Source organism: Nicotiana tabacum, chromosome 6 (genome assembly GCF_000715075.1).
Source record: "Nicotiana tabacum cultivar K326 chromosome 6, ASM71507v2, whole genome shotgun sequence".
Taxonomy (NCBI): domain Eukaryota; kingdom Viridiplantae; phylum Streptophyta; class Magnoliopsida; order Solanales; family Solanaceae; genus Nicotiana; species Nicotiana tabacum.
In genome coordinates, this window is record NC_134085.1 from 207,358,519 (window position 1) to 207,430,097 (window position 71,579).

Sequence of the window (71,579 nt, forward strand, 5' to 3'; positions counted from 1 at the left end):
ATTGTATGCAGTCTTATCCTGCATTTCTTCAAGAAGCGGTTTCTAATGTTTGAACCCGTAGTCTTTTGATTACGTGATACCAACTTTAACAATTACACTAAGACTTCCCTTCGAACCAGCTGAAAAAATTACCTTAAGCATCTTGCAGGCGGTTTTGTCTGACTTCATCGAATCAAAAGAAAGCAATCTGTTTTCCCTTTGGCTCGGATAATGGGATGACAGGATGGAAAGAGAGATGAAGTTTGAGAAAAAGGATTTGACACTAAAATCTTTTTTTTTAATACTTTCTGCTTCTCTGTTATTTCTTGAAAGAGTTAATACGGAAAATAGAAACTCTTTTAAAGAATGCGTATAATGTAAAATGTCTAATTTGCATGTTATTTATCCAAAAAAAAAATTATGACTTATTTATAAGAAAAAGATTATGACTTATTTATTAAAAAAAAAATATTATGACTTAAGTTCTGAGAAAGAGAAAAAAGAATGAAAAAGAGAGTATAGAGTTTTGCCAAATCACTTGGTGGTTGTTGCAAGAGGATGTAAAGGTGAAAAAACAAGTAATATTGGAAAACTAAATTTGCAAGAAGCACGTAAAAATAGAAGAATATATTACTCACCCGTTTTAATTTATGTGAATTTGTTTGCTTGAATAGAAAATTTAAGAAAAAAAGATAATTTTTGAAACTTATTATTCTAAACAAATCAAAAAGAGACTTATGTAGAATGAAAGTTTAAGCTAAATTATTTTTAAATTTAAAAATTAGTTTTTTTTTTTGATGGAAGAGTAATATCTTAAAAGATCATTGCAAAAGAAGCGGCGTGTGGCGAATGACGTGTCTTGTCGACAAGCCAAAGCCACTCTGGAAAATGGGAATTCGTTCATTCATAGGCAAGGGACCTCTCAGTTATGAATCCATCCTTTCCGTAAGCTTCTTTTCTCTCGTCTTCCGTCAAAGGAATTGCGTGCTCCCTCTGCATTCTATTATTTCCATCACTGTTCCCATCAACCCCCCCCCCCCCCCCCCTTTCCCCTCCTTCCGCATAATTACATTTAACTATTACTTCGTCATGTTTGATTAGGCATCAAATCCAAAATATAATATTAACATAGTCATTATAATATTTGTAGTAGAAAAAATATAATAAAGTAGTAGTTGAAAAGTACCACCCGAATAATGAATGAAATTTATTGGAGATTAGGGTGTAATTCTTAGGAAGGCAAAGCTATATCATATTTGTGTTAGGCGGAAAATAATTACAACAATAACAACAACCAGGAACTCACAACCTCGTCGTTAAAAGGGGAGGTTGCTTACCATCATACCAACCCCTCTAAAATAATTAGAGTTATCCAAAAATAATTTAAAAGTAAACTTAATGGATAAAAATATTATATGGTCTAAAATTACTTGATAAATAAGTTTCAATTTTGTAAATTGTGAAAGTTGAATAGTGTGCGGCTGATGGGTTGTTCTTCTCGTGCGTATGAAATTTTTTTTGGTAGAAAGTGCTTACTTCAAATGGGATCCTACGTGGCGTGAATCCTAATATAATTAAGCTCCAATATGTGTACCGGAGGGGAAACAAAAAAACATTTTTTTTGAATAATAAGACGCTAAAGATAATCTCTAAACAAGAAAGCACAACTTGTACTCTTTTTTTCTTTGATTTTGATATAAAATGACAGGTTTGGGCATGTTAATGGAAAAGTCACATTTTTCCTGGGTATGGGTACAGACTCTTTTGAACAGAAATTTAACATATCTAACACATTTTCTCCCCCAAATTTTTACGAAAACGTGCCTTTAACGTGTAGTCTTCTCCAATTCCAGAAAGAATCTTTCAATCTCACAACTTTATATAAATATACTCTTTCTAAATTCTTAAAAAGTACTTCACCCTCTCCTTTTGACTTTTCCTTTCTTCTTCATCTCCTGTTGTTCTTCTTTTTCTTTCTTCTGTGTGTTGATTTTAGTTTGTATATATATTTTTCTGAAGAATTTTTTGAATGGAATTAACGTGTTCTTCTCCACTTTCTGTGAACTCAACAATCAGCTTCAATCCTCAGCTTCGTCGCTATGGCTCTGTGTACCCTCACAAGAGATGTCAAACCGTGTTTTCGCTTTTCCCATATTGCCCTTCTTCCTCCTCTCATATTACTATTACTACCGCCACTACCGCTGCTTGTAGTACTAGCAGTTCTACTTCGTCCCTTTTTGGAATTTCCCTTTCTCATAGGCCCTGCAGCTCAATTCCTCGTAAAATCAAGCGCTCTTTGTATATTGTCTCTGGAGTGTTCGAGAGATTTACTGAGAGATCAATCAAAGCTGTGATGTTTTCTCAAAAAGAAGCAAAGGCTTTGGGCAAAGATATGGTGTATACACAGCATCTTTTGCTGGGTCTGATCGCAGAGGATCGTAGCCCTGGTGGATTCCTTGGTTCTCGAATAACAATTGATAAAGCCCGCGAAGCTGTTCGGAGCATATGGCATGATGACGTGGAGGATGATAAAGAAAAATTGGCTTCTCAGGACTCCGGTTCTGCTACGTCGGCTACTGATGTGGCGTTTTCTTCAAGTACGAAGCGCGTTTTTGAGGCTGCGGTTGAGTATTCAAGGACCATGGGGCATAATTTTATTGCTCCCGAGCATATGGCCTTTGGTTTGTTTACTGTTGATGATGGTAACGCCACTCGTGTGCTCAAGAGGTATTACAGATAGTCAGTCAAGAATGCTTTTTTTTTTTTCTTAACTTTTTTTGGCAAGTAGTTTTGTTTTCAGTATAGGAACTGCTAGTTTTTTTGGTAGAGCAAGTAGGTAGTTAGAGGCAGATCAACGATTTGAATATGCGTTCCGCAGCCCATTCTTGGTTTGAAATATATTATTTGTACTTATTTGGTGCATATTTTAACATACATACAAGTTTGAACCAAAGTTAATGGGTTTAGATGAACCTTTAACTCAAGCACTACATCTGCCTCTAGTAGTGGATGATGAGGTTATTAAGAACAAAAGTAATAGGCTTTTGGTAAGCTGAAACAATCTTGGGATCATGAATAGATTAGCTATTGTTGCTTATTTTGAGTCCAAAACAGCTTCTACAATTGAGGAGGAATGAGATGTTGTCTCCCACTGTTGCTAGGAAGCAATGAACTTATTGGTAGAATTTATCCTTCACTCATTTATCCTTGCTTGCCATATTTTACATTCCATTTGGTGTTGTTTTCCCTCCCAAGCGTGTACAAAATACCAAGAGATATTTTGGTTTGCCAAGGGTCTACCGGAAACAGTCTCTCAGCCTTTCCGGGGTAGGGGTAAGGCTACGTACATCTTATCCTCTGTGGGAATACACTGGATTGTTGTTGTTACCTTAGTATTCTGTTCTTAACTTATGAATGGTATCTGCCTCTCTTTTTTTTTTGGTGTCTTCTTGTGTTGTGTACATGTATGTGTACATATTCTTTTTCAAGTTGTACGCCTGACAACCCTAGCTTAATATTTTGACCTCCTGTTGATAAGCAATTTCTGTTTCTGTCTTACGCTATGCATGAGCACATGTTGTGCTCTAAACCAAGCATACTGATGTACTTGTTAATAAATAAACAAATGCTTACGGATTTCCTTTTTGCTGCATAATTTATCTTACAATGCTACTGGCTTGGGAATAGGATCCTTCTTCACCTTCCTGATTGAGTTTAATATGCCTTCTCTCTTGCAATATGATTATCTTTCTGTCATCTATTACACGCTATTTATATAAGAAATTAAGATTTGCATGGTCGACTGACCTAATTTCAGGTTAGGAGTAAATGTAAATCGTTTGGCAGCTGAGGCAGTTTCCAGGCTTCAAGGAGAGCTTGCTAAAGATGGTAGAGAGCCAATTTCATTCAAAAGGTCGCGTGAGAAATCCTTTCCTGGAAAAATAACTATCGACAGATCCGCTGAGAAAGCAAAAGGTATGGCCAGTTCCTCTCTCTTGTTAGTGTTTGGTTTGGCACGCTGTCTCAAATGCATTTCATTTCCAGCAGAGAAAAATGCGCTGGAGCAATTCTGTGTAGATCTTACTGCCCGTGTGAGTGAGGGCCTTATAGACCCAGTAATTGGCAGAGAGATTGAAGTTCAGCGAATTATCGAGATTCTCTGCCGTCGAACCAAAAACAATCCTATTCTGCTTGGTCAAGCTGGGGTTGGGAAAACAGCGATAGCCGAAGGGCTGGCGATAAACATTGCTGAGGGAAATATTCCTGCATTTTTAATGGTGGGCTTTTCAATGAATTCATTTTTTTTCCAGGGATTCTTTGAACTATTTTGTAATTTAATATGCATCTCCTATACTCTTGTTCCACTAGCTGCTGCACCTACTTAACTAGTGGTTATTTGCTATATACACAGAAAAAGCGGGTAATGTCTTTAGACATTGGCCTACTCATTTCAGGTGCAAAGGAGAGGGGCGAACTAGAGGGGCGTGTGACTACATTAATTAAGGAGGTCAAAAAGTCAGGTGAGCATAGAATGGAAGTAAAATTTGGTCAAATTCTTAGATCATTGGCTTAGCTTGTGACATAATTTGCAGGCAATATCATTCTATTCATAGATGAGGTCCACATCCTTGTTGGTGCTGGTACAGTTGGAAGGGGAAATAAGGGTTCTGGTCTTGACATTGCTAATTTGCTAAAGCCAGCACTTGGGCGGGGCGAACTGCAGGTAATTTCCTATTCTGGTTCCATGCATTACTCCATGTAGTTGCATTCATAATGTTGGCTTTTATGGACTCTGCGCTTAAATTTTGTTCTTGTAACAGTGTATTGCATCTACCACCATGGATGAGTTCAGATTGCATATTGAGAAGGACAAGGCCTTTGCCCGAAGATTCCAGCCTGTCTTGATTAATGAACCAAGTCAGGTGAATAATACTCTATGCATGTGTATGCTCAAGTGGGTGTCTAAGGCCCTAACAGATATTCTTGTTTCCTAAATTATATAGGCGGATGCTGTCCAGATACTGTTGGGATTGCGTGAGAAATATGAGTCACATCATAAGTGTATATACAGTTTGGAAGCCATAAATGCTGCTGTGCAACTGTCAGCAAGATATATACCGGATAGGTATCTTCCTGACAAAGCTATTGATCTTATTGATGAGGCTGGTAGTAAATCTCGTATGCAAGCTCACAAAAGAAGAAAGGAACAGCAGGTATCTGTACTCTCACAATCACCTAGTGATTATTGGCAGGAGATTAGAGCTGTTCAAGCCATGCATGAAGTGGTAATAGTACTCAATGTTATACAAACTCTCTAGATTTTGCACGTCTTGAAAAATTTGAACTTCCTTATGTGGTCTAAATACAATTACCTGTGCCCCCTCCATAAACAGATCTTGGCAAGCAAGCTGACAGAAAATGATGATGCATCTCGTTTGAATGATGGCAGTGAACTTCATTTACAGCCAGCATCACCTTCTACATCTGATGAAGATGAGTACGTATCTGCCTCCATGTTCCTACAAGGGCATTATAGTAGAATAAAGATTGTCTGAAGTCATAAATTTAAATCAGAAGTAAATTAACTTAAATCCTTTGATTTTTACTCTAGACCTCCGGTAGTTGGACCTGAGGAAATAGCAGCAGTTGCTTCACTCTGGACAGGCATTCCCCTTAAGCAGCTTACTGTTGATGAAAGAATGCTTCTGGTTGGTCTTGATGAGCAGCTTAAAAAAAGGGTTGTTGGTCAGGATGAGGCTGTTGCAGCCATTTGTCGGGCTGTTAAGAGATCTAGAACTGGTCTTAAGGACCCAAATAGACCAATTTCGGCAATGCTCTTCTGTGGTCCTACTGGAGTTGGAAAATCTGAACTAGCTAAAGCTTTGGCAGCGTCTTATTTTGGTTCTGTAAGTATTAATAAAATGAGCTGTTTTGCATTATTCCTCCAAAGATGCGTCTCCAGATTAAGCAATTGAGTAGAAATTGTGGAACTCTGAAATTGAATCGTGTTGACCAAGAGTTCTGGCAGCATAATTTGCACAAACACAATCTTGCTCTTTTTAGTTTGTCTAAATTTGAGAAGAATTATTATGTAAGATAAGAAATGTGCTTCATCTTTTCATTCTAGATGCCTTAATTGTTTCACCAGACAGTCACCATGTTTTGCCACTGAAGTTATGCAATCCAGCCACTTCAGTGACAATGGATAGGTTTTGGTGATAGTACTGGTGTTCTCAGGACTTTTTTTGGTTCTGGTGTTCTTGGGAATTTTCTATGTTGTTGGTAGTGGTGATTCGGGTAAAGAAAGTATTATACTATGATAGTAAGATGTGGTGACTGTGTTTTAGGTGGTCGGACACACATAATAAAAACAAAAGGAGAGAAGGAAAGGGTACCGGAGGCTGTGCTGTGTGTCCATTCTAGGTTTCTATGGCTATTGCGGCATGGTCAAATGTAGCGTTGGAAATACCACCAATTAATCTTGTTGGAGCACGACTTCTGATTATTGGTGGGCACTAATAAGTACTTCAAGTTTAGACATACTAGGTACTAGGTAGTGCTCTATTACTGGCTTATTTCAAATCTCTTTCCCTGTTGCCAGGATCAGATTATTCCTTCATCCATTTCAATGGGAAATGAAGTCAACCATTGTATATATATCTGATAAGTCTGTTACATTTACTAGATCCTTGCACCTTCCACCCCTTCTCAGCCCGCCCCAAAAGAAAGAACAGAAGGAGTCTCTAATCACCTATGGTGGAGGCACGTAATTTGGCAAAATAAATGAAAAGTACTAAGTGAGCTTTGATAATGGATCATAGTCATATAGTTAGCGCTGCTTTTAATCTTGTCATCACACTGAATTTGGATCTCTTGGTCGTAGACGGTTTGTGACTTCAGTGCAGAGATTGAATCAAATCAAATTCATCTGAGCGACATTCTCTGTTCAACCTTCTAGATGAAAATTGTGGCTAGGATTTTATCAAAAAGAATTTCATCATCAAGAGTTATGCATCTACTTTTCTTAGAAGTTCATCATCAAATTGCTAGAGTTATATTTGCTATCTTCGGTTCTGTTTCAGTTTAACAATCACTTGGTTTTGTGAATTTCTATGTACTCAGTGAAGTATCTTTTTGTGTTGCACAGGAATCTGCCATGCTAAGATTGGATATGAGTGAATACATGGAGCGGCATACTGTGAGCAAGTTAATTGGATCGCCTCCTGGTTATGTAGGCTATGGAGAAGGAGGAACACTTACTGAAGCTATCAGAAGAAAGCCCTTCACTGTAGTGCTGCTAGATGAGATTGAAAAGGCTCATCCTGACATATTCAATATTCTCCTTCAGTTGTTTGAAGATGGTCACCTAACAGACTCTCAGGTTAGATCCGTTTTTACATCTGGCTTATTGTTCTAGAATGTTCCACAATATGGGGTGTAAACCTTGTTTTGGAAGATTGTCGTTGCTAATTATGAAACTTGATTCAACAGGGAAGAAGAGTGTCATTTAAGAATGCCCTGATAGTGATGACTTCTAATGTGGGTTCTACAGCCATAGTAAAGGGTAGACAGAATACTATTGGCTTCTTGCTTGCTGATGATGAATCAGCAGCCTCCTATGCTGGTATGAAAGCAATAGTGATGGAAGAGCTCAAGACATATTTCCGCCCTGAGTTGATGAATAGGCTAGACGAAGTAGTAGTATTCCGTCCTCTAGAGAAGCCCCAGGTTCGTATAATATACCTCTTGTTTGATTTGGAAAGTTGCATTGATCTGATAACTGAATGTACATTGGGGTGATCTTTTATTCTGGCACATCTCTTTAGAAAGCAGTCGGCTACTGCGAGTAACTGCTTTGTTTTTTCCCTTTCAGATGCTCCAGATACTAGACCTGATGCTGCAGGAGGTGAGGGCTAGGCTTGTTTCATTGGAAATAAGCTTGGAGGTGTCAGAAGCAGTAATGGAGCTTATATGCCAACAAGGATTTGACAGAAACTACGGTGCACGCCCTCTTAGGAGGGCTGTTACTCAAATGGTTGAAGATCTCCTGAGTGAATCTTTCCTTTCTGGGGATCTCAAGCCTGGTGATGTTGCTATAATTAATTTAGATGAGTCTGGAAATCCTGTTGTCGCTAACAAGTCAACCCAGAGTATCCATTTGTCTGATGCGAACGGAAATCCAGTTGTCACAAACCGGTGAAGCCGGTGGATGTGTGTTGGAAGGTATAACGGTACGATGCAGCTCCCTGTATATGAGTAAATTTTTGTATAGTTTTAGATAGCTGATTCATACATGTAAAGACATGCCACAGAATTCTTTCAACAATGTATAAACTATTATGATCGTCATAATGCATTGATGATCATGTATTTAACCCTACAAATTTTACTCTGCTAAAAAGAGAAAGAAGCTAGCCATAGTTCACCTTCTTTTTTACGAAGATAGAATTAGTTAATCAAGTGAATAATGAGGCTTCAACCAAGACGGCTTTGGTTGTCGGATATTCTTTCTATGGGATACGTGCTTAGTTAATCATCACGTACTTTCATTTAGTTTATCAGAGGGAAAGAAGAGAACAAAGAAAAGACACGACTAACCAAACTTTTTTTTGTTGTTTCTACATTCTCTCTGATCCAACCGACAGTAATACAACTTTGACATGTCTTTCGGCATTAATTCAGCTTTCTCACCTGATGCTTTCAAGCTAAGATATAAACTTCGCAGCTATTCGGTCTTTTAAGATCAAAATGCAAGAAAAGGTCTTAGTACACAGCAGAATACAATGGCTTTGATTACATGGATTAGTTAATCCCTATCTCTTAAAAAAGAAGAGCTCCTCATCCGCAGATCAACCGCACATGACTGAAGGCACGGTACTGGCATCGGAATGTTCCACCTCACACATGGTAATCCCGGGTGTCTACTCCTGAAAAAAGTAAAAAGCAAAAAAAAAAAAAAAGGGCAGAGGAAATTAGGCGACTTAAACAGTACACTGCAGTTTTTCTGGAATACATTGTGAAAGTCAAGGGGCATAAACAAATAGACAAGTCTACTAATGCAATTACGTGTTAAGCTAGATGGTTTATTTAACAAGGGGTGATCTCAAAATTTTGGCTCACTGTTCCAAAATTTAGGCATGCAACAGTTAAGTAACCACGTACATTGACCAAAATGATATTCTTGTAAGCTAATGCAAGTACAAAACTACCAACCATTTCCAGATGATAACCCAGAAAACTTAAACAACAGGCAGTATAACATAAAAGAAAAGAAAGACAAAGTCATCAAGTTTTATAATAGAATAATTTGCACCTGCTCCATATCTGTAGGACCGTCAGCCTTCTGCTCAGGTATATTTTCCTCCTCCGTCTTGTTAGCTTTATCGTCGCCATCTGTTACCATCTTGTCTTCTTCGGCGTCTTCTTTTTTAGCAGCAATATCGTAATCACCAATATTTAGATCTGCAGGAAGCTGGCCAGACCTCAATGCCTGCACAATTTTACACGTCACCATAAGTTTCCCAAAACATATTAGAAAAAGTAAGGGGATATGAGCAAGGTCTTCTTCATAAAGGAAAAAGTTGACAAATATACTAATTTAGTAAATCAAAACTTTATGTATCACCTGTTCAAGTCTAGCAACCTCCTCAAGAGTTTGGGAATTCACAATGGCAGCCTGCACATGCAAAAAGAAACAAATTAATTGAACTAGCCAAAAGGAAAGGACTGTTCTGTTCACTTTTGGAGTGGTCTCTTTTTCACAAATCCATGAGGAGAGTTATTCGGCATGCTTCAATCCACTGGGTGTGGTTCCATAATCAAGAAAATCCATATTTAGACCAAATTTACCAATAATGAGAAAAGCTTAGTGCATCAAGACCAATAAGTTTAAGCTCCTTCTAGCCTCTCTTTTGCAACGGTCCATTGATGTTGACACAAAAAATTCAGTGGACATGACGTGCTCCTATAATAATAAAAGAGCTAACTAGTTGAGCTCTGACCTAAAAGTCACTGGAAGAGTCTGATGACTTCTCTTACAAGATTCAAACAAACTATCCACAGAAAGTACTGTTCTTCTATGACTCAGTCTATAGTTTTCTTTCTAATGCTCTGCTCTATTATGACCAGATATATTGAAGATTGCTTTGTTAACCACTGTTCTCAAAAAACATTTCATTTTAGGATTGGTTGTGTTGCTGAAACTAGTTGATTTGTGAGCTTTATATGGGCAAAGTGTTGTTCACAGAGCTGTACAAAGGGAGTACTGTTTATTGTGGGCCGGGGGTGTTGGGGGGGGGGGGGATGCTACAGTTGCCGTCTTGCAACTGAAGGCTAGCCAAAAACACAAACTGCAAAACATAACGCAGAGAGTAAGTAGTTAACCTCTTTTACATAAACAGTGTATAGGTTGGCCCTATCCATATTTCATAACACCAAATTCCCTCGACATATAGACATATCCAAACAACCTGTTCCACCTATCCTAATCCTTAAAATGCAATCGAAGAAGAGGAAGAATTGCTAAGGAACAGTAACTGATAAATGGCAAATTATACCTTAATTGCAATAATTTGCTCAGGTGTAGGAGCAACTGGTTTTGGTGCTTCATCTTCCTTTGGTTCCTCGGGTGCCGCTGGAACCTCACCAGGTACAAAGGTCTTCACAGATTCCTTTTTAGCCTGTTCTTCAGCTTCTTCTGATGCAAATAAATTACTTGCTTCCAATCGCTCCTATATCAACAAAATTAAATCTGACAGCTCAATATGCAGCTGTTTAAAGTAATTTTCTGGGTGCTTCCGCTCCCACCTCCAACCCCAACGGAGAAAACATAACATTTGGATTGGTTAATCATATATTCATGCCATAGAGCATAAAGCATTTGTATGTAGTATGTTAGAGCATCGGCAAATAAAGAGATGAGGGAGCCTACATATATTGCTGGAAAAAATAGTTGTATGTTTATATAGACAAGAAAAAGAGTGTGTAGTAACATTACATATGTTAAGGTCAAGTGTCTAATCCCAGAATATCTCAATAAAAGAATGCTTAAATCATTGGCAATCTCATAAAGCAAACAGCTACAAATTAAATCCAAGACAGTAAGAGTTTTTCTAACCAAATATTAAGTTTTCGACGGGTAATAGAATTTGTACTAGCATCTATATGTGGCAACTGGCCATGTCCTCTGCTTTAAGATATAATTAAAAAACTTCTTTAAAATGATAAAATTCAGATACTAAGAAGGCCAAATACAAAGACGACACCCTAAACCTGATACTATTTTTCATTTAGGCACCTTATCTTGGGGTCCGACCAATTCAAGGAGGTTAACATTTATCTTCTCCATTTCCATTTAATATTCAAGCAAACAGATTTAGTGGGTCTGTCATTTCTCTATGTACGCAAACTTGGCACTATCTTATGCAACTATACTGGTTCAGACAGCATGCTGAACACCTCCCACTTAATTAAAGGAGCCTTTTGCAAGGATGAAAAATGAAATTGCATATGGTTTCAAAATCGGGAACCCATTCTCTGTTTCTTTTTTAAGCTGACTATACTTTTTCTAGCATGTTTGAGGAAATTCAGGATGGCACCATATTTCAAGTCCGGATAACAAGTACAGCAAGAAAATGTTACCTAAAACCACAAGCTGAACTATCAACATATTTGAGGAGTTCCTACATTGTTCAAATGAAGAGACGGAAGGAACCAGAAAACTAACCTTTTGCTTGACTTTCCTGAAATCCAGCAAACGCAAGGACTTCAATTTGTGAATGACATAAAGGCGATAATTTGGTCTCTTTGTGATATTGTTATCAAGCAAACTAAGAAACTTCAGGTTTGGTAGAGACGCAAGCGGATCAATTTCAACCAAATTTGTAAGTCTATTGCTGGTGAGAATCAAAGTATGCAACTTAGGCAGAAACTCTGCAACATCACAAAACAACAATAAAAAAATCTCTCATCAAATAAAAAGCCTAATAAAATCAACAAATTTACGACATTTAGAATGGAACATAAGTACTTGAATCGCCTAATATCTCACCTCCAATGTTGGGGTTAATACGTGTAATCCTATTGTTGTTCATTAGTAAGGTTCCAAGCCGAGTCAGATATGGAAAATTCTCGAGTTTAACAATCTCATTATCAGATAAATCAATTGTGTCGAATTGACCCTGTTAAGAAAACAAATTTCTGAAACTATTCCCAATAAATAAAAATCTTAAAGTAAAACAAGAAGCAAAAGAAGCTGACCTCAGTAGCACCCAAGTTCTCAATAACAGGAATCTTGTTTCCTGTGCATAAAATAAGTTATAAAATTAAACATTAAGCTTTTGCCACAGCGCGCGCAAAAAGTTACAAGTTGGAGTTTGAAGCTAAAAAAGAAATACTAGGGTTTAGGTTTAAAGAAGAAACCTCGAAGATCTAACTCGCGTTCGCGAATGGCATTGAAGAAGTGAGGACTTTTCCAAATCAAATCCGCTGTTAGCCTCACCATTTTTCCTTTTTCTTTTGCTTTTGCTTTTGCAGCTCGCCCTGGAGCCGAAGCAAGAAAAACCCCTATATTCTCACTGCTTAAGGTTTTTCTAAGCCTGGAGGAGAATAAGTTTACTATATTGCCCTTGCTCGGATTATATTACACTACGCACTCGGTTGTTGTTCCGCATTACATTCTTCGGCAAAAACATAAATATTGTTGTCAAACGTATTAGTACTATCAAAATACATCACTTTTATAATATCTTTCTCACATTTACAATTTACTCTACACCTTGTTTGGATGGTTGTTACTGTTGAAGTTTGGCAAAATGCCAAAGTCCCACATTGGTTGGGAGTTAAGTTTGGGCGAGATTTTTCCCCTATAAAAGAAGGTCTAATGTTTAGGATTGAAACACACCTCTCATTTGCCTTCTCATCTGTTTAAGGCATTTGTATCTTCTCTCTTTAGTATTATTTCACTTGTATTTTGGAGTGAAATAAAATATTGGTTGTGTCCGAGGAGTAGGCAAAATTAGCCGAACCTCGTAAATTCTGGTGTTCCCTTTATTGTTGTTTTATTGTCTTATTTATTATTTGGTGGCTGTCATAATTTTGGTATAGTAGTTGTGACTTATTCACACTATATACATTTGGCTTCCGCAACAATTGGTATCAGAGCCAAGGTACTGTCTAAGTATGCTCTGTGGTTGCAGCATAGTCTGATCTTCCACATCAGAAAAGATTTATCTTGGTAACTGAGTCAAGGTTCTGTCTGAGTATGCTCTGTGGTTGCAGCTTAGTCTGATCTTCCACACCAGAAAGGAAATAATCTTGATTTGTGTCGTCAGCTATTAAATAATATTTGTGTCAAAGATGGGAGACAATAAACAAGAAGAATCTACATCAAGTGTCAACAATACGTCATCATTGGCATCTTCGCTTATGACAAGAATTGTGTCAAATGCGAAATTTGCGGTCGAAATATTTGACGGGTCCGGACATTTTGGGATGTGGCAAGGCGAGGTTCTAGATGTCCTTTTTCAACAAGGGCTAGATCTGGCCATTGAAGAAAAGAAACCAGATGTTATTGGAGAAGAAGATTGGAGAATTATCAACCGTGTTGCTTGCGGTACCATTCGATCCTACCTTGCTAGAGAGCAGAAATATCCATACACAAAGGAAACTTCTGCAAGTAAATTATGGAAAGCACTGGAGAATAAATTTTTGAAGAAAAACAGTCAAAATAAATTGTACATGAAGAAGAGACTGTTTCACTTCACCTATGTTCCTGGTACCACGATGAATGAACATATCACCAGTTTCAATAAGTTGGTCACAGATTTGCAAAATATGGATACAACTTATGATGATGGTGACTTGGCCTTAATGTTGTTGGTGTCACTTCCTGATGAGTACGAGCACCTTGAAACTACTCTACTCCATGGAAATGACGAAATTTCTCTCAGAGAAGTTTGTTCGGCTTTGTACAGCTATGAACAAAGAAAGCGAGAAAAACAGAAGGGCGGAGAAGGAGAAGCACTGTTTGTGAGGGGTCGTCCTCAAAATCAAACGAGGACAAAGAAGGGAAGATCCAAGTCAAGATCCAGACCCAGCAAAGATGAATGTGTCTTTTGTCGAGAAAAAGGGCACTGGAAGAAAGACTGTCCGAAGTTGAAGAATAAGGCCAAACATAACAATGGAAAGGCTATTATGGATTCAAATGTAGCTGATTGTGATGATTCAGACTTCTCATTAGTTACAACAGAGTCATCAACATCATCAGACATATGGTTGATGGACTCGGCTTGTAGCTATCATATGTGTCCCAACAGGGACTGGTTCGTGGAATTTCAAGAAGGAGAATATGGAGTCATCCACACAGCGGATAACAGCCCTCTTACCTCATATGGCATTGGTTCAATACGATTAAGGAACCATGATGGAATGATCAGAACATTGATAGATGTTCGATATGTACCGGATTTGAAGAAGAATCTCATCTCTGTGGGAGCCCTAGAATCAAAAGGGTTCAAAATCATTGCAGAAAATGGAGTGATGAGAGTATGCTCCGGTGCACTAGTGGTAATGAAGGCTAATTGGAAGAATAATAATATGTACCGCTATCGTGGCAGTACAATTATTGGGACAGCGACAGTAACATCCAGTGACGACAACGAGGCAGAAGCAACCAAGCTATGGCACATGCGCTTGGGACATGCTGGAGGAAAATCCTTGAAAACTCTATCAGATCAAGGATTGTTAAAAGGAGTAAAGGCTTGCAACTTGGAGTTTTGTGAGCATTGTGTTAAAGGGAAACAGACAAGGGTTAAATTTGGTACAGCGATCCATAATACTAAAGGCATTTTGGATTATGTACACTCTGATGTTTGGGGTCCTTCCAAAACACCTTCATTGGGTGGGAAGCACTATTTTGTAACCTTTGTTGATGATTTTTCCCGAAGAGTATGGGTGTATACAATGAAGAGCAAAGATGAAGTGTTGGGAATTTTTCTCAAATGGAAGACGATGGTGGAGAATCAGACAGGCAGGAGAATCAAGTGTATTCGCACAGACAATGGAGGTGAATACAAAAATGATCATTTCAATAAGGTCTGTGAAAATGATGGCATCATCCGACACTTCACTGTTAGACATACACCACAACAGAATGGAGTGGCAGAACGTATGAACCGGACCTTGCTGGAGAAGGTACGGTGTATGTTGTCCAATGCTGGCTTGGGCAAAGAATTTTGGGCTGAGGCAATTACATATGCATGCCACCTCATTAATCGTCTACCATCTGCTGCTATTGATGGCAAAACACCATTTGAAAAATGGTACGGAAAACCTGCTGTAGATTATAACTCTTTGCACGTGTTTGGCTCAACTGCATATTATCATGTGACGGAGTCAAAATTGGATCCAAGGGCAAAGAAGGCTATTTTTATGGGAATTACTTCTGGAGTCAAAGGATATCGCTTATGGTGTCCTATGACAAAGAAAGTAATATTCAGCAGAGATGTTACCTTTGATGAATTTGCTATGGTAAATAAGGTAACAGAAGATACCAAACAAAATGAAGGTGCTTCTAAGCAGGTGGAGTTTGAGGGAAAATTTATTTTTCCTACACAAGAAGCAGAGGAGGAAACAAATGAAGATTACCCTCTGGAAGGAGAGCCAGTAGAGGAGATTCCAACTCAGGAATCTCAACAACAACTTGAATCAATAGCAACCAGCAGGCCAAAAAGAACAATAACGAAACCTGTTCGTCTCATAGAGACGGTTGCTTGTGCAACCTCAATTGTAGCTGATGATGTTCCTACTACTTATAAAGACGCTGTTCAAAGTTCAGAAGAAGATAAGTGGAGGATTGCCATGAATGATGAGATACAGTCCCTTCATCAGAATCATACATGGAGATTGGCCAATCTCCCGAAGGGAAAGAAAGCAATTGGGTGCAAATGGGTATTTGCAAAGAAGGAAGGATTTCCTAACCAAGTAGATGTTCGCTACAAAGCAAGATTGGTGGCCAAAGGATATGCTCAAAAGGAGGGAATTGATTACAATGAAGTGTTTTCTCCAGTTGTAAAACATTCCTCCATTAGAATTATGTTGGCTTTGGTAGCACAATTGGATTTGGAACTAGTTCAGATGGATGTAAAAACTGCGTTTTTACATGGAAACTTGGAGGAGGAAATCTACATGACTCAGCCAGAAGGATTCAAAGTTGCTGGAAAAGAAAATATGGTGTGCAAACTTGAAAAATCGTTGTACGGATTGAAACAATCTTCTAGACAATGGTACAAGCGATTTGACGAGTTTATGTTGCGGCAAGGGTACAAGAGAAGCAAATACGATCATTGTGTGTATTTGCACAAGCTTAAAGATGGTTCCTTTGTATATCTTCTCCTATATGTTGATGATATGTTGATAGCTTCCAAGAATTCGGAAGAAATTGATAAGTTGAAGATTCAACTGAAGAAGGAGTTCGAGATGAAGGATTTGGGTGAGGCAAAGAAAATTCTTGGCATAGAGATAATTAGAGATAGACGTTCAAAGAAACTCTGTTTATCTCAAAAGGAATATTTGAAGAGAGTACTTCAACGTTTTGGCATAGATGACAAGACTAAGCCAGTTAGTACTCCACTTGCTTCCCATTTTAAGCTAAGTACTACTATGTCGCCAATGGATGAAGCTGAACGAGAGCATATGTCAAAGGTACCATACGCAAATGCTGTTGGTAGCTTGATGTATGCAATGGTTTGCACAAGGCCTGACATTTCACAAGCTGTTGGAGTTATTAGCAGATATATGCACAATCCAGGGAAGGAGCATTGGCAAGCTGTGAAGTGGATTCTACGGTATATTCATAATACTGTAGATGTCGGGTTAGTTTTTGAGCAGGAAGACAATCAGTTTGTAGTTGGATATTGTGACTCAGATTTTGCGGGTGATATGGACAAACGAAGATCAACTACTGGTTATGTGTTTACTTTTGCAAAGGCACCAGTTAGTTGGAAGTCTACTTTGCAGTCAACAGTTGCTTTGTCTACAACAGAGGCAGAGTACATGGCTATTACAGATGCTGTGAAAGAGGCAATTTGGCTTCAAGGATTGCTAAAGGAGCTTGGTGTTGAACAAAAAGGTATCACAATTTTTTGTGATAGTCAAAGTGCTATTCAATTAGCGAAGAACCAAGTTTATCATGCAAGGACGAAGCACATTGATGTTCGGTATCATTTCGTACGAGAAATCATAGAAGAAGGTGGAGTCACGGTGAAGAAAATTCATACTACAGAGAATCCTGCTGATATGCTGACAAAGGTGGTGACTGCGGTCAAGTTTCAACATTGTTTGGATTTGATCAACATTGTTGAACACTGAAGATTGAAGATGAAGACACAACCAAAATTTGTTATTGAGAGAGAATTGAAAATGTGGAATTTTGCCAAGGTGGAGATTTGTTGAAGTTTGGCAAAATGCCAAAGTCCCACATTGGTTGGGAGTTAAGTTTGGGGGGATTTTTCCCCTATAAAAGAAGGCCTAATGTTTAGGATTGAAACACACCTCTCATTTGCCTTCTCATCTGTTTAAGGCATTTGTATCTTCTCTCTTTAGTATTATTTCACTTGTATTTTGGAGTGAAATAAAATATTGGTTGTGTCCGAGGAGTAGGCAAAATTAGCCGAACCTCGTAAATTCTGGTGTTCCCTTTATTGTTGTTTTATTGTCTTATTTATTATTTGGTGGCTGTCATAATTTTGGTATAGTAGTTGTGACTTATTCACACTATATACATTTGGCTTCCGCAACAGTTGTTGAAAGTTGAAAAGAACTCCAAAAGAGCAAAACATTAAATTTGGCATTCTATTGTTTGTCGTTGTTTTATGATATCACGCATCAACAATATGAAAAATAAACTTGTAATATTATAATAAAAAAAATCTGATACGGGGTAAAACTATTATATAAAGAGGTAAGGTAAATAATAAAATAAAATTATTTAATAATAATGAAGGGTGAGATTAGAGAAAAGGACAAGGTAACGACGCGACCATACCAAATCGGTCGTTACATAAAGTTGCACATTTCGTCGTAACGACGAATTTAACAATACGATATAATAAAATTTAAATAACAATCAAAACAAGTATCGTATTTAAAGTAACAATACGATACAATACAATAGGTAACAACCATCCAAATAAGTTGCAAGTTACTTTTTTGCCTAACAGAATACCAAAATATGACCAACAAATAAGTTTTCTAATTAATCTATTTTACCACAACAGCGCAAGTAACATCTTTCAAGAAAATAAATACCAAAGACACCATCATCTCTTTTATCTTCTTTTTTCTGTTTATTTTACGGGTCAGTTGATGGGACAAATGAATTTAAGCTTTGATCTCTTGGATTAAGCAAAATGAGATAAAGAAACAAGGAGGAAGGGAGCAAACATAAAATGTATCTGGTGAATTTAAGGAGAACGAGATAAACAAGTAAATAATAGAGAGGAGGGTATAATCATGTCTCAAATTAATAATGTAATTTTAAGTCTTTCCAGACAAATGAATTTTGCTAGGTAGAGTTTGAGACATTATTTAAGCCTTGAATATTGGCGAGAGTTTCTCAACAGCTAATGGAACGCAAACATTTCTGAGACTATGTACGTCTTAAGTAGGGGTGACAAAATAGTTAAAAGAAAACAGTTCACCACCCATATTATCCACTAAAAAACGGGTTAGATAATAAACTTTAAAAACGAGTCAAATATGGATAAGAAGTAAGAACCATATTATCCATTTAAAAAATGGGTAACCAATAAGTCTAACTTTTACATTTATAAAGCTTCAAATTGGGGGTTACTCAAGCTAGGGATACTAAAAATTCTCACAAAAGTGATCATATGCAAGAAGTCATGGATAATATGGGTAATCATATTATCCACCGATTAACCTTTTTTTATCCGTATTAAATATGGGTCGGGTCGGATAATTTATCCGTTTTTCATTACCCGTTTTGGGATAATCCTATTTACAAAGAAAACTCTGCCAAAAATTTTAAAAATTTAGAGAGTTAGAAATTTTTTGAGTTATCAAATTGGTCATTCAATAGTCTAATGTTAGATTTTGATAACAAGACTGAAGATTGAAGTTTGAAAAATCTTTTCAAATTAGGGGTTGGATGGTCAATTAGTATATAAATTATTGGGTTTGGAATAATAATAATAATAATAATAATAATAATAATAATAATAATAATAATAATAATAATAATAATGTGCCTAGCACCCTTCATGGGTGGAGTAGTCCTAAACCCCAAACATCTTCTACTCCCATATAAGAAAGTGCTCAAGCTCTACGAATTAAAAAAAAAACATATTTTCTTTAATTTGTTTCAAGGTAAATAAGCTTTATTCGAAAATCCTCAAAGTAGATCAAAAGATATATGCAGGTACACTAAATTCATATATGAGTCATATTGATGCATCTTTCCTTTTGACATCATGCATCACGATTGATCACATTAACAACTATAATCCACTATATTCATAACTAGTGCGATATAAACTAATACAATTCCGTCATATAAATACTAAATAATAATTTGTGAATGTTGCGAAAATAAATAAGTAAAATTACATTATATCAAAGCCTCCCAAGTCCTTGAGATCTAATATACCCAATAAACACATTTCTTGACATTGGCTCAACAGCTGACATAGAGGGAGGGACTATATAGATTTGGCTTTTCATAGCCATCAGTAGCAATCTCTTTCACATTGAACTCCTCTTGTAATTCTTGAACTATATCTCTTTTCTGTGTGCAATAATAGCAGACATCATACCAGTAATGATTCCCATATACAATACAGCCATTCCATTTGGTAGCCCTGCTTGAATCAAGTCAAAGTAGAAACATAAATAAAGCATTAGTAAGTTACTATGCATAGAAAAGAGATTCCTTAAGTAGAAACTTATGTCTCATAGAGAGATTTTCTGCTAAAATTTATTGGATTATAGATGATCTTAAAAACAAGTTGGATTAGGAAGAAAAAAAAAAAGATAACTCAAAAAATTTCTTTATTATTGAATGACCAAGTTGATGTGATATTGTTTTGTGATGTAATAGTATTCGAAGATGTTACGGCAGATTTTTGCTTAAAAAATAATAGACTGGAGAGTTGTTTGATATGGTTTGTCTGTTGTTGATTCTGGTTTGTTGTATGTTGTTAAAGAGATTAAATATTATTGTAACAGACGGGAAAGTTGAAAATTACTCTTGTGTATAGCATAATGTTGTTTTGAACAGGTTAAATTTTTTGGGATAGTCCTATTTACAAAAGAAACTCTGCCGAAAATTTTAAAAATTTAGAGAGTTAGAAATTTTTGGAGTTATCAAATTGGTCATTCAACACTCTAATGTAGGACAAGACTGGAGAAGAGCAGTTAATTAGCAACACTTTGTTATTCAATTTTCTTAAAACTTTCTTTGTTTAATTATTTGTGATTGAATTTTGTAGGTGCATCGATTGCGGATGAAAGCAGTGATGAAGACCTTGCTTGACTTTTGTTGATCGTTGTTAGACATTCTATCATCAAGGATATTTTGGTTTAGAACTTTTTGTATGCAAATTAAAACTCATCTATTTTGACTTTTGAATTGTTGATCAAACAATGCATTCATATTTTGTTTTTGTATATGGATAATGCGAGTTAGATATTTTAATCTTATTTCGTGGTTTCTACAAGTTATGATGTATAAAATTTCATTGCATAGGAAAATATTCCTCATTTTGCTTCCATAAATATTAGAAATTACAATAGTGAATTGTTGCAACAGACAATATAACCGTTCCAGTAGACCTAGCAAAAGAACAATAGTATCCCTCTAATAATCGTTGCAATAGGATATAGATAATTGTTCCAATATATAACAAAATCGTTACAATATATCATGAAAACCGTCACAAGACTTAAAAATTCGTTAGCACAATTATAACACAACGGTTTATAACCGTTCCAACACAACAGAAAATCGTTCCCATAGAGTGGTCATTGGTTGCAGTTATAACCGTTACAATAGCCATATACGGAGACGGTTTGAAAACCGTTACATATAACCGTTCTAGTTGACCTATTGTAACTAGGGGTGTTCATAAAAATCCGAAAACCCGAACCAAACCAAACCAACCAAAAAAACCGATACTTTTTTGTTTGGTTTGGTTTTGGTTTTGAAATTTAAAAACCGATCAAATTTGGTTTGGTTTTGGTTTTAATTAAAAAAAACCGAACCAAACCGAATATAAGAGTAGCTATTTTTAAATTTATTATTATTACACCTATATATATGTATACTTTTATACAAAGTTTTAAAAATTTTATACTAAATATTAATCGTTTGCATTTTTAGTACAATTCTTTACCTTTACATTCTAGTTTAATTGGTAGTTTTCTTTTGTTAAGTGTAAAAATCTATTTCATGTTAAAAATAATATTTTTGTAATCGAGTCCTTAAATTATTCATCACTATTTGATTCAATTATCATCAATATATCTTGGTAACTAATAAATTTCTCAAAGGGCAATTGATTTGATAGTGTTACGTTGAAAATGTGGTCGCCAAAATGTGTTTGGTAGTGTATGTCTTATATTTGAGAAAAAATCGACAAATAACCGAAAAAACCGATCGAGAAACCGACTTAATTGATTTGGTTTGGTTCTAATATTTAAAAAACCGACTTACTTGGTTTGGTTTCTTTTTAGGGAAAAACCGATCCAAACCGAACCATGAGCCTCCCTAATTGTAACGCTGAATCTTGGAACACGTCCCAAACTGTCCCATTATCCCTACAGGGACGGTTTCAGTATCTATAGGTACGGTTTTGAAAGGGTTGCCGCAGGTTTAATTTCTAGTAGTGTAAGGTAGAAAGTAATGACTGCCCAAGGTAAAACTATCTCGGCCAGTACAAGTAGGACAAAGGATGAGCATAGCTGCAGGAGGCCAATCCGTCATACACCGCTGCATTCCCAGGCCATCGATATAGCTGACCATGACTCCCTATTTGCCCGGGTGTACTATCAACTCTTTCCTGCTGTAGCCATGGATTTGGAACATGTGAGTGCTTCGGTTCTTTGTTGCTGAACTTTCTAGACGACTCAGTTTCATCAATTTTTCTCTTTTGTGCCATCTTCGCACCTCTGGCAATTTTTTTGTTGTTAAGGTTCTCACCTACGGTAATTTCTTTCTCCAAGCTCATTATTTTCTCATTGATTTGCCACCCGGGAAGAAGTTCTGAAGGATCAATATCATGAAGTCCCAAACATTTGATGACAGATCTCAGATCAAACAAGTGCCTCCTTTTTGCTTGATCCTGTACAAAATAACAAAATGTACGGTTAACCTGAGCAGATCAGGAGATAAATCAGGGAGGGAGGGCTATCAGTGCTGGAAAGAAATTCAAGAATTACCACAACAGCAAGTGAACCTTGTGATTGTTCCACCATTTTCTTCAATGACTCTTCAGACTCAAGTAAAAATGATGTCAAAAATCTCTTAGGGTTAACTCTGTCCTCAATTCCAAAGGTATAGGCAATATGAGCAGCATCAACTTCCATCTTTTGCTTTGCCATCTCCTCTATTATATCTGCCGTAGATTTACATAAGTGTTAAGTAGGTGATAGATTAGCAACTACGACAAGGTCAAATGTATTATTTGAGATAAAGAAAAGGTATCAAACACTACAAAATGAATCATATAAAGATATAATCACACAATAAGGCTTCATCTCTGAAATCAGGAACAACGAAAACAAACAAATAAGGTGGAATGTAACCTCCAAGCAGATATGAGGTTGAAAAGAGGTCCATCACTTTTACAGTTTACATAAATTGGAAAGTGTAAAAATGCAAATCTCAACACCAACCACTGATTTATATTGCGATTAAAGAACTCCAAAATTACAACTGACAAGAGTAACAACACGATTTCTAACAGATCGCAACTAAGAAGAGAATCTGGAAATAATAGAGAAATAAGTAACCAGAAGGGGATGAGGAACATAGATGAAAGGAGATGAGAAAACAGAGCCAAACCATTGGCAACTTCAACCTCCAAAATGCTCTGAGCCCTTTTGCTACGTTTATAACTAATTTCTCACCCACACTTTTGCTCAACTTCACATGCTCAGCCTATGTCCCACATAAAGTTATTTTGCATTTCATCCGTGGCATCCGTCATGGAATCATAGTCAGCTTGGTACACTTGCTCGTTCGCAAGAATACTCCCATCCTCAATAAGAACCTTGTCCTCAAGGTTCAAGGTAGGAAATCCAGACAACAATGAGTTAAATTACAACTTTTGGTTCTCTAGTAGTTACGCTAGTGTGCATAATGATGCAAATATCAGTCTTCTGTTTATGAAAAAGTTCATGAGCCAAACTTCCTGTTCTAACAGATCTTCTCAAGATAAGCTAGATAATACTTCCTCAGCTTCACTTTTTTTTTTTTTTTTTTTTGAGATGATAACAGTACTCCTCAGCTTCACTTATTTGTGTGCTGGAAATGTTTCCAAAACTTGTCAGATCATGCAGCATGCCAGCTTTTAGATCATTGTTTATTCCTGTTTCACAGCCAGCAACAGCAGTTATTTCACCGTCACCATCAGTTTCAGCTCCATTATGGAAAAGCAGTAAAAATTGGACCAGGGAAGTAGTACTCAAATAAGCACAAAGCCTAAACCCTCTTTGTAACCAGTAATCCAATACATCCTCCGAAATAGAAGGTCACCAAATTCAGTCATGATTTGATGGAATGATGATGTGGTCATCAGTGTAAAGGAGTAAGTTCGTCATCTTAGAACCCCAAGAGCTTCTCCTGCTTGTTGGTGAATCCTCAATAATTATCTCCTGGCCACCCTCGCTAAACTGTATAAGAAAAAGAGAACTCCCATATGAATTTTTATTTTTTGCAAGCAATGGGCCCTTCATCCTTTTCAACATAGTGAACCAGCTAGGAAATGCTCTGTACTTTAGAGGTGTAGCAAGTTTCAAGCCACCGGGGTAGGAATGCATTAACTCCCCTAATTTGGCAAGCTTTCTCTTCTCTTTCATATTTAGAGCAGTAGCAATTAGCTCAATTGGTTTAGTGGCTTCTAATACTTATCAAAAATTGAAGTCCCCTAGCCCATTACCACCATAATTCATATTACTGTTCTCGTTGGATCAAACATGGAATAAAGTCAGCAATCCTTAACACGCAAACCGATTTTAATTTACAGATCAACAATTAAAGCAAAAAATACATATATACCGAATTTCTTACTTGTTTGTCCTAATTTGAGTCTCTTCTTTCTGCGTTCGACCAAGATATTCTGTTATACTTTTGCCACTAAATAATGTATGGGAACCTCATCTCAGTACATCGAAGAAATACTAGTTACATAAAACAATCAACTTTATCAACTATGCCTCAATCTCAACCTAGTAGGGTACTTGGGTTCAATTATATGAAAATACTTGCGTCAATTGCGCTCTATTCAGGTTCATTTCATTCCAATACTAAATAATTTGACTACCACCGACAAATTAGGATTCCAATACTATGAATTCTCAAAATTATACATTTATCCCTACACTTGCTGTAAGTGCAACAACAAAAACTAAGCCTTAATCTCAATCAATTGGTATCACCCATATGGATCCTCTCATTTTGTTATGTTCTAAGCCAAATATGCACTGATTTTGTAAGTTTTTAGGTCCTTTAAGACAACTTCCCTCCATGGGGTTTATGATTAGTACGTCCAATTTTATCACGTTCAGCCATCATATTATTACACCTACCATCCGGGCACATGGAGGTCTACTCACCAATTTTGACCTTTCATTTTCTCCTCTATGCGTTACTTGCACCATCTGTTGGATGTGATTATTTCTAACTTAATCAAATCTTATAGAGTTATATATTCATTTTAACATCCACATTTTTACGTTCTTCATTTTTGTGGATATGTTGGTAATTAAAGGCCCATTCGTTCTCATATAAAATTGTTGGTCTTAAAACCCTTCTACAGAACTTGTCTTCCACTTTGTTAGACATCCTTTTCTCACATGACACTTCCGTAACACTCTTTCATTTTCATTTTTCCTATCTTAATTTTAGGTTTTACATCCATCTACTGACATAAAAGGAAGAAATATACAAAGTAAGAAAATTATGTTGTGGAATAAAGAACTTTGAAAATGAGATCATTAGGTATTTATTTGTTGCTTCTAGGTAATCATGTCCAATCAGACTAGTTAGATGGTCACCAAACAAGCACGTCCCAGAGTAGCTAATGATGAAATGCAAATGTAGCTTAGTGACAAATTGAATTCATGAAAGAAGGACCTGGAATCTTTGCCATGAGGACATTTGATCTCCTGAGGCTACCAGAAAATAAAATTTCTGCGAATTCTCCCCTGCCCGATGAAAATTACCCAAATCAAATCCCTGATATCCTCATTTTTAAATCTTCCTGGAATTCCGAAACACCCAACAAGCATCAACAAACCCCGGGCATCAATTTCCTTAGCCTTAAGTATGCCTGCTTCGGCAATCAACCTCTTTCTCCATGCTAAAGCTGCCTGCTCCGCCTCTTGCTTCACCCCTATCTCAATCTCGTCGCTGATTCCCATCAACAAGAAGCACTGCAAAACCAATACAGAAGCCTTCCTTGCCTGGACCATTTGCGAGCCCTTAACAAATGACTTGCCCTTTTGAGTATAAAACTTGCCAACACATTCCAATACAAGCCTTGCTGGATTACTGGAGAGTCTCAATGCCTTGGGGACTTGCTCAAGCAGTCCTTTTATATCAAAGAGATGCATTACCATGTACCTCCGCAGACCGCGACCATCCATCATTTCGCAGAGGCTTTCCAGCTCTGAGCGAGGAGTAGATATCAGCTCTGAACGAGGAGGAAATCTCACGTCGTCCTCTTCTTTATCTTCTTCTTTCACTTCTTTTTCGCAGAGGCTCTCCAGCTCTGAACGAGAAGGAAATCTCACGTCTTCCTCTTCTTTCACTTCTTTTTCGCAGAGGCTCCCCAGCTCTGAACGATGAGTGGATATCAGCTCTGAACAAGGAGGCCATCTCACGTCTTCCTCTTCTTTGTCTTCTTCTATCACTTCTTTATCGCAGAGGCTCTCCAGCTCTAAACGAGGAGGGCATCTCACGTCTTCCTCTTCTTTGTCTTCTTCTATCACTTCTTTATCGCACTCTGAACGAGGAGGGGATCTCACATCTTCCTCTTCCTCTTCTTCTTTGTCTTCTCTTTTGCAGACGGTTTCCAGCTCTGAAGGATGAGTGGATATCAGCTCTGAACGAGGAGAGGATCTCACTTCTTCCTCTTCTTTTTCTTCTTCTTCTTCTTCAGATGGGTCGGATTCCCAAGATGATTCAGGGACTGGGACTGGGGTTGATATTGTGTCTGCGGCTAGGGAAGCCGCTGCTTGAGGTGATGACGTGGCTAAAGGAGTGGTATTAGTTGTATGTGGGGGTAGCATAGAGTCGATTGAGGTCCGGATGGAATCAACGTGTTGTTGTAGCTCAGTGAGGCAGCGATGGACCGCCAAAAGGGCACCGGAGATTTGGCGGAGATTGGCAATTGAGTCATTCTGCAGCGAATCGTTTACTGTTTGTGCTTGGACTTGGGTGGCCAATGGTGGCTGCTGCGACTGAGGCGTGGCAGTTGCGGCGATATCTACGATATCTACCGGTTTACTCATCGTCGGTTTAGAAGTAGAGAACCCGATTATTGAGAATGGACAAAGTGTAAGAATCCCCTAATGCGTCGCCATTTCCGATTGCTGATTGCACAATTCATAAACGGACGCTTCTTCCTGCAATCCTCGCCTTCGCCATTTTTGTGAGGTTATTCGCACCAGTAGCATGTTTAGTGGTGCTGTTTAAAATGTAACCATTTATTTGCAATGTATTTAAAATATAGTCACAAATAAAATAAAATAAAATAAAAGTTACCGAGACACGCTTCTAATTCTTGCTGTGTCCTCAAATTGAACCCTAACTATGTGAATTTTTATTTTTCACGTTGGAGAGAACTCAACAAATAATCCCTAGGTGAGCTTCTTTAAGGATGGAGAACGAGGTGCCAAAGCATTCATGCAGCTGCATTAATTAGTTGTACATTGCCCCTAATGTGTGGTGGTAATAATTGGCTCCATCTAACATCACACCAAATATCGTTACATAAAGTGGTACGAATTTAACAATACGATACAATAAAATTTAACAAACAATCAAAATATTATATTTAAAGTAACAATACAATATCATACAATAGGTAACAATCATCTTGTTTGGTAAGCGCTGCAACAGTGACAAGCTACTGCATGTTACTCAAAATTATATTCTTGTTGTCAACTAATGCAAATACCAACCAGTTCCAGATGATAGAGGCAGCAACATAAGAGAAAAGAAAGTTATCTTGTCCTACTCCATATCTGTAGGACCGTCAGTTCTCTGTTCAGTTACAGTTTCCTCCTGCATCTCATTAGCTTTATCATCGCCATTTGTTACCATCTTGTCTTCGTTGGCGTCCTTTAGCAGCAACATCGTAATCACCAATATTTAAATCTGCAGGAAGCTGGCCTGACTTCAATGAAATGCCTACGTAATTTTACATATCGTTAGTAAGCTTCTCAAAACATGTCAGGAAAGAAAGGGAAGATGACCAAGGTCTTCATAAGGGAAAAAATGACAGATACACTAACTCCAGTAAATCAAAACCCATTTGTGTATTAATTGTTCAGCAATACAACACAAGCTTCAAACGCGTGGAGTATAAAAGCAAGGTTTTTATTCCAGACAAATGAATTTTTACCAGGTAAAGTTTAGACATCACTATGCTAAGCCTAGGAAATTGGCCAATGTTTTTCAGTAGCTAATGAACACAAACATTACTGAGACTGTGTCCCCTAAGAGACCATAGTGAAATCACTTCTAGATTGGCTATACTACAAAAAGGGAAACGAAGGTGGAAAGTAATGAGCGGCCAAGGCAAAACTATCTTGGCCAGTACAAGTAAGGCGAAGGATGAGCAGACGCAGCAGATGAAACAACATCAACTGCTCCTGAACCACGGCTCCTGTATAGTTCATTTGCTGTAACAGTATCAGCAACCTGGTAGATATCAGATGCAGAGCTCCGGCTAGCAACATCACCAGGTATTGCATTTGGCAACCCCGCAGAACCCTCCAAGTATGGTGGTGGCCTATAAGCATCACTATGTGTGGCATTTGGCAACCCTGCAGAACCTTCCAAGTATGGTGGTGGCCTATAAGCATCACTATGTGTGGCATTTGGCAACCCCGCAGAACTTTCCAAGTATGGTGGTGACCTATGAGGATCACTGGGTTGGCTGTTTGGCAAGCCCGTAGAGCCTTCCACGTATGATGATGGCCTATAAGCATAGCTGCAGGAGGCCAGTCCGTCATACACGGCTGCATTCCCACGCCATCCATATGACTGACCAGTATGAATCCCTATTTGCCCAGGTGTACGATCAACTAGAGTCCCTCCATGACCTCCAGCATATGAAGCTCCTTGATGAACAATTTCCATGCCTTCTGATATATCTGCTTGAATACCATCGACACTTGCTGATATCCCTGCTCCATCTCGACCCATGGCCACAGTTCCTGCAAGGGAGCCAACAACATTTTCATGCATCGAGCCGGCAACAGGTCCATGCAATACTGATGAGGACACAGTATAACCATGAACATGGCCAGCATTTTGACGTTCTAGCAAGGTGCAGTCACTATCAACATGATTAACAACTCTTTGCTTCCATAGCCATGGTGGAATACGCGACCGTTTTGCTTCTTTATTTCTGAACCTTCTCGACGACTCAGTTTCATCACGTTTTCTCTTTTGTGCCATCTTCCCACCTGTCTGCTTATCTAATTCAACAATTTCTTTCTCCAACTTCATTATCTGCTCATTGATTTGCCATCCAGGAAGAAGTTTTGAAGGATCGGTATCATGGCGTTCCAAACATTTGATGAGATATTTCAGAGCAAACAAATGCTTCCTTTTTGCTTCATTCTGCTTAATCATAACAAAATGCTTGGTTAACTTGAGAAAAGGAGGGCTATTAGTGCTGGAATGCAACAACAACAACAACAACAAACCCAGTGTAATCCCATAAATGGGGTATGGATTAATAGTGCTGGAATGAAATTCAAGAATTACCACAGCAGCATGTGAACCATGTGAGTTTTCCTTCATTTTCTTCAATGACTCTTTAGTATCTAGTAAAAATGATGTCAAAAGTCTCTGAGGATTAAATCTGTCCTCAAATCCAAAAGTATAGGCAATATGAACAGCGTCAACTTCCATCTTTTGCTTCAGCATCCCCTCTATTATTTCTGTCACAGATTTACATAATCCAGTGTTAAGCAGACAGATAAATTAGCAAGTACGACAAGGTCAAATGTAATATTTCTGAAAAAGAAAAGGTATGCAAAACTGAAAAAAAATCATAGTAAGATGCAATAACATAATGAGGCTTCTTCTCTGAAACCACGAACTACGAAAACAAATAATCAGAAGGCGGACTACCGAGCAGATTATGAGGTTGAAAGGGTGTTCTTGACTTGAACTTTAAGTTTCCCTAAAGTGAAAAGTTGCCCCATAGAATGTGAAAAGAAAGAAACGACAAACATTCTCCCGTCCCAGTATTCACTGCTCGTTCCTGTCCATAGGATTTTCTATTTCAATTATTAGCTTAGTTAATTTTTCTCTCCAATAATGACGCCGAGATATTCCCCAAATGCTTTAATTTTTTGTCATTCAATTTCAGACATTAAATATCGCTGCATTCCATATTTGTGTCTTTGAGTCTCAAGTAAGCATGATCCTCCACCCTGGCTAGAGTTCTTTTATTTTATAAGGTAAAAGTTTATTGAAACTAAAAGCCACCAGCTATAAGATAGTGCTCGGCTTCCAGAGATTATACATCATTGTTGTTCCTGCAGGGAGCTAATAAACTCTATCAACTTACCCTCATCATATATATCAGCTAGATTACACCAAGAAGCTAAGTTACGCAAACATCTAAACTTCAACATATGGATAGAGACACCTTTGTTTTCAAATATCTCTGGTTTCTCTCCAAATAGTCCAAAAGAACACAACCTGGAATAGACCTCCAAATCTTTTTCAGCTCCTTGCTGCCTCTGTAGAACAACCAGCTATTAAGAAACTCTTGCTGGGATGACCCATTTGAACCCAAAAATATTGAAAAATAACTGTCAAAGTTGCCCAGTGACTTCACAGTGTATAACAGATGCTTACTGTCTTCAAAATCTCTTTCACAAAAGAAGCACCTGCTGCACATATGAACACCTCTTTTCTGCAAATTTGCTCGAGTTAAACGACCATCATGAGCCAAAACCCAGCAAAAGTATGCCACTTCATATGGCACCTTGGAGCCCCAAATAACCTTTCATTGCCAAGAAGATTATACACCAATTGCTTAAGCCAAGAAGATATAGCAAGATTTAACTGTAAATTAGCCATTTTTTGCACAGCCCAGACCAAACGATCATCCTTATCATCTTCCAATTCCTGGCTGATATTATCAACACCAGAACCAGACTATGTTTGGCCCGACCCATTTTCTCTGTGACCTCTAGTTGTTTTTTGTCAATATTAGTTAGAGATTATATTTCGGTTATCCATTTTATTTTTGTTGCTTGTTTTCGGGGTAGTGTTTGCGTAGTGTCTCCTAGATTATAGTGGCTTTGGTGAACGATGGTAGGATAAGATCTTGTCCTCGGGGGTGTCCTGGCGGGGGAAGGGGGCTAAGGGAGCCTCCCGGCTGAGAAAGGGGTCTTGGTACATAGGAACTTTGACTGGAAAGTCTATAGAGTTAGCAAGTATTCTCGAAAAAAGGAAGATTAATATAGCTTGTATAAAGGAGACTAGATGGGTAGGAGATAAGGTGCGGGGATGTGGGCAAATTAAAACTATGGTATTCTAGAAGGCCGAGGGGCAGGAACGGGGTAGGTATCTTGGTTGATAAGGACCTCCATGATCTAATGATGGAGGTTAGGAGGGTGAACGACAGACCGATGACTATTAAGCTAGTTGTTGGAGGAATTATTTTGAACATAAGCATTGCGTACGCACCCCAAGCAAGCTTGGACGAGGAAGTCAAAATGCGTTTCAGGGAGGATTTGGATGAGATGGTGTGTGGTATCCCGCACACTGAGAAGCTTTTCATAGGAGGAGATTTCAACGGCCACATTGGAGCGAAGTCTGGGGGGTATGATGATGTGCATGGTGGCTTCGGTTTTGGAGATAGGAACGAAGGAGGAACTTCTCTGTTGGACTTTGCGAAAGCGTTTAATTTGGTGATAGCAAACTCGAGTTTCCCGAAGAAGGTGGAGCACTTGGTCACCTTTCGGAGTTCGGTGGCCGTGACTCAGATTGATTATCTTCTCTGTAGGAAGTCCGATAGAGGTCTTTGCGCAGATTGCAAAGTTATCCCAAGTGAGAACCTCACGACCCTTCATAGGCTCATGGTCATGGACCTTGAGATCACGAGGAAGAGGGTGGTGTATAGCCAACCTAGGATCAAGTGGGGAGCCTTGACGGAAGCCAAAGTGCAGGAGTTGGGGGTTAAGTTGATGACTAGAGGTCTTGGAGGAGTAGTGGGGACGCAAGTGCTATGTGGACCACGACTGCGCAGTGTATTTAGGGAAGCCGCTAGAGAGGTATTAGGGATCTCGAAGGGTTACTCTGGTGGATACAGAGGATGATAACATCCTAGGAAGCTCAAATCTATTCAAGGACAAGAATGAAGCTTTGGAATCTCAAAGAGCGCCTTTAACAAGATGTCGAGCTAAAGAGTTGCCAAACAAGGTCATTAGACTTCAAGTGCAAATAAAGAAGTTGTTAATTGGGATGAAGAGCTCAAGGATAAAGGATATGAATTGGCTAGATATTACAATTGTTTTATGGCTCAAATTTATGTCCAAGAAGAGGAGGATTGGATCCCAAGAGACATCCTTTGAAGAAGGTCCTAGTAAGTTCACGGCTTTTGGACCAATTTGGCACCTAAAATGTGTCCAAACTTGCAGCCCATGAAGTCCTACATAAAGCCACGTTTTTATAGCATAAAAAGGACTTACTTGATATCCAAGAAGGATATAATAGTCGTGCTAGATGTTGAGTGCAAGTTGGTGCCAAGTTGCTTGCAAATTTCCTTCAAGATTTTCAAAATTCTATCCAAGATTGGTTTGGGACTTATTTTCATATATTATGGGATTATATTTATTGTTTTCCTAGTTAGTTAAGGTTATGTTTTTTTTACTAAGATTTTTGGAATTACTTTCCAAGAATGACTTGGTTTTTGCTTCCTAGAATTTTCCTTTTCCTAAGGTAGTTGGACTTGTTGTCCAAAGTAGTTTAGGACTTTATTTTCTTGTTTTTAGGCTCAATTTCGTGACCCCTTACCTATATAAAGGGATGTCTTTTTTGTTTTTAGACTTAGATGATTCAGACTATTATCAATAAAAATTGTGAGATTTTTCTTGCACTCTTGTGTGTGGCTACTCTTGGATTTATTCTTCAACCTTCAAGACTCAACTTAAGGTGGTAAGATTAAACTCTTTCGAAATCTTAGATCACTTCTAGGTATTCAAGAAAGGTGATAAGTTTAAGCTTATTGTTGTTCTTGTTATTCTAAAGGGTCGGGTTTCACAATTTTATCTCTTGTTTTTAATTCTCTACCAAAGGCGATTAGTTCTTTATTAGCTAATTGTTATTGTTAGGATTCAATTTCAAGAATAGACTTCTTGAATTCAAGAAACCCTTTCTTGAATTCAATCTATCTTTAATTTTCCGTCCTTTTTCGTTTCTTTATTTTCTTTTAGCTTCCGCACGTTTCTCGACTTTCTTGTTTTTCTTTAGTAACTCTTGAATCCCCTATCGTGTTGTTATAGGAGACTTATGGTGGAATGGAGAGGTGCAAGGAAAAGTGGAAATCAAGAAAGTGGTGTATCCGAAGCTAGTAGAAAATGTAGACGAGGAGGAGAGAAGGGTGAATAAGGAGTGGTATAAGTTAGCTAAGAATGAGTCGAAATTAGTAGTTAAGGCGGCTAAGACTGCAGTTTTTGGTCGTTTGTATGAAGAACTCGAGGGCCGATGTAGGGTAAGAGGTTGTTCAGGTTAGCCAAGGTGAGAGAAAGGAAGGTTTGTGACTTGGATCAAGTGAAGTGCATCAAGGACGAAGAAGGTAGAGTTTTGTTAGATGAGAGGCTTATCCGTGGGAGATGGCAGACCTACTTCCATAGTCTCTTGAACGAGGAGGGGGACATGAACATTGTACTAGGTGATTTGGAACTCTCCGGGAGTCATTGCGACTTTGGGTATTGTAGGCGGATTAGAGTTGAGGAGGTTGAGAGGGTTATGCGTAAGATGAGCAGGAGCAAAGCGACCGGGCCGGATGAAATCCCGGTGTAGTTTTGGAAGAGTGCGGGCAAGATGGGCTTGGAGTGGCTCACTAGGTTATTTAATGTCATTTTTAGAACGAAGAAGATGCCCGAGGAGTGGAGGTGGAGCACGATGGTTCCTTTATACAAGAACAAGAGCGATATCCAAAATTGCAATCACAATCGGGGTATCAAGTTGCTTAGCCATACTATGAAAGTCTGGGAGAGGGTGGTGGAGCTAAGGGTGAGGAGGAGTGCGTCTATTTCTGAGAACCAATTCCGGTTTATGCCAGGACGCTCAACTGCAGAGGTCATTCACCTTGTTAGGAGTTTGATGGAGCAGTATATGGAGAGGAAGAGGGACTTGCATATGGTGTTCATCGACTTAGATAAGGCGTACGATAAAGTCCCGAGGGAGGTTTTGTGGAGATGTTTGGAGGCTAGGGGTGTACCTGTTGCCTACATTAAGGTGATAAAGACATGTATGATGGGCCTTATCAAAAAAAAAAAGAACATGTATGATGGAGCGAAGACCCGAGTGAGGACGGTGGGAGGGGACTTGGATCATTTTCCGGTCATGATGGGGTTGCACCAGGGATCGACACTCAGCACTTTTTTGTTTGCCCTAGCGATGGACGTTCTGACGCGCCACATCCAAGGGGAGGTACTGTGGTGCATGTTATTTGCAGATGATATTGTATTGATTGACGAGACGCGAGGCAGTGTGAACGCGAGGTTAGAGGTGTGGAGGCAAACCCTGGAGTCTAAAGGTTTCAAGTTGAGTAGGACCAAGACAGGATACTTGGAGTGTAAGTTCAGTGGTGAGACACAAGGAGGGGAAGGGGAGGTGAGTCTGGACGCAAGTCATCCCTAGGAGAAGAAGTTTTAAGTATCTTGGGTCTATGGATGAAATGAAGACTCGCTTTTGGTGTTTTGTGTGACAAGAAGGTGCCACCAAAACTTAAAGGTAAGTTCTACTAGAATGGTGGTCAGGCCGACTATGTTGTATGGGGCTGAGTGTTGGCTTGTGAAGACCACCTATGTCCAGAAGATGAAGGTAGCAGAGATGAGGATGTTGAGATGGATGTGCGGGCACACCAGGTTAGGTAGGATTAGGAATGAGGTTATTCGCGACAAGGTAGATGTGGCCCCTATTGAGGACAAGATGCGGGAAGCGAGGCTTAGGTGGTTTGAAAATGTGAGGAGGAGCACAAATGCCCCGGTGAGAGGTGTGAGAGGTTGACATTGGAAGGCTTACGGAGAAGTAGAGGTAGGCCGAAGAAGAAGTGGGGAGAGGTGAGTAGGCAAGACATGGTGCAGCTTCAGCTGTCCGAGGACATGCCCCTTAATAGGAAGGTGTGGAAATCGAGGATTATGGTAGTAGGGTAGGTGGTCTATATTGTTCATATTGGTAGTATTAGTACGCACTCTCGCATTTTGTTGGTAGTAGGTTTCTTTGACCACCCATAGTTTTCTTTCATTTTGATCATCTTATTATCGTGTTATTTTTATGCTGCTTTTACATGGCTTTTTGGTGTTGTCCCTCCTTGTCTTTTAATTAGTGTGGTGCTTATGTTTTCCTGAGACGAGGGTCTATTGGAAACAACTTCTCTACCTTCAAAAAGGTAGAGGTAAGGTTTGCGTACACACTACCCTCCCCAAACCCCACATCGTGGGATGATATTGGGTATGTTGTTGTTGTTGTAGATTATGCTTGCCCCAGACCAAATGATCATCCTTTTCATCTTCAAATCCCTGCTTGATATTATCAGCACCAGATTATGCTTTGGCCTATAAACCAGTCACTTCCACATAAAAGCACTTATCGCACTAATAAACAACTTATTCAATTGTGTTATTCAATATTTTTTTTCGATGAAGCAAGGTGTTGTGTTATTCAATATTTGTATACAAACTTCTTCTTTTTTTATCAGAAAACTGTATTTACAGACATTTATATTCATCGAATTAGCTCAAATGGTTGAGTGGCTCCTAGTACTTAAGAAAAAACACAAACGAAGCAGAAGCAACAACAAAATGTATAAACTCATTGAAGTTGGCTCAATAAGTTGAGTTGCTTCTAACACCTACCAAAAAACACAAACGAAGCAAATGAAGAAATAACCAGTGAATTAGACCATCCAGGATCATAAAATTGTAAGCATGATCCTTCCGGTCAACTAGCAACTGTGTAATACAGTACTATTCCCAATGAACCTTATCACGTATATTTGAGTCAACAGTCTTGCATGATTTTTTCATTTATGCACGAGATCTTTTTAAAAAAGTTTTAGAATCCATGCAAGATTAGAAAAGATTTCTCTTTTGGTTGTTTGCTCGCATATACATATTTTAGCATTTCCTTAGTTTCAATATAATTACCAATTCTAAATAATTGTTCCGTTTAAGAAGTTCTATGCATGAAATCTTAGCCAGGAAAGATATGAATCAAATGAACGATAGCTACGTTCTTATACAAAAATATAATCATCATCATGGATTATGATTCATTGTGGACCAACTGTAGAAGGACCTTAGAGGATCCGGGAAGCTGTTGTCCTCAAAGACCTACTTATGGTCCAAAAGTACTAGAAGATGGGGATTCTGGTGCTCAGACAACTGTTTGTGAAATCTCAAACAAAAATTGGCATTTCAAATTGGATAAATGAACATGGTGGGAGCTCTTCGTGTCTCTTTGGGGCATGATGATGGAAAAGGCAAAAGTGCCTTTGAAGCTAGTGAGATGAATAAAAAGGGCAGGACAGGAGCAGGAGGAAAGCAACAACACAAAATTGTGGTAGGCACCAGTAAATAGAAGGCAAGGAAAACCTTTTTTTTCTTTTGTTTGATAAGTGCGTTTTTTCCCTCCAAAAGAACAGTACCAAGCAAGTGCTGATGGTCTCCAAAAATACAGCAGATGTGTTCTCCCTCTAAGTATGCAAGGAGCTCAGGAAGTCTTTCATAGAGTTCTTTAAGGTAATGCTGAGTTAGGGAAGCTTCATGCACGACAATCCGACCAAATGAAACCACTTCTAAAGGTATAATGTTTTGCCCTAGATTTTTATCACCACTGTACATTAGGCATTTATTTGTTGCTTCTACGTAATTTTGCTTCAATCAGACCCTATCAAAGGGAACGGCACTAAACTTGTCAACAGCACGCACCATCTCACATGAATAGCAAATGATGAAATGCAAATGTAGCTTAATGACAAATTGGATTCATGAAAAAGGACCTGGAATCTTTGCCACGAGGACATTTGATCTCCGGAGGGCACGATAATACCGCTTGATGCAACTTACCTGAAGCAAATCCCTGATATCTTCATTTCTAAATCCTCCTGGAATCCCGAAACACGCAATAAGCATCAACAAACCCCGGGCATCAATTTCCTTAGCCTTAAGTACACCTCCTTCGGCAATCAACCTCTTTCTCCAAGCTAAAGCTGCCCGCTCCGCCTCTTGCTTCACCCCTTTCTCAATCTCGTCGTTGATTCCCATCAACAAGAAGCATTCCAAAACTAATACAGAAGCCAGCCTTGAACGGACCATGTGTGAGTACTTAACAAACACACTGCCCTTTTGAGAATAAAACTTGCCGACACATTCCAATACAAGCCTTGCTGGATTGGGGGAGAGTCTCAATGCCTTAGGGACTTGTTCCAGCAGTCCTTTTATATCTGAGAGATGCATTCCCATGTACCTCCGTAGATGACGACCACTCATCATTTTGCAGAGGCTCTCCAGCTCTGCAAGATGAGCGGATTTCAGCTCTGGATGAGGAGGGGATTTCACTTCTTCTTCCTTTTCTTTTTCTTCTCCTTCTCCTTCTCCTTCTACTTCTTCTTCAGAGGGGTCAGATTCCCAAGATGGTTCCGGCTCTGCGGCTGGGGCTGGTGGCGGTAATGACGTGGGTAAAGGAGTAGTATTGGTTGTAAGTGGGGGAAGCATAGAGTCGATTATGGTTCGAATTGAGTCAATGTGTTGATATAGGTCAGCGAAGCAGCGTTGGAATGCTGAGAGGGAGTCGGTGAGTTTGCGGAGATTGGAAATTGAGTCATCCTGGGAATGTGTTGGTGGTTGCTGAAATTCCGACTGTTTGGTTACATTCTGCAGCGAATCGTTAAGTGTTTGTTGTGATTGAGGTGTCGCAGCTGCGGCGGTATCTGCTGGTTTAGCCATAGTCGGAGTAGAACTGATGAGAATTGACAATCGACAAGAATCAGAAATTCCTAATGCGTCTCTGATTGTTGATTCACAATCCTCTTCCTGCAATCCACGCCTTCGTCATTTTCTTTTAGTGTGTTTACATGGGCTTCTTTCGGGTACAGCAACTCAGTTATTTGTAAAAGGAATTTTTACATTATATGAATAGGAATTTTTACATTCCTTATACATTATGTCAAATTATATTACCATTCATACTCAAGTTTTAGTATAATTACATTTTATATACCCAGTTACTATTTATGTACATTTTAAGAGAATTAATAATAATAATTAGTGTCGTAAAATTACTCTAACATATCTTCCACTCCCCCATATTTCTCTCTTCACATCCCACCCCCTCCCCACGTATCTTGCACAAGAGAGCAGCAATTCCACCATTGACAATCATTAAAAAGTTTTGAAGCTTTGAATTCGAATTTAGGTTTTCAAAAATCATTATTTGTTTGGATTGGGTGTTGTTGCAAAAAATTGGGAATATGGTTTGAAGTTTATATCTTAATTTTGAGGGGTTTTGGTGAAGATTAGACCTGATTTTGGCTGAATTTCATATTGAAACTCGAAGAAGAAGAAGAAGAAGAAGAAGAAGAAGAAGAAGAAGAAGAAAAAGAAGAAGAAGAAGAAGAAGAAGAAGAAGACGTGATATACATTATACTGCAGAAATTGTAGTAAAATTGTATTCTGTTGTTTATATATTTTTTATTTATTTATTTAACTATTGTATGAAAGTTGAACTATATTGTATAAAAATTATATTTAAGTTGTATGATATTGTAGTTGTATATAACTGACTAGAAATAATGTACGAAAATTGTAGATAAGTTGTATAATATATAATTAGTTGTATGAAATTTATTTTTACTATGTATAAATCAGATACAAAATATACAAAAGACATATTGTATAAAATTTGTATTTAAGTTGTATGTTATTGTAGTTGTATTTAACTGGGTAAAAATAATGTGTGAAAGTTGTAGATAAATTGTATAATATATAATTAGTTGTATGAAATTTGTTTTTACTATGTATAAATTAGATACAAAATATACAAAAGACATATTGTATAAAATTTGTATAAAAATTGTATTTAAGTGGTATTATATTGTAGTTGTATATAACTAGGAGGTGAGAGAGGCTTTGGCAAAGGTGTCTTCGTCGACGTACACTGCTTTCTTCACGTGTAGCTTTTGGAGAGAATCCAGATTTGACGCCATCTTCGATAGATTTCCGATCGCAGCTGCTAACCTTATAATTGCCAAACAATTGCTGGAGGGTGACCCCAAATATATATCTCCCGTGAATCTTAAACAACTTAGTGATCTCTAATTTCCTTAATTTTCACAAATTGTCTTGTATTATGTAAAATTATCCATGCCCCTGTCGAAGGACTAATCTTCCTATTTGCAGATTCCTTGTTTCTTTTGTTTACATGATTGTTTTACTGTAAGAGGTTTCTTTGATTATAATTAAAAATATATTGTGGAAGAGAAGTAACGACAAGTTCTCTCTATTTTCCAATTGTCCGTCCTTGTTTAATTTTCATTCTCTAATTGCAGTATTTGGACTTGTTGACAATCCTGAATGTGACAAAGATTGGAAGTTTATTATTAAGTAGGTTTGACCAAACTCAGCTTAATCTTAGAATGCAATTTTGGCCTAAGCAGGCAGACCAATTATTTTACCAAATACTATCGGGGGGAGGCAGAATTGGAAAATAAACATTCATTTCATCTTATTCACGTTCAACATTTCCTTCTTCTTGAATTCAAGATGGACTTCCATATTCAAATTTTTCTCAGAGTGCTCAGTTTTACTATACTTTTGTATTTTATTAATTATTGACAAATTTTCAGTTGTACTTTCTTCTTCTATTTTTCATCTGGATCCTATCAACTAGGAGAGTCTTCAGATTACGCTTCTTGTAGTTGAAATCACGATCGACTAAATTAAATTAAATGAGAATGTGATTAATATTGATAAGCGAAAAAAAAAACATACGATATGGATCATCAGTTCTAGCTATTTTGCATCTATCAATTAGTAGTTTTTAGGTTGTCAATCCTCCCTTAATTAAAGGCACTAATAATGGATTGGGAGCCTTTTAAGGTGGAATGTATATATTTTGTAAACAAAACTTGTGTAGGTAGGGTAATTTACTAAACATGAACATTTGGAGTAATAAAGTTTCCAATAGTGTATAGGAATGAAAAAAATCTCTTTGTAAAAATAGCACGGGCTAGTCAGTTTTTGGATCAGTCATTGAAAAATAACTAGCATTTGTAAAGTCATTAAAAATAGCCACTATTTTGCTGCAACGCGGAAAGTTCCAGCATAATATACTGAAGATTGATATACTTGTGTATAAACTTCCAACATATTATGCCGGAACTCCAACACACGGAATGTTGCAGCATAATATATTGGAGATTGGAGTATCTATGTATGAACTTCAAGCATATTATGTTGGACTAGTATATTATACTGGAAGTCCAGTATATATATTGTGCTGGAATTCTAGTATATTATATTAGTAGTGCAATATATTATACTAGAACTCCAGTATATTATGTTGGAATATTTTTCGGATTTTTGAACAGTATTTTAGTTCAGATTCTTTACGTGAAAAGTGGCTAAATTTCGATTACTTTTGAAACTATGACTATTTTTCAACTACCACTTGTAAATCAAGCTATTTTTTAATTTCACCGGAGTTATTTGCATTATATTCCTATATTTTTATAATATGCTGAAGAAAACTTATTTTATTAAGTGCAAGAAATTACTTCTTATATACTGAAATTGGATTGAAGTCTGAAAATTTGTCAGCCATTATAATGACTTAAGACCTTCACCATATGATAGAAGAATTGGGGATTGCTTGCCAAGCAATGCCATAACTTCTCATCTATTCTCAGCAACTAAGATCCAAAACAAGCCTTTGTTTCCCGTCAACACGAGGGAGTTCTCTCACCCATTGTTAAGAACATATGATGTGACTACACTCGCATCTCCCTCTTTAGAATCTTGAAGAGTGAATCCAATAATTTATCTAACGTTTCCCTTCCTCCCACTACCTTTGGCTCTTTACCAGGGAAAGCATAACATTCTTTCCAAGGAAACATAAGTTTCTTGAAATTTTCATTCGTAAGACTTTAAAAACAACGAAGAGGATCATTTTATTCAATTGAGGACATATAATCCGACAAAGAACTTCTGTTAAGAAATAGATAAACAAATCGTCTCTCCAGCATGGCACATCAGTGAAAGAAAAACAAATTAATCATTCATGATGAGAAGTGAGAATTAAACTCTCTTCCACAACTTCTCATCCAATATCAACGATATTCAAAATTAGGAAGTGTCCAAAGGACCAAATATAAAGTCTGTCAAGTAAATTGTGTATCCAAGAAGCTTGTGTATGGGCTATCGAACAGAAAATAGTCGATTGCAATTTGTACAAAGATACTGCGAGTACAACACATGCAGACCAGTCAGGAACATATCATACTGCCTATATGTGGAATTCGCACCAGCACTACCAATTAATAGCCCTTATTTCCCCGAATTCGAGCTCTCATGTCCACCTGAAACAGAAAATTGTTGGTCAGACAGTGTGTTGACAAGCACAAGATAGGTCAATATCACAGTGCATATATCGGATCCAGCTGCCAGGAAGCATGTAATGTTACTTAAGGTTATATGGGAATCAACGCATAAGTAACCGAAGTTCACATGGCGCATCAGATCCTCCAGCATAACAAAGTTTTACTCCTATCAGCTTTGTTTTTGGTAATACCACACAAAAATGCAATGTATGTCATTGCAATTGTGCATTACATCATAAGAAGAACTTCTGGAATTGTCATTGTAAGACTAAAGCACTTGAGCACCTACCTCAACAGTGAAATATGCACACCTAACCAAATGCATGATATACCAAGCCAAGATAAACCATTATAGTGTTCACATCACAACATTATCCAGAATCAGAAATCATAAATTAATGCACAAACATGGAAAACTACTCTCCTAGCTTGTCCACAAAATAATTGGTACCTAGAAGATGATTCATGTCAGTCTTCCTGGTTTGGGAATAAGTCCTCAAACAACTTGAATATCAACATACATAAGTTTTCCTCATACAGTGGCCAACTCCCAACTATTACAGGATCATAGAATACAAACAACAAAAGTTTATCTCCGGCCGAATGATTTTAGGGTAAGTATCCAAAGACAGAAAATCAAAACGCAAATTGTAAATTTTCATCACGATTTTTTAGTATGTAAGGTACCATCACATTATTTTAACTAAAAATTTTCCCTTTCAGAAATCACATTATATCCAAGTGCAAAACTATTAAATTACCAAATGATGAGTAAATGTAAAACCATCAAAGATAAACATAAACTTAATATTCACAACTTCTTATGTACACGAGTCTCTACAAATAGAGATAAAATTACATAGACTTAATGTTGATACATTCTCCAAAATTCTAAATGCACGAGCATAAACAAAAAGAAAGGTCATACAAAAGCAACAAGATGGCCAAGGTTACAGAATAAAGCCGCCCTTTATTAAAAATTATATTATTATATTATTTTTAATAATATAAAGGGGGTTCCAACATATTAATATATAGTGAAGTGTTCCCCTAGATTCAGAACTTTCTCTCAATACTCTCCTTACTTAGTTTGATAGTAAGTAAGATATTCACATAAATAATTTTATAGCAAATGACTATTCATCTATTGTATTTTCATGCAAATAGGGGGCAAGAAAACTCTATGGAAAGATGGTTTAATTCGATGTTGTTTAAGAAGGAGTTCGATACATTTTACGAAAGGCAATTATCCTAACAATATTGACATATATGTATCCCATATCATCTTTAAAGTAGAACAATAGCTCATTAACATCACAACAAAGTTGAATAGGATGACTTCGTTCTCCTTCTAGTCATTCTTTCAACATGTGTGGCACTTTGTTATTGCTCTTACCTTTTAGCTATTCTCAACTCAACCATGCAAGGCAAAGTTAGAAACACATGATTGAGTCCACATTCCTCTCATTAAAAGATGTATCAACTGCATTTACTAATTCATCAATGATTGAAGGAGTCATTGACATTGAAGGGATTGAATAGCTCTAAAGAATCCAAAATCTAAAACATTTAGATCTGGATATTGGGAAGTTGAACGCATAGCTGAAAATAAAATTTACCTTGTCACGCCTTCATAAAAAAGAAATCACATTGCTATGCAGCTTCATTATATTTTAAACCATTGACATTAATGTGACGTCTAATATTATCTAGTTGAATAAAGATAAGAACATTTGAATATGAAATTGGTCATCTTAACCTAATCATTTATCATTTGAAGAACATTTTGCAATTCAGCAAGCCCTAATGGTATATTTAGTCATAGGAAAAATAGGTTTTATTTCCAAACTACCTACAGCTCGATTTTACTATTCTGTTTAGTTGTCTCCTTGATCACGAGAGAAAATTCATATTTCTACTGAAAACAACCCAACTCCATTTTGATAAAAATTAGGGCTTGCAATAGCAGCAATAAACATAACAATTATAAAGAAGTTCTTACTTTTACGTGATCCACACGAGTCAAACTTTTGTTCTTCAGGGATAGGATACTAATATCAAATCTGTTGAAAAATCCGTTTTCATCAATATAAACATAATTAAACATATCTAAAGATATTGGATTTGAATAGAGTGTATTCAGCTTAATTATTAATAAAGTGAATTGGAGCCTTACCTTTTGATTTTTTCTAGGCTTTATAGCATTCATATGTTGCCCAATAGCACCTTCTTTGATATGCCAAAAAGAGTTGTTGACATTTCCATGGCACAAGCACAAGCTAAAGATCTAATATCTGTTCGACGATTAAGAAGAGTTTTTTTTTTAACAGATTGATACCGGTTTCAACTCATTTCCTCCCAACTTTACCGGCAGGATTCGATGATATGATATCGAATGTTACAAGAAGAGTTGGGAGGAAAAAAAAGTTAAATTAACATTAATCTGATAAATGAAGAAACTTTTGAATTCTCATAAAATGTAATTAGTTGGGAGCTTGCTCCTCAACTTTCGTAATTTGGTTGTACCCTCTTGTTACTACAATTAATAAATACCTTACCTTAAGAAAAATCTTAAAAATGAAACTCTTCTTTGTCTTCGACTAGATATTCAAACTTTAGCTTGTGTTATAGACACGTCAATGACAACTCTTTCTCGACATAGCAAAGAAGGTGTCATTAGGATACATACCAACGCTACAAAGCCTTATTTGAAAGAGGAAAACAAGAGGCTAAGGCTCCAATTATGTCTATCAATATTGAGCCGTACACTCTATTCAAATTCATTGTTTTAAAATAGTTTAATTATGTTCATACAAATATGAAAGGTACTATCTTGTTTTATATAACCGAGAAATCCCTAAAGGCGTACCTCACGGTTCAAAATTCGATGAACAATAGGTCTGCCCCGCTACTTTTCTCCACTTAAATACTAAGCTTTTGTCTACAACGGGATTCAAAATTGTGAAGTACGCCTGACCCATACATCACACGCTGCGCTCTTACCATTAAGATAGTGTAAAAGCGAGAATTTCATTACAAAAGTTATGTTTAAAGTTGTTGTTGCATGCCCTAAATCTGATCAAAATGAAATTGAATTGTTTCTGGGAAAGATAAGAATCCTCCTGGTCAAAGAGGCAACTAAATGAATTAGCAAAAGATCGAGTTGCAATAACTTTGAAAACAAGACAAATAATCTATGACTAAAGATACCATTAAAGCTTGTTTTAATAGACAAGGTTCTTTCAACTATTAGATCAAAATGGCTAATTTTAGGTGAATGGCTCCTATTTTTTATTTAACAAGATAATCCAAGACCTCACATTAATGACAATAATTTGAAATTAATAAAACTAGTCGACAAAGGTGGATTTGATATTTGGCTATGCTATAAACCTCCTAATAGTCAAGATTAAAATGTTTTAAACTTCAAATTCTTTAGAGTTATTCAATCCCTTCAATATCAATTGGCCCATTCAACCACCAAGGCGATACAATTGAAACATCTTTTTATGAGATGAAAGTGGAACAACTCAAACACATGCTTCTGGCTTTGCAATCTTGCATAGTTGAGGTGATGAAAGCTAAGGGTGAGAACAACTACAAAGTGTCAAGAAACAACAACTAAATGAATTTACTATTCAACTTTATTGTGATATTGATGTTTGTTAATGAAGCTATATCTCTACTTCAAAGGTGATATGAAATACAACATACCAATGTTATTAGGAAAAAACCTTTCTGTAAAATTTGTTTCTATTTTGTAGTCTTGGCCATCTTATAGCTTTTGTAAAACCTCACTTTATATAAAAACTCATGTATTTAGAGAAACTATGAGCATTACGTCTATGTAGTGCATTTCTCTTTGTAGAGACTCTTGTACATAAAGAAGTTTTGAATATTTAGATCGTTTATCTTTGATAACTCATTTACACATCTTTTGGCTATTTAATGAATTTGCACGTGAATATGGTGTGATGATGAAAAGAAAAATTATCTGTTAGTGCCTCAATGTAATCTAAAGAGTTGTCATGGAGAAATTCAAAATTTCCATTAGAATTGTTTATATCTGTCTTTGAAATATCCTCTACAATCACTTCGCGAGAAAAAATCTCTTGATTCTTCTATGATCTTGTAATAATTGAGACTCATGCATTATTTAAAGAAAACTTTTTGTACTGGTATATTCTAATTGTTTGAGGACTTATACCCAAAACGCCAAACCAGAAATGAAAAGAGAAACAATACATGTAGTTTTATATACACAAAAAGACGGGAAAAATGATGAAAATTTACCAAATACATAATACTAGTATTTTTGGAGGACCTAGTGAGAAGGGAGGAGGAATTGATGCTAGAGATCTATTTATTAATTTGCTTTTACTAATCATCAAGCCCGCGCTAGTTAGATTTGACTATATGAATCCACTCTAATCACTTCCTTGCATTCTTTCCTCGGATAAGACATGATATTTCCGGCAGCACTTGGTAACTTTCGATAAAAAAAAAAAACATTTCCTTCTTTCATTCCCAAGATTAAAATAGAGAATTAATTGCATTAACGATTAGTATATAACTAATAGCCTATTTGGCCAAGCTTCTCACCATGCCAAAAGTGCTTTTTTTTGAAGAAAAAAAAAGTGATTTTGGCTAGAAGCAGTTTTGAAGAAGCAGAAAAAAGTAGCTTCTCTCCAGAAGCAGAAGTAGTATTGACTTTTTTTCCTACCAAAAATACCCTTTGTAAAATATTATATATACCAACATAACCTTACTTAGTTTAAACTATTAAGTAATATAAAATGACTTTTGGGATGAACTTTCATATTTATTAAATATTTTTTTGATATATTTAAATTATCTTGAAAGAATAAAGTACTTTTCAATTTTATTTTTATAATCTATATTATATTAAAAGGAGAGTAGTGAAGCATGTGGTTAAGCCAAGTGGCAAGCTAAAAAGAAGCCACTTGGCAATTTAAAGACAACATTAAAAATTTGAATCATAAATGGAAACATAATTAATGGAAGTAGTTAATGAATCTTATACTTAATCTAAATAGATCTTAGACAAATTTAATCTATATATCTACATTTAAATTTATCTTTATAAGTATATTTATATCTATATTGATTCACCCATAGATTATTTTTTTTATTAGCTAGAGATATTGGAGGTAAAAATTAATTAAAAATTCTAATCGAAAAAAATAAAAAAAATATAGAAATACGTAATTGAGATAACCTACGACTATTTATACATTAGAGTAAGTTAAAATATAAAATAAAATTAAAATTTACTTAAGTTATTAAAGATATATTGAGTTTAAAAATTAAATAAATTCAAGCAGCAAAATAAGATCTTAAATAAAGTATATAAATTATTTATAAGGTAAGAAAAAACTTAAATAATCAGTAAAAAAATATTTTAAAAATAAGAATAATAAAGTCATATTAATATTGATAAATCGGCAAACGAATATTTTATACGTAAATATTACTACAACATTCAGATATAATGTGTTCAAACAATTAAGAAAATATTTTTTTATTAATATTTGAATTGAGTACAGTAAGTTTAAGTTTGAAAGTATAACATCATTCTTTAAAAATGTAGTCAAATATAGAAAATAGAATAATAAAACTTATTTGAATTTGAGAAAGTTTTTTAATTTTTATCTATATTATATTAGAATGAATGTAGTAGAAATAAATATTAAATTCAAACAAGCTAATAAAAATCCACATGACAATGTAATAATATTAGATATTTAATAATATAATATCAAAAATAAATAATAATAGAGAAAAAATAAAAATTCAGATTTTTTATCATAGAGAAGAAGGGTAAAACTTATTTAAATTTGAGATGGGAAAGTTTTTTATATTATGATAAGAAAATTCATAATATGGATAAGTCCACGTAACTCAAGTCTAATGGATAAAATCAAAAACTAAAAATATTGAATAATAGAAATAAATTAGAGATAATATGAGATATTTATAAATCATAAGTTTAAAAAATAAAATAAATTAAATATACAATGCTTAAAATCTTATTAAAATTTAAATAATTTAAAATTTTCGAGCAATATTTTTAAAACAAAATAAATATTTATTTTATGATTAGAAATTATATATTTATCTATATTATATTAAAGAATAGTAGATTATAATGATATTAAAAAAAATTATAAGTTAATGAAAAGCCACATAAAACGTAATAAGACTATATAATAGATTAAAAATTAGCAAAATTATTAAAAAATTATTATTAGAAATGAAAGGGAAAGACTATTTGAATTTGAAATTAGAAATTTGTTAAAACTACGATTAGAATGTCCAAACTATGGATAATATCACGAAATTGAAGTCTTATTTATGAAAAAATATTAAAATAGAAAATAAATTTCTAATATAGGTAATTTTACTAATAAAAATTAAAGATTAAATTTGTATTAAATCTAAAAAAGAAAGAAAATTTACGTAAGAAATAAAATGATAATGAAAATATTACTACAACATTAACATATAATGTGTTCAAACAACAAAGAAAATATTTTTCTATGATTAATATCTGAATTGAGTGCAGTTAGTTTAAGTTTGAATATATAGTATAATATTTTAAAAATGCGGTCCAATTTAGAAAATAGAATGATAAGAATTATTTGAATTTGAGATGAGATTTTTTTTATTTCATAAGTTTTTATTTTTTAAAATATTATGTAAAGAAATAAAATGACAATAAACATATTACTACATATATATAATATGTTCAAACAATTAAGAAATTATTTTTCTATGATTAAAATAAAATTTTAATAATATAAATAACTTTCTAATATAGGTAATTTTACTAATGAAAATTAAAAATTAAATTTGTATCTTAAAGTTAAAAAAAAATAACTGCATCTAATACAAAAATAGTTATAAGAGAACTCAATATATTTGTAACATAATCATCAAATATATGTATTAATATTTTAGACTAATTCAATTTTACAATTTAAAATAAAATATGATATTATTCTGGTTAAAGGTAAAAAATTAATATAAAAATAATTAAAATTTATAGTAGGGAAGAGAATGTAGTAAAACAATAGAGATAGTGTGAGGATACTTATACATTAAATTAATTTAAAAATAAATAAATTAAAAAATTTAATTATATTTAAAAATATTACAATAAGTTTAAATGATTAAAAAAAATTGAATGCATAAAAATATACCAAATTTCAAGAATAAAATATTTATAGTTATTAAAGACTATTAAAAGAATAATAAGAAAGATATTAATTAAGATAATAAAAAATTATATGATAGTAAAATAATTTTAAATAATAAATAATACAATAACTATAAGAAAAAAAAAAGAATTTGCATAAAAATAATGTGGTGAATAAGACATATTTAACTTTTAGATAAAAACAAAGTGATAGTAAGAAGTTTGTTAAAATAATATGATCTAATGTGCTCAAACAAGACAGATCGCAACATGATATGTTTAGTATTCTTTGATACTGACAGCAAAACGAAGTGCAAGTACTAAAATCAAGTAGTTAGGTTGCTACAAATAAAAAACAAAATAGGTTGTGCACTACGAGATTTGAACAATAATTTCATATCCTACTTCATAATTAATATCTAATGTTATATAATTTTTATCTGAGAGGTTTATATTTTAAGGTTATTTGCACATGATTCAAATAACTAACATCACAATTTAACATGATTTGTGTCCGCACATCGCGCGGGTTCTAATACTAGTATCATATAAAGAAAATACCCTTGTTTAGAAACAATAATAATAAATATTTGTAATTAGTTATCTACTTATATAATATTAATTATTAAGCAAATCTCTTCATGTCCTTATTTGTAATTTGACACATAAAAGTACTTTTTGAAAAGCTTGGCTAAACACAAATTATTGTTCAAAAGTGTTTTACAAATTGATTAGCCAAACACAAACTACTTTTCTCCCAAAGCACTTCTCAAAATAAGCTGATTTTTCTAGCTTGACCAAACAAGCTATAACTCTTCAAAAATTTAAAAGTCCAGACATAGACAAGCTATGCAAGACAAGTTCATCTGATCATAGCATACATGAAGAGTTGTAAAGATAATAGTACGGGAAAGCACATGCCAGGTGAAAAAACGAGCAGTAAAATATACAGTAATATTTTATATGGAATGGGGAAAAAGGATCTCAACTTCTAAGTTACAAAATTTTTTAGGGGAAAATAAAGTATACCTGTCCTCTCTTGCAATTGAAGTAAGTTTCCCTTAGTCCTACGCATTCACTCGGAATTGATGGACTCTTTTCTTTTGCACATTCCCTGAAAGACTTCTTCTCAACCTAAAGGATTAAACCACATGATCCTTTAGAGTTTCAGAAACTACAGAAATTAATAAATATTTACGAGAAAACAACAAAAAAGGATACCTTAACGCAATCGGATTCGCTGAGGCACTTGACGAGTTCCATAGCAAGGCCCTTACAGGACTTCGCCATTTCTACTAAACCCCTTCGACTCCTCCCCGCTAGTCCCCCCTCCTTCAAAAACCCCGTTCTCTCTTTTATGTTTCCGGTCTATATAGGGCCAGGCCCCCAGCAACTTCATGAGAGGCTTAATTGGGCTGTCCATCGGTCTTGGGCTTCGGTAGGTAACCGAGACAGAAAATGGCCCATATCTCTTAACAAAAAGGGCGAAGTACATAAATAGCCCTTTTTAGGACCCTTTAAGGAATAGCTAAAATTTACAAAATCTTTTTGAATTTAGCTGACATAGAATTAACTTCAAATAGGTGGGTCTAAAGTTAAAAATTAGCGATTTTTACCTATCTATACTATATATGAAACTTATTTATCCTTCGTAATTAAGTTTTAACTTAATTACATAGGCATATATAATTTATCAATTATATACAAATTAGTATTTATTAGAATCTCTTTATGTAGAAATGAAATAGGGAATCAGTTATTTACTCATCTCTCTCTTTCCAATTTTTCCTCCTTCGTTTTTCTCTACTTTTTATCCTCTCTAATTCATCAATAAATTTTAATTGCTTTAATATAGAGTTTTAACTTGGCAATTTTCTTTCATGTTGCACAATTGGTGTTCGAATTGAAATTGTCAATCAATAAATTTTGAAAGTATTTGACTCTTTACCATTGACAATCATTAAAAAGCTTTTAAGCTTTAAATTCGAATTTGGGTTTTCAAAAAATATTTTTTTTTTTGGATTAGATGTTGTTGCAAACGATTGAGAATATTTTATGGAGTTTATTTTTTGATTTTGAGGATAGTTGGTGAAGATTAGATTTGATTTGGCTGGATTTTCATATTGAAATTCGAAGAAGAAGTAGAAGAACACACCACATACAAAATATATACAAATTATATACAAAATACTTACAAAAGACATATTGTAAAAAATTATATGAAAATTATATTTAAGTTGTCTAATGTTGTAGTTGTATTTAACTGGGTAAGAATGATGTATAAAAGTTATAGATAAGTTATAAATAAGTTGAATATTGTATAATTAGTTACATGAAAATTATTTTTAGCATGTATGTTATTGTAGATATATTAATTTTTGTATTAAATATGTATGAAATTTATTTTTAATTTGTATGTTGTGTAGGAGCGACTCTGCTTCAATACATTTAGCTCTAGTAAGTGTTAATATGCTTTTAGATGGATGATACGTAGACTTATAAATATGAAAGGCTGAGATTATTCTAACATGTTCTTTTTTTTCTTATTTTGGTTATAATCTTTTACTGATACTATAAACTGAACGAACTGAGGCACCCTTTAAAAGTGACACTTACTTTATACTTGTGCAAACAGAGGTACAAAATCTCCGAGCAATTTCGAAAACGGTATTTCAAAGTAAATAAAACTTATATCGACGTAAAAATAAAAAAAATCAGTGCACTATGTGTTACTTTGATGGCCCAAAAGATCATCTTCTGTTTTAGAACTTGAATCCGTGTTCCGAGATCTTAAAAACCTTATTCTTATTTCTCATCGATTTACGTGCGCAGTCTGAACGCGATTCCGGAAAGCCTTTATTTGGAAAATTTATGAAATAACAATTTTTGGCTTAAAAAGTGATTTTTGTTGACATCAGTCAACGTTTTGGGTAAACGGACCCGGACCCGTAATTTGAAGGTCCCGATAGATCCGTAGTAAAATATGGGACCTGGGCGAATTCCCGAAATCGAATTCCGAAGTCCCATGTCCAGGAAATGAATTTTTGATGAAAATTATAAGACTAAAAATCTAAAGAATTAAGGAAATTGATTAATGTTTGATCTCATTGGTATCATGCTCGTATTTTGGTTTCAGAGCCCGATATAGGTTTAATATAATATTTAAATCATGTCTGTGAAATTTGGTAAAAAACGGAGTTTATTTGACGTGATTCAGACCTTGTGTTGAGAAAATAGAAGTTTTGAAACTATCTTGAAAATTTCATGCAATTTAGTGCTAAATTCGCAGTTCTAGGTGTTATTTTGGCGATTTGATCACGCGAGCAAGTTCGTATGATGTTTTAAGACTTGTGTGCATGTTTGGTTTGGAGCCCCGAGAGCTCGGGTGAGTTTTGGATATGCTATAGAATGATTTGGAGCTTAGAAAAGTTGTTGGTGTTCTTAAGCAGTGTTGCAGGTCTCAGACCTCGCAAATGCGAGGTCAAGGTTCGCATTTGCAACTACTGTGGAGGTTGCATTTGCGAAGCCTTCATCGCAAATGCGAAAGAAGGCTGGGCCAAGCAGTCTTCGCAATTGTGAAGATTTCTTCGCATTTACGAAGTTAAACTTGGAAGGGCAGGGATCGCAAATGCGATCATTTCATCGCATTTGCAGAGGATCATGTTCACATTTGCAAACTTACCTTCGCAATTTGCGAAGGCAACGGAAATGTGGATGACTTCACAATTGTGATGGTTCTTCGAATCACAAATGCGATATCTGCAGTTGATGGGACTTAGACGGGATTTTTCATTCATTCTCTCATTTCTCAAAACCTAAACTTCAAGAGGCGATTTTCAAGGGCTAGTTCTTCCCCAAATCATAGGTAAATGATTCTTACCTCATTTCTTTCAATCTTTCACTTCTTTTTACAAGATTTCATCCTGGAATCTAGGGTTTTTCATGGTGGAATTGAGGATTTTTGGGTAGAACTTAGGAATTTCGAAATTTGGGAATTTAGACCTCAAATTGAGATCGGATTCCAAAACCAATATATATTCGGGCTCGGGGGTGAATGGACAATCGGGTTTTGACCAAGTGGGTCTGGGGTCGATTTTTGACTTTTTGGGGAAAATATTGGGAAACCTATAATTATACATTTTAATCGATTTCTTTAGCAATAATTGATGTTATTAAGTTAATTATGACGAGATACGAGTAGAATGGAGGTGGAATCGAGAGGTAAAGCAGTAATTGAGCTTTGAATTGCCCGTTGGCTTGAGGTAAGTGTTTGGTCTAACTTTGACTCAAAGAATTAGGGATCACCGGCTTGATTGCTATGTGAAATTCCATGTGCGTGGTGTATAGGTGTGGTGACGAGTACCTATGTGCCGCCAAATTATTTGTTTAGCCTGTTCCCTTTCCCGTTTCCAATATATTATCTTCCTGTCTTAACTGTTTCATGCCTATTGATGCCTCCATGTTTAATTGCTTCTTGTTAGATATTATTTTCTTTATTGAAGGTGTCAATTATTCCGTAGTTTCATTATATTACATTATTGATTTAAATTGGTTTATTGGTGTTTCATGATACTTTTTGGTTGGTCTCGCTGTGTAGTGATAATTGATGAGATTTCATATATGTATAGACTTCCGTTTGGTTTGGTTGGAGGCATAAATGTTGTGGAGGGTTGAGCTAAATTGTGAAATACTTATCATTGTTGTGTGATTGGTACCGATATGTTGGGATCGGATTGTACGCCGCAACAAGAGGAATAAGGGAAAAATGTAATTGTCTGGTGGGATCGGGTTGCGCGCCGCAACAAGGAGTAATAAGGGTAGACATGTGGGATCGGGTTGCACGCCGCAACATGAAGAATAAGGGTGATATATATTGAGGAGTAATAAGGGTGGACTGGTGGGATCGGGTTGCACGCCTCAACAAGGAGTGATAAGGGTGAATGTTCATATTGTTATTGATTATATAGTGGGACCGGGATTCGCGCCGCATCATTTGTTGTTTATGTATCTTTCTTCTATTGTGATTTATTCTTGTAGTATTATAACTCTCTTAAGGATTGGTTATAACTGAGTACTGGCAAGACATTTGAGTCCCGTATTTATTTTGCTGCAAGTTACTATTTCAATTCGTTCCGTATTTCCTTTTGTTTTATTATATATTGTTGCAGGTTATATTGTAAACGTCCTGTCGTAGCCTCGTCACTACCTCGTCGAGGTTAGGCTCGGCACTTACCAGTACATGGGGTTGGTTGTACTGATACTACACTCTGCACTTTTTGTACAGATTTCGGAGTTGGTCCCAGCGGCGTACTGTAGATTTACCAGGATACAACTACCAGTGGAGACTTAGTCATGTAGGCATCCGCAGGCCCTGGCGTCCCCTCCTATGTTTACCTCCTTTCTGTTTTATTTTCTTTCGAGACAGATGTATTTTTCTTTCGAATCCAAACTTGTAGTTATTCATAGAATGTTCGTGGGTTGTGACACCAATTTCTGGGTGATATGAGTTTTCGGTGTTTTTAATAGCATATGGATAACTAGTAAATTATGTACTTCTGCAATTATTTCCGTTTGATTTAACTTTGTTAGTTTTAACTATAAAATGTAAAGGAAAAAAGTGACTAAAACTCTAACGTTGACTTGCCTAGCGAGTACAATGTTAGGCGCCATTACGGTCCCAACGATGTGAATTCCGGATCGTGACAAGTTATATTTTTTAGTTAAAAAAATAACGTGGATGGGAAATTGGGAGAAAATAAAATTTTAAATATTTCTCCTTTACAAAGGTGCATTATCTCATATTTGAGGAGAAAAACTTATTTGTTATATATATAATTGTATTTCTTCTCGCTCTTATAGAGTTGAGAAGAAGTCAAGCCTCGCTGTCGTCGGTTGCTCGACTTCGAATTGATTAATTTTTTGGACCAACTTTATTTGTTATATATTAAAGTTATATTAAGAGTTTAATCTAAATCAATTATTTCTGTAACGGTAATTTAAGTTTCCATTCGGTTTTGCCATTTTCATTATAGTCGATTTACGCGAAAGGCCTTGCATGCATCTCTTGTTTGAACCCAACCTATTCGCTATAAATACCATGGCATTCTCTCACACTTTCCTTATAAAATTTTAAATCTCTTCTGTCTTTTTGCATTGTTTTCTTACAAAAATAAAATAAGTGTGATTCACTACCACTATTTGTGTGTGAAGTATCGCTATACCAGTGTGATTTATCCGTTCTATCTTGGGAGGAATAATCCTAAATCTCGGATATACGAAGGGGATTATGTTTCTTAATGAAACACTGTGAATTCAATGTGCTCGGATATAATTCTGCTTCTTCTTCATTTCTATTTTCTTTGTTAAAGTTTCCAAAATTTATTTTACAAATATAGTTTAATAACATTATGTTCATGTTTTGTCCTACTCGAAGTAACGGTTGTATATCATTCACAGTTAATAGTTTAATACTATGATATTCTTGAAATAATTTATCAAAATCTCAACCACACAAAAACAAAGTTCGACAACCAAGAAAATTTGGAATAAATCAAAGCATATTATTGCCAAAAACATTTGCGGTTCTTAACTCCTTGAATTGACTAGAATATCAAACCAAAATCCACGTTTTGCCCATTTAAAAGAGTATTGACACTTACCGGAGCTAAATGTACCGGAGCAGAGTTGCTCCCGTGTGTTGTACCATACATTAATCTTTTCTTAAACACATGTAATTATGGCAAAGAGAGAAAGGTTGCGCTAATTATGACTTAAAATAAGTAACATACATATGGAAGGAGTTTTATTTAGATGGAAGGACAATTGAACTTCATTCCTTTAAGTTACGCCCTTTTCCAAACAAAGAATTCCCTAATTTAAGGCACTAATAATGGATTGTATATAAATTATAAGAAAAACTTGTTTAAGGGGTAATATACAAATAAATTTGAATAATTGTGGTAAATAAGTTTTAAATATTGTATAGGCAGAAAAAAATGGGTTTGAAGTTTCCAAATTCACATAAATATTTAAAGCATATTTTAGTTCACAAATTTTTTTAAACAATATATTTTGAAAACTACATATATCCAGTTAAAATCTAAAGTGTGCATTATCTAGATACCTTTGTACTAAAATTAGTTCCCAAAACCAGAATTTTCCAGCGTAGAACACATATTTTGGCACGTGCCTTGTGAACATCCAATTACAGGTGAGAGGAAAAGACTCAAAAAAAAAAAAAAAAAAAAAACGAAAAAAGGGAAAGATTAAAATAGGACACGTCATAGATAGGATAATGAAGGTCCTATTTTTGATAGCCAATAGTGTCACTATTATTAGACTCTTTTTTAGTGGGAAGGTAAAAGATGAGAAGGTAATTTAAAAATAAAAAATAAAAGATAAAAAAAGATGAGGAGGTAGCTTTGAGGATCATTGATATCTTGCTCATTCTTGGTTTGCCTTGTCTCTCTCACACACAAACACAATCAATCACAGCTTCACACTACAAAAAGGTGAGATAAAATTGAAGTAATCTAAGGCTCAGCTTTCATCAAGAAAGACAAACAAGGCCCATAATTTTGTACCGTTCACGTTACATAAAAAATATTACTACTACTATAAAGACAGCTCCATTATAATGGCGGATATTACTAGAACAAGCAAGGTTATTGCTTCTTCTCTTAAAACCAGCTTGTTTTCTTCTATTCTCATTTCCGTGATTCTTTTTGGTTCCTTCCTCTAATAGTAGTATATTATTTCAAGAAGCAACACATTCTAAAAAAAATAAGAATAATAACTTTTTACTGTTCCTAGTATTTATATAGTATTTCAAAGCTACTATTTTTCTTAATTTTCTTGAACTAAAATGGCTGTGGCTATGGCTTCTTGTGGGATAATTTCTGGGATTCACACTAATTTAAAAGCAATTGAGAAACTGCCAATATCAAGTCCAGGTCTCTTCAGGGGTTCTTTTGGTTTGGAACCTATACAGAGAATATGCATTGCTCCTAAGAGGTAATTAATTACTTCCTTCCTCAGTCTCACTACTTTGTTATCTGTTTCTATTTAAACTTGATTAATTAATTGGCATACCAAACATTTGAAATTATCCATTTAGTTGGAGTTTTTGTGTGCATTCATTTAGTTATCTTTCATGTTCTGTTTGCAATTTGATGCTTATTTGTTTTCAGTGGTAGTTTCAGAATCTTGTTTTCTCTTTAAAGCAGTATTGAAGTTTTTGTCTCGGGGTTCTTGTCGCGGATATTTGAAACAGGTAGTAAAGTAAAATAATTCAAATTATAATAAAGGGCTGTTTGATTAAAATGGAGATGCAATGGGAATAATCAGGAATCCGTCGTTAATCATAATGAAGTTTATGTGATGAGTTTTTACTCATGGACTTGCTGAAATTTAGCAGTGGAAGAAGTTCATAAATTACCTTATACTGGAATCTATGTACTTTTTGGTGCCCTGACTCAGAATATAACCAACATTTTCTGCTATGTCAGATTAGCTTTTTCTGAGAGCACAATTGTTCCGAAAGCATCCTCAGCTGCAGCTGTTGAGGTATATAACATATAGCAATAACTCATTGGAAAAGCTTATTGTACTTGTTTTTTTGGTTTTCCAAAAATTGAGACATTTGTTTTTGATTCATGGGACTGGGGAATCAGGATGGAAGTTCCCAAGATACAGCAGTCCCGACGCCTAAAGTCATAATAGATCTGGATTCGAACCCTGATGCAACTGTAGTGGAGGTTACATTTGGTGATCGCCTTGGGGCTCTTGTTGACACGGTAGGATTCATTTTCTTCTTGATTCAAGTACTCAATATTATTGCTGGTAAATATTTGGAGTCATTTGGCAGCATATCTTTCTCGCGTATGGGCCTAACAATTGCTGAATGTGTTTACAGATGAGTGCACTAAAAAATCTTGGACTAAATGTTGTCAAAGCTAATGTTTGTCTAGATTCATCAGGGAAGCATACTACATTATGCATCACAAATGCGTAAGTCATGTTGAATTACTTTATGTTTTTATGCTTTTATGGAAATTCTGATTATTCTGTTTTTGGCGATTTTTTCAGTTCTACTGGTAGAAAGGTCGACGATCCAGAGCAACTAGAAGCAATTCGTTTGACAATTATCAACAATATGATTGAGTTCCATCCGGTAGCACAGCAATTTCAACCGTCGTACATTGGATGCTTGTTAAGAGTACCTCTGTGGTATCTTTTATTTGCTGCTTCTTCTTACTGCATAATTTCTGCTGCAGGAATCTAGCGCCCTGTTAGCTATGGGTGAAGTCTTTGGTGCTTATCAACCAAATCAAAAGGTTGTAAATACTTTGTCATTGCCTAATGCTTGTTAAATACTTCACATCAATACCTCTCCCTAATGCCATCATGAACGATGAAGGAAAACCTTGGCGCAACTGGTAAAGTTATTGCCATGTCACCAGGAAATCATAGGTTAGAGCCGTGAAACAGGCTCTTGTAGAAATGCAAAGTAGGGCTGTGTGCGGTAGACCCTTGTGGTCCGGCCCTTCCCCGAATCCCGCTCATAGCGGGAGCTTAGTGCATCCTTGCTGCCCTTTTTTTAATGCCAACATGAATGATGCAGAAACAGTAGTTTAACTTTTTTAATTTGACATTAACCATTTATATATATATTTTTTTTTATCGTTTCAGCTTGATGTGGACATAGCAACCCATATCCATGTCTATGACGATGGTCCTGACCGAAGGTTCGTTTATACAGTTTATTATGATATTTTTCGCCTTCAGACTAATGTTGATAAACACGCAGCGTGCTCATAAGATGCCATTACGTGCATAACTTGAAAGACTGATAGTAAAAACATTGCTGTTTTGCAGCTTACTGTATGTAGAGGCAGCAGATAGACCTGGATTAATAGTTGATCTCGTCAAGATCATTACTGAAATAAACATTGATGTTGAATCAGGAGAGTTTGATACTGAGGTCAGACTTTTACAACTAGAGTTGTTTCATCATTAAATATTACAGGATGTTTAGCGGCAATGTATATTAATACATTGATTTTGTTACAGGGATTGCTAGCTAAGGCAAAATTTCACGTAAGCTACAAGAACAAAGCTCTCATCAAGCCCCTTCAACAGGTAACTCGCGTTGTTGTGCGAAAGCAAATCCAATCTCATATTTAGCGATTTGTCTTCAATTATGAATCAGTGACAAACTTCAATATGTAACATTTCAGGTTCTGGCAAACAGTCTACGCTATTACTTGAGGAGACCAACAACAGAAGAGTCTAGTTTTTAATACAGTGCAGAATGAGAGAAAATAACCAGTTGGTTTAACCATGCAATTTTTTACTGTCGCAGCAAAAGCGTGCTGAAACATGCATGAAATCTGGAAATATAGTTCTCATTACTGCGCTAACATTGTAAAATGCTACCATTCTATACCTCAACTTAATTTGAATATACCTTTCGACAAGTGGAAAGAGCCATTTTACTCCCATTATCAGTTAAGGCTCATCACTGCCCAAATTTGAGTTTTCATCTTTATTTGATATTCAATGAAATAAACCTAGTGTAATCCCACGTTGTGGGTCTGGGGAGAATAGTGTATGCGTAGACCTTATGCGTACCTGATAGACCCTCGGCTCAGACAAGCATAGTATTGAAAATCAGTAATCCAATTAATTATCGTGTTGCATTGGATAAGTTCACTAAAGGGATAAAATGCTCTTTACCAAGGGATTTTTACACAAATAGCCGTCCATATTAAATATTTACTTTTTTAGCCATATACATATATTATACATTGAATATACATAATTATACACATATCATACATAAATTATGTATATACTTCCTCCATTCACTTTTACTTGGCACGTTTTGACTTTTCACGCCCCTTAAGAAATAATAAATGAAGTGCATAATTTACCATGATACCCATATTAATTGATGCATATTTTATTGGATTTGAGAAAATGATTTGAAATGAGTAATAAATATTGTGGGTATAATAGGATTTCTTTTTGTCTTCTTTTGATATGCGTAAAGTGTCAAGTAAAAATGAAAATCTATTTTTAGTATATATGCCAAGTAAAAGTGAACGGATGAAAAATTATACATTCACCAGCTATTTTTAATTTAAGTGATAGAGTGTGCGACTATTTGGGTTAATTCTTCTTTTATTTTCCGGACAAATTTATTGGTAGTCTTGTTAAATTATGATAATGGAAGGGGGATAATGAATTTTGAGGAGTTTGAGAGGATAAGGAGGGCAGAGTAAGCACAGAAAAATGGACCACATATTATTTATGGAAAAAGGATAAGTGAATCAGTGCAAATTGCACAGACAGCAGCCTTCATAATTTAAGATATTCTGCTTCTCCTACCATATCCCAAAACTCTTTTATCTTTATTTTATTTTATTTTATTTTTGTTGACGATATCAACTGGTCGTTGGAGGAACGAATTGATAATGTAAGCCAAGGCACCAATGTTTTAATTATTGTCTTGTTTATAATTGAAAGACTATAAAGCTTTTATTTATTTCTTCCATATACCGATGTCTTGAAATTTTAAATTGCTGGAACTTTAGACCAGCTTACTAGTTTGAATATTGTTAAGACTAGGTCTGCATGCATTATTAGTGGGGTGGGCATTCGGTCGGTTCGGTTCGGTTTGAATAAATTCGGTTCGGTTATTCGGTTTTCGGTTTTGTAAATATGATAACCGAAACCGAACTGAAATAATTTCAGTTCAGTTCGGTTTTTTAAATTTCAGTTCGGTTAATTTTGGGTCGGTTTTCGGTTTGAACATTATCATATTGGCTGGGCTTATTCTGCTTAATAATTGGACTAATTTGTTGGTTGTTTCCAAAATTTTGGACTTTTTGAATGTGTTAAGTCATAAATATGTTCTTTTCAGTGTAAGCCTGGATTTTTGAATGTGCTGCTAATTACACGGTTTACACCTCTACTTGGTCCATACAACTACAAGATCCCACAATCATACAAACAAATATAAACTAGGGAGTAGGGAGTAGTTAGTAGTTACAACCAAAAGAGCACTACATTACAGAACCAAAAAACCAAAATAGCTATGCTGCTTTGCTGCCACTGGTTACAAGTTACAGCCATGGCCCATGAGAGAACAAAAAACTTAGAATCTATGCTACTCTGCTGCCATTGTTTAGTACAAGCATATTACATAACCAAAAGAGTAATCCAAAAGTTAGAAAGTTTTCATGCTGCTGAACAACTGAAGTCTCAAAACCAAAGAAATAATTACATTAAGTAGCATGAAACAAGTGAAGTCTATTTACTATAACATCACTTCCATCTAGGCGCCATGATCAAACCTTTGCAACAAAAGACATAATTATAGGTCAAAAACACAATTGATTTATAATAAAGTATATCAATGTTATATCTTCAAATATACAGAAGGCTATCAACTTACCAGTTACCACACATGGTACATGTTGCAACTATATGTCAATAATAGTTGAATCTTTTGCACTATCAGCCAGATCTAAGGAAAATATAGAAGAAAACTTTGTCATGCATCATTAGTGTTAAGTAAACTATTTGTAATATAATAAAGGAAAGACACAAAATAATTACCAAGTTCTAGATACTCCAAGTCTTCCTCAACTTTAATAGGAATAGGTTCACTTCTAAGCCAATCTTGAAGACAAATAAGAGATTGCACCAGTTTAGGCGTCAACGAACTCCTGAACGAGTCAAGAATGCGACCTCCCGTGCTGAATGCACATTCAGATGCAACACTTGAAATAGGAATGGCTAATACATCACGAGCCATCTCCGCAAGAATGGGAAATCTAGGCTCATTGATTTTCCACCACTTTAAGATTTTAAAGTCATCTGTTTCAGGCTCAAGATCTTCAGCAAGATATCTTTCTAACTCTGATTTAGTACCTAAACCTCCGGTCACTTCCTTATGTTTCTCAAATTCTAATTTTGTTCTCATTGTTCCTCTTTTTAAAAAGCTACCATAACCACTGACAGTAGTTGTTGTGTTTCCAGATGAAGCAGATGATGTTCCTATTGAATTTTTTTTAACATAATAATCAAACAAAGAATCCATATAATTTTTCACCTCTAAAATCAATTCTTTCCCTTTGTTTTCTCCAAACATCCTCACAATTGCAAAAGGAACATATTCAAGCTTGTTACGGGGATCCAAAATTGATGCAATAAAGATCATTTTGTTCATTTTTTCAGGTTCACCCCAATACTTGACAATTTTTTCTTTCATTTTTTTTGCCATTTCTTTCAAACTAGTATCTTCATGTTCCATCCACTCTTTCAATATAAGATCAAGCTCACAAATTTCAACAAAATGCACATTGGAAGTGACATAAATAGAACCAGAAACCCTCAAAGTAAGCAAATAAAAAGCTTCAAGAAATTTTACCATTGTTCTCACATTATCCCAGTCAACACTTGTGAGATCACCTGCACTAGTTCCATCTTCACAAACATAGGTACGAAGATGATGCAACAATCCAATATCAAAGAAACTATATTTGTCAAAGGCAAGCTCAAATTGTTGTGCTGTGTCTAACATCATGTATGTAGAGTTCCATCGAGTTGAAACGTCTAAGCATAATGATCTCTTAGAAGTTAACTTTTGAGATTCACAACATTCTTTAAACTTTCTAATCCTAGCGGGAGATTGTCTAATGTATCTCACAGCTTGTCTAACTCTCTTGATAGAAACACCAATTTCTTTCAACCCATCTTGTACAATGAGATTAAGTATGTGAGCCATACATCTAACATGCAGGTGTTTACCATTCATTATATTAGTTCCCCAGGTAGTCAATTGTTTAGACACTTCTCTTACTGTGACATCATTGGAACTAGCATTATCTACAGTTATAGTAAATACATTTTCCAACCCCCAATCAAGCAAACAATTAGTAATTACCGATGCCATATCATCACCCTTATGACTAGAGATAGGACAAAAGTTTATTATCCTTTTATGCAATTTCCAATCTCTGTCAATAAAGTGAGCAGTAAGACACATATAGTTTATTCTTTGTATAGAAGTCCAAGTATCTGTTGTAAGACAGATTTTAGGACGTGCTTCATTGAAGGAATTCTTCAAACTATGTCTTTGTTCACAATAAAGTTCATAACAATCTCTTGTCAATGTTCTACGAGAAGGAATTTGAAATTGAGGCATTGTGACTCCCATAAACTTCTTAAATCCTTCCTTTTCAACAAAACTAAATGGCAGTTCATCCAAAATTATCATTTGAGCTAAAGCTTTCCTACTAAGTGCTTGATCAAATTTCCAAGTGGTAAGCACCCCTTCATTTACCCCATTTGAAGCTAGTAGAAAACTGATTTGTGTTTGACTATTATCCATGATACGGGGCATTTTGGGACACTTAATGAGATGATTGTTCATTGATGTAGTACCATTACCTTTCGTAGCAGCAACATAAGTTTTTTGACAGTAGTTACATTTTGCTCTTTTAGCTCCACTAGGATCATCATATTTCTCAAAATGTTTCCAAGCATCAGATCTAGGTTGCATCACTTTCCTTTTCTTTGGAGCTTCATCAGGACTGTCTGGACTGAGACCTTCAGTATTAGGTAAGCTATCATTCGAACCCCCACCTTCGCAGGTTTCGCTTACCCTACTTCCATTTTCTTCCATCTACAAAAAAGAATACAAACATAACAATAAAATACTGAGCAGTGATACAAACATAACAATAAAATACTGAACAACACGATGGTGATGAAATTGATGCAATGTTGCATCAAACACAAGTACACAACTCTCAGTGAGTATGACCCATGTAATGTAATGAGTATGACCTTGCTTAAAAAAAATTACTGACCAGTGAGCTTTTCTTGTTTTAATAACAAGTTAGAACTTAGAACCTCTCAACAACACTAAAATCAACAAATATTACAAGAAAATGGACATCACATTCAAGAGTCAAGACTCAAGACTTCTTTCTATGTTGCATGCATCTTTAAGTCTTTAAATACTTACTTTTCACAGGAAAAAAATAAAAAATAAACTGAAACGAGAGAAAGAAGAGTAGATCGGCGAGGGTCGAGGAGTAGAGAACACAAAAAAAGAAGAAATGAGCGAAATATAACAAAAATTAACCTTACCTTCCGCAAGAAATTTGACGACAATGATAGATCCCTAGCGTATTTGGGAAAACCACCACTCCACCAGTTTATCAATGGAAGCCCTAGCGTATTTGGGGAATTGGGGGCGAGCCGGCGAGGAACTGCCGAACTGAGAAGTGAGAAGTGAAGTGAGAAGAGAAGGGAGAAATAAAAACCCTAGCTGCCTAACTGCGGAACTGCCTAAGAAAGTAAGAATGGGAAAAGAAAAGGAGATGATCAACTGATATGCCTGATGGGCAATTGGGTATTTGGGTTTGGGATGGGCTGATTTTAATGGAACATAAACTTGGGCCTTAGCCTATATAAGTATGGAAGAGCTGAATTCACTTGGGCCTTAGCCTATATTAGTATTAGTTCGGTTTTTCGGTTAACCGAAAAATGTAAATCAATAACCGACAACCGAACCGAAAAACTGAATTTTAAAAATTTTAATTTGAAACCGACCGAAAAAACCGAATAACCGAAACCGAAATTTAAAAAAAATTGGTTCGGTCGGTTTTTTCGGTTCAAACTGATATATGCCCACCCCTAACTGGTACGATCCTCACAATATTTCACAGTATTGTGCACTATATTGTATCAATTATACCGTCGACGATCATTTTGTATCGGTTCGCAAGAGACATAATAATAATAATAATAACAATAACAACAATAATGATGATGGTTTTAATAATAATAGGTGCGACATGAACACAAGCACGACATCAAGTACTATTTTCAGTAAATCTTTTATTTTACCCCAAGGGTCAAGAGAAAGTGATTGAAGAAGTTGCTCATTATGTATCGGATAAAGGAGGAGGTCTGTGATCGGTTGAAGCAAGCATAAAATTTTCGTATGATGAATTCTCGATGTTCCCATTATAAAAAATAATAGAGTAATGTTATAAAAATATATTTGGAAAAATATCAATTATGTCATTTTATAAGTAGTTTATTACAAAAATTGGTCAATTCATAAAATATTATTAATATTAGCCAATTAGCTATTTGTTACAAAAAAAAAATTAAATTTTTGCTTTCTTTGAGTGGATGTTATTAGAATAGATTGAATCTCACTTTTGGGATGATTTGGTGGAGTTTTGAGGTAATTTGAATTGGAAATTCGAAGTAGAAGATGAAAATGGAAAAAATGATATGTGTATCACTTGTATATCATATATGTATCATATTTTGTATCAAATATGTATCACATGTATATCCATTTATATCTGTGTGTGAGATACATGTGTGATACATGTGCCACAGAATAACTTTATGAACTCGATTTTAACTATGAATTTTGATACTAATTCAGTCCAAATCACCTCCAATCTTCCTCAAATTTTGTATATTGACTCATTGATATATTTTCAATGAATCTCAACCATACCCATTGAAAAAAGTCTTTTGCTTAAATTTTTGGAATCTTGTATATATATAGTTTTTTTTTGTATTTCATCACCTTATTTGCTACCTTATTCATAAAAATTTCTTTCCGTCTTGCATCTAATGTTGCTAATCACACTTAAAAATTTGGTTGGAGATCTTTGTGTGTGATTCTTGGAGAGAAAGAACCTTATTTCTTTAGGTTTTTAATTTTTATATGTGTCTGACTAGTTTTAATAAGTTTATGATTAATTGTTACAAGTTGGTAAGTTGGGACTTTTTAAAAATATTTCTGTAAGATTCCCAAAATATTTTCTTTATTATAAATGTACCCAAAAAAAGGCTTTACGTTACATACAGCCTAAAGGTTAAATTGGTACAGCTGCCAAGGGCCAGGTGATGAATTTGGTCTAACGATTGGGATCTTTTCGGGCGAAATTCAAAAATTGTTAGATTTACAAGTGATAATTGAAAAATAGCCACAATTTTAAAAGTAATCGAAATTTAGCCATTTTTATGTAAAGATAAATATGAACGAAAACGCTGTTCAAAATCCAAAAAATATTCCAGTAGAATGTACTGGAGTTCCAACATAATATACTGGAAGTCCAGTATATTATACTCGAGTTCCAGCATAATATACTGTACTTCCAGTATAATATACTGGAGTTCTAGTATAATATACCGGTCCAGCGTATTATGCTGGAAGTTCATACACAGGTGCTCCAATCTCCAGTTTATTATGCTGAAACTTTTCGTGTTACAGCAAAATAGTGGCTACTTTTCAATGACTCTGTAAACGATGACTATTTTTCAATTACCAGTCCGAAAACTGACTAGCTCGTATTATTTTGACGCTCTTTTTGGTTCGTCAAGGTACACTATTTCGGTTTTAACGTTCAGGCTAATAAATAGGGAGTTTTTTCATTCCTATACACTATTGGAAACTTTATTACCATAAATGTTCATGTTTAGTAAATTACCCTACCTACACAAGTTTTGTTTACAAAATATATACATTTCACCTTAAAATGCTCTCAATCCATTATTAGTGCCTTCAATTAAGGGATTTAGTTATACCCTTTTCCTTTTTTTTTCCTCTTTTCTTTTTATATTTTTCCTCCGCCTTAAAATACAGTAATCTTCCTATACGACTGTTTAACCAAAAAGTGGAATTTCGGTCAAAGCTTTAATTTAGAAGAACCCGGGTTACTGATAATCAAAAAATGTATAAGAGAAAGTAATTTGGCTAGCAATAAGATAATTAGAAGAAGATAAGGTAAACCAATGTATTCGGATAGTTTTTTTTTCTTACAATTGACCCATTCTTTCCCTTTTATAGCTATCTTAGAAATATGCGTTTTGCCTTTGTCATAATAAGGCCATTATAGACAATTAAAGACATTAAATGCTACGTTACATAATCATTGCATTTTAATACAAATTCTCTAATGTTTTTAGTATTTAATGCTCATTAAATACTATATATGTACTCTCTTGTGCTGTCAGATTCATTCTCCTTAATTCTTGGACTTAAATAGATACGGAAGGTAAATCTTTTGAGTATCCGCTCGTGCCTCCTCTTATGCCTCTGCTCGTATCTATTGCAACTCGTGCCTCTTTGTCAATTATAACTCTTTGACCAGTCTACGTATCATGACACGTCATCTTCCAATCACTTTAATATGTAAACTCAATTTTTCCCAATACAGATAGTCCCTTCACTTGCCATTTATTCATCAATTGAATATTTGGGAAGTGGAATTCATTAAAATGGGAATTTTTATCACCATTAATGCTATAGCAGAATCAACACTTCATTTGTCACTTCTATTTAATGCTCTTCACGCGTGGCACCCCTTTTACTGGTTCTGCAACTTTGTAGCACTTTTTAGGGCTTTTTACGGCTTCACTAACCATGAAGAGTCAATTCTCATTATGACTTTTCCATCATTTCACCTTTTCCTTTGATGGTTGCTTCGCAGTATAAATATAGTTTTCTTCTTTGTCTTTATCACATAAAGTTCTCAAAATATTCAGTTCTTGAATCTTTGTTTGTTTCTTCCTCGTACTATCATGTCTTCATCAAACCCTAACCCTAGAAGGGTCCCCATAGTTGATAACTTCCCTAATGCCCCCAGTAGGAGCAGAAGAGGAGGTAGGCTTCGTAATTTAGGATCTTCATCCTTGCGTGGTTCTTCTCTTCCTTCGCCTAGTTCTGGACCTTCTTCTAGAACTAGAGGTTCTCTTTCACACATATCTTCTTCTAGAGGTAAGGAATCTTCTGAACCTCTAGTAGAGGAGATAGTTCCTGCGGAACTATCTTTCTATAATGACAGAGAATCTCTTAGAAATCAAGTATCTTCTTTAGATCGTGCCGATATCTATCCCACTCAAATCACTGAAGGTTTGATTTCTTTAGTTCATAGAGACTGCCATTGGAGTCATGACTTTCCTATCATTATTCCCAATCCGAATCAAAGAATTACCTCTTACTTAACTGGTTTTTCCTTTGTCTATACGTACCTTTCACATTAGGATTCAAACCTGCTATTGATCCTGTTATTCTCGAGTTCTGTCGTTTCTTTGATGTTTGCTTAGGTCAAATTGGCCCAATAATATGGAGGACTGTTGCCTGTTTGAGGCATTTGACCAACACAGTCAGTGTGCCTTTTACTTTTCCACATCTAATTCATCTTTACTCCCCTAGACTCTTTCACAATAGTGTTTTTACACTAGTATCCAGGAGCAAAAAAGTTCTAATTAGCCCTAAAGATGACAAAGACCGTGGCTGGTATGCCAGGTTTGTTGCTGCCCCCACTGTTTGTTTAGTGGGTGATGAGAACGTTCCCTTACCTGAGAAGTGGAATTTTGCATGTGAGTCTTCTAACTTCTCGTACCTTTTTCTTCAATTTTGTTGATTTCTCTAATTTTACTTTTCTTTTCTAGCAACCATGGGAGTTGTGGAAAATGTTCCCAATTTCCGTGATTGAGTAGGAAAGCTGTTGAGTATTATACCAATGGATGGAAAATCTTGGAAGACCCTTTCCCAACGTTTTGGTTGGAAAGTAAAAACTCATGGTAAGAGCTTTTATTTTATTTTACATATTTTTTTTCCTGAACTTATCTCAATCCTTCTTTCTATCAGGATTTGCTATTCGAGGAGTTACTGCTGAGGCGGTTGCGGCTTCTCGTATCTCCTTGGAAAGGGCTCAAGAAATAATTCTGGGCTCTTCATCGAAAAGAAAAGCCGTTGATGACCAAGACTCCGAAGAAGAGGAAGATGGGGGTTCCTTGGTAACAAGGCCACGGGCTCGTAGACGCATTATTTCCGATGATGAAGCAGAAGCATCCCCCCGCTGTTCTATTCCTCTTACCGAATCTGTTGAAGCCCTGGTAGTGATCCCTGATGATGTTGATGATGCTCCCGTTGCTGCTCATGATTCTGTTGAGCAGCTTTTTGACCGCTAGTTTGGTAGTGAAAGTTTAGGTCCGTTTCTGATGAAGCTCCCTTGGCTTCTTTTTCTCCTCCCGTGCCTGTGACTCCTACTTTGCCAATTATGGCTGCTTCCGTTCCTCCCCAGGCTATTTTTACTACTTCTACTGTTCCTCCTTCGACAATTCCTCCTCCACCTGCTCATCGTGCTGAGGTTGTCTCCTCAAGTAGGAGTGGTGCTATGAGGCAAGTGATTATTGAAGTCCCAGCTGAGGGCAACCTTTTAAGGAAATCGGGTCAAGCAGATGTATGGCTAAAGCCTTTAATTGGTCTTGTTGAGAGAGCCAAGCTAGAGAGCCATAGTTCTTTGACTTTGATGAATGACATTGTGCATGCTTCTTTAAAGGTATTCCTTTTTTCTAACTTTTATTTTGTCATTTTTCTATCTTTGGGATTCTCATTCCTTCCCTTTCCCCCCTTTTTAAGCCAATCTCATCGGCACGGAGATGATGAAAAGGGTTACCCTCTCAGAGCAGTTTGTGTGTGATTATTAATTGGAGGCATATAATTGGAAGGAATAGTATAAAAGTCTTCAAATCGATGTGGAGTACTTAGAAGAAAGCAAAAGTACCTTGGAGCAGCAGGTGCGGGCTTTGACTTCGGAATTGGCAGTTGAAAAAGCTTTCTCCAGTCAAGCAGACAAGGAAAAGGCTCGTCTTGAAGCTTCTTTTTCCGAGCATCTTTCCAAGGCGAGTGAAGATATTAGAGAGTTGAAGGATCTCTTGGATGCAAAAGAAGCCTATGCTGGTGAACTCGTGCAGAATTTGGCTCAAGCCCAAGAAGACCTCCAGGTTTCTTCTAATAGGGTTTGTTCCTTAGAAAATTCCCACGCCTCTCTTCAAGCTTCTTATGAATCTGTCTTGGCTGAAAATGAAAAGCTAAAGAACGAAATCGCTGACTGGGAAAGATATTATGAGATCCTTGAAGATAAGTCTGCCATTAAAGTGAATTGGGCATTTTTGAATTCTCGCCGTGATACCCTTGTTGAAGCTAGCCAAGAGAATTTTAACTTGGAATATGAGTTAGCTAAGATCAATGAAACTATTAAGAAGACTCAGCAGAACCAAGATTTTCCTTCTCCCCTAGTCGAAGCTTCCGCAAATGTTGAAGATGATATGAGTATCCCCACTCCTTCAAGCAAAGTTGAACCCGCTGTTGTTGATGTACCAGCTTCAGTTCCTTCATCTTCTCAGTGACAAGTTTAAGTTATTTGAATTCCTTTGTGTCTTTTTTTTCCTTTTTGGAAAATTGTGCTTAAAACCCTTGGTCTCATTTGAGGGTTTGTTTTGGAAACTTAAGTCCCCAGACCTTTTATGGGGCGATATGTATAAACAATTTTCAGTTTATGACTAAGTTCATACTTAGTCTAAGCCTTTTAAAATTAAGAAATTTTTCGTTACTATTTGAACTTCTGTTTTGTTTATTCTTACCTTTATTTCTAAAGACTTACTAAATAACTTGCATTTTTACTCTTCAAAAAATGCTTCTGTTAACTTCATGAATACTTAAATTAATCATGAATTTTATAAAAGAGGGCCCTTTTATATTCGACACTTAATGAAGAAGACGTCTCAACTTCATAACGGTGTTAATATACGATAAAAGAAATAGGAATACACATGTTTCTTGAAATAACTTTGACAAGTTTTTATTTGAACTTTGTCTAGCTTTGAATAACACTTTACATGTATTTGCATTACATCTATAACTTTCTCGTAACTGTTTTTCTTATAACAAATTTAAAAGAAAAATAAACACGAGGTTTTTATTTATAACCCATTTCAGTACATTGCCTTTACTCTAGCTATGGTAAGGTCTTTCTTTAGGCTTAGCTCGTGACTTTGCTCCGTACTTGACTCATTCATTGAGTGAACTTTTCAGGCTTGATCTTTGTTTATTTCCCTATCTTCTTTGCTTTCTTTATACACATGCCTGTGTATATTATATAGTCCCCCAAGTATTTGAGCGTTGAAGTATGAAGCCTCGAGCACTTGATTGTTCCTCTCATTTGGTCCTTTCCCTGAATAGGAAAAACATACGGGACTCGGAGGTACGATTATAGATGAAGACTGCTTAGCCCGTTTGAATTTCTATCAGAATAATTGTAACTCTAGACCGGGAAGTTTAATTTATTCCATGTGCCTTGCAGGTCGTGACTCATCATTTAGTACGAGTTAGCTTTTTGCCTATCATCTAAAATCGTTAGTAAAATTTAACAATTCAAAAATTAAATTTTAAAATACGGATACCTAACTGTGGGTATTTCTTAGAACTAGTATCTCTTCAGGTGAACAGTATTCTAATGTGAATGTAGTATCTTGCCATCCATTGTTTCCAGCTCGTATGCTCCTTTACCTGCAATATCATGAATCATATAGGGTCCTTCCCATGTTGGACTTAATTTCCCTGCATTAGCTGCCTTCATAGATTGAAAAGCCTTTTTGAGCACGAAGTCCCCAATTTTGAAGAATCTTAGGTGTGCTTTTCGGTTGTAGTATCGTTTTATGACCTGCTTTTGTACTGCCATTCTTATCAGTGCAACTTCTCTTTTTCCTTAAAGCAGATCAAGATTTATGCGCATTTCTTCGTTATTAGACTCTTCTGACGCTTGTGTAAATCTTGTACTTTGCTCTCCTATATCAACTGAAGTTAAAGCTTCAGCTCCATAAACCAATGAACATGGTGTTTCTCCTGTACTTGTTTTTGTTGTTGTGCGGTATGCCCATAAAACACCATGTTACATTTCTGGCCAATTACCTTTGGACTCCTCTAAACGTTTCTTTAAATTGTTGATAATGATTTTGTTTGTTGACTCAGCTTGCCCATTACCCACCGGATGATAAGGTGTGGATGTAATTCTTTTGATCTGCCAACTTTAAAAGAACTCTGTGATTTGCGTGCCTATAAATTGAGGGCCATTGTCGCATATGATTTCCTTTGGTACACCAAATCAGCATATGATATTCCGCCAAATGAAATCTTTATCTTCTTTTTCACGCACCTGTTTGAATGC

At 35.7% G+C, this 71,579-nt stretch overlaps 4 protein-coding genes, 1 long non-coding RNA gene and 1 pseudogene across 7 annotated transcripts; 2 read left to right on the forward strand and 4 right to left on the reverse strand.

Moving 5' to 3' along the window:
* Positions 1 to 1,614: 1,614 nt before the first annotated feature.
* LOC107778731 (chaperone protein ClpD, chloroplastic) lies at positions 1,615 to 8,393 on the forward strand. Of its 2 annotated transcripts, none has more exons than XM_016599025.2 (12): positions 1,615 to 2,706; positions 3,797 to 3,954; positions 4,024 to 4,256; positions 4,391 to 4,499; positions 4,572 to 4,702; positions 4,800 to 4,901; positions 4,983 to 5,264; positions 5,373 to 5,476; positions 5,591 to 5,885; positions 7,127 to 7,360; positions 7,471 to 7,707; positions 7,853 to 8,393. In XM_016599025.2, the coding sequence occupies exons 1-12, from the start codon at positions 2,009 to 2,011 to the stop codon at positions 8,177 to 8,179; spliced, it is 2,910 nt and encodes a 969-aa protein (XP_016454511.2). In that variant the 5' UTR covers positions 1,615 to 2,008; the 3' UTR covers positions 8,180 to 8,393. The 2 variants fall into 2 exon arrangements, with proteins under 2 accessions (XP_016454511.2, XP_016454513.2); XM_016599027.2 differs by having other exon boundaries at positions 1,623 to 2,706; positions 4,027 to 4,256.
* A 160-nt stretch (positions 8,394 to 8,553) lies between these two features.
* On the reverse strand, positions 8,554 to 12,570 carry LOC107778732 (U2 small nuclear ribonucleoprotein A'). The gene is made up of 8 exons (XM_016599028.2): positions 12,400 to 12,570; positions 12,238 to 12,278; positions 12,029 to 12,158; positions 11,705 to 11,910; positions 10,536 to 10,709; positions 9,605 to 9,655; positions 9,293 to 9,469; positions 8,554 to 8,906 (listed from the first exon to the last, which is right to left on the reverse strand). The coding sequence occupies exons 1-8, from the start codon at positions 12,479 to 12,481 to the stop codon at positions 8,901 to 8,903; spliced, it is 867 nt and encodes a 288-aa protein (XP_016454514.1). The 5' UTR covers positions 12,482 to 12,570; the 3' UTR covers positions 8,554 to 8,900.
* A 9,095-nt stretch (positions 12,571 to 21,665) lies between these two features.
* On the reverse strand, positions 21,666 to 26,979 carry LOC107808747 (uncharacterized; annotated as a pseudogene).
* Positions 26,980 to 27,307: 328 nt separating this feature from the next.
* On the reverse strand, positions 27,308 to 37,865 carry LOC107808628 (protein FRIGIDA-like). Of its 2 annotated transcripts, XM_016633243.2 has the most exons (4): positions 36,702 to 37,865; positions 29,219 to 29,394; positions 28,145 to 29,071; positions 27,308 to 27,631 (listed from the first exon to the last, which is right to left on the reverse strand). In XM_016633243.2, exons 1-4 carry the CDS (start codon positions 37,645 to 37,647, stop codon positions 27,620 to 27,622), a joined length of 2,061 nt encoding a protein of 686 aa, XP_016488729.2. In that variant the 5' UTR covers positions 37,648 to 37,865; the 3' UTR covers positions 27,308 to 27,619. The 2 variants fall into 2 exon arrangements, with proteins under 2 accessions (XP_016488729.2, XP_016488666.2); XM_016633180.2 differs by lacking the exon at positions 27,308 to 27,631 and having other exon boundaries at positions 27,736 to 29,071.
* Positions 30,164 to 36,695, reverse strand: LOC142182323 (uncharacterized). Its single transcript, XR_012711147.1, has 2 exons — positions 30,323 to 36,695; positions 30,164 to 30,204 (listed from the first exon to the last, which is right to left on the reverse strand). It is a non-coding gene; the product is annotated as an uncharacterized LOC142182323 (long non-coding RNA).
* An 18,081-nt stretch (positions 37,866 to 55,946) lies between the features above and the next one.
* Positions 55,947 to 58,994, forward strand: LOC107808454 (ACT domain-containing protein DS12, chloroplastic). Its single transcript, XM_016633016.2, has 10 exons — positions 55,947 to 56,529; positions 57,024 to 57,081; positions 57,189 to 57,311; positions 57,431 to 57,525; positions 57,604 to 57,688; positions 57,792 to 57,851; positions 58,207 to 58,262; positions 58,393 to 58,498; positions 58,588 to 58,656; positions 58,755 to 58,994. Exons 1-10 carry the CDS (start codon positions 56,381 to 56,383, stop codon positions 58,815 to 58,817), a joined length of 864 nt encoding a protein of 287 aa, XP_016488502.1. The 5' UTR covers positions 55,947 to 56,380; the 3' UTR covers positions 58,818 to 58,994.
* Positions 58,995 to 71,579: the final 12,585 nt, after the last annotated feature.

Bases quoted from the DNA above. Each gene is read 5' to 3' on its own strand.
- LOC107778731 (XM_016599025.2), top strand. From the start codon at position 2,009: ATGGAATTAACGTGTTCTTCTCCACTTTCTGTGAACTCAACAATCAGC. The intron at 4,500-4,571 runs GTGAGCATAGAA...CATAATTTGCAG, and splicing joins TAAGGAGGTCAAAAAGTCAG to GCAATATCATTCTATTCATA. The intron at 4,703-4,799 runs GTAATTTCCTAT...TTCTTGTAACAG, and splicing joins TTGGGCGGGGCGAACTGCAG to TGTATTGCATCTACCACCAT.
- LOC107778732 (XM_016599028.2), bottom strand. From the start codon at position 12,481: ATGGTGAGGCTAACAGCGGATTTGATTTGGAAAAGTCCTCACTTCTTC. The intron at 12,279-12,399 runs GTTTCTTCTTTA...TTTTATGCACAG, and splicing joins ACGCGAGTTAGATCTTCGAG to GAAACAAGATTCCTGTTATT. The intron at 12,159-12,237 runs GTCAGCTTCTTT...TTTTCTTAACAG, and splicing joins AGAACTTGGGTGCTACTGAG to GGTCAATTCGACACAATTGA.
- LOC107808628 (XM_016633180.2), bottom strand. From the start codon at position 37,647: ATGGCTAAACCAGCAGATACCGCCGCAGCTGCGACACCTCAATCACAA. The intron at 29,395-36,701 runs GTCCTTTTTCAT...AATCTGTGACAG, and splicing joins CCTCGTGGCAAAGATTCCAG to AAATAATAGAGGGGATGCTG. The intron at 29,072-29,218 runs GTAATTCTTGAA...ATGATTAAGCAG, and splicing joins ATGGTTCACATGCTGCTGTG to AATGAAGCAAAAAGGAAGCA.
- LOC107808454 (XM_016633016.2), top strand. From the start codon at position 56,381: ATGGCTGTGGCTATGGCTTCTTGTGGGATAATTTCTGGGATTCACACT. The intron at 56,530-57,023 runs GTAATTAATTAC...CTGCTATGTCAG, and splicing joins ATATGCATTGCTCCTAAGAG to ATTAGCTTTTTCTGAGAGCA. The intron at 58,263-58,392 runs GTTCGTTTATAC...GCTGTTTTGCAG, and splicing joins GACGATGGTCCTGACCGAAG to CTTACTGTATGTAGAGGCAG.